Here is a 72,089-nt window from a genome sequence, read left to right as displayed (position 1 = left end):
ATGGAGGGTCAGTAGTTTAGTATGTGTTCAGGCTAAATATTTGTTTAATGGGATTATTACATTTGACATTGTGTTTAATGGGACTATTACATTCGAAACAGATGACGAGTTATATGCAAGATCAATATAGTTTGAATGCAATGATTCTAGTCACAACTACACAAATTATTTTCCCAGAAAATACGAGATGGTGAATGAAATGATTAGCTATGGAGTGTGAATAATTTTTTTGATATTCATTTTATTGAAGTATCTAGTTTAACTAATCTTACATTAAGGTAGTGTCTTTAAAACTTATAGGAAGCATTTATCATATTTTTCTAATTCAAAATTTGTTAAAAAAAACCTGAGAAGTGATTTCTGAAAATTCTCCCAAACACTACCTAAAGGTATCAAACTTAACAAACATTCCTGCCAGTACAAAAAAATAATTTCACATTGAATGAACATTGTCATTTTCACATATTCAATGTTGCGATTAACAAACAGTGGATCATGAAGATGATTCACATAGCAATCAACAGAGTTACTTAATCTGTGTGATGTCTTGAATCCTAGTAATGGTTTCAAATTATTTTTCGAAATGGCTATTTTACTATATACCCGATAAATGTTATACCAAATTTTCCAAATATTACACATGAAACATTCAAAGTGTCAGTTTGAATAGTCAAATGAGCTGGAAGGCAAATGGCAGCAAGTGGCATATTCAACCGAGGACAGCAAGGAGACATGCATTAAATGCATGCAAAACAAATTCAATTGTGAATTTGTTTTGCATTTCCACACCGAAGATGAAGGTCTATAAATAGATGCATTCCGCGATACTTTCAGAGCATCCCATCCTCAAGTTTCTTCTTCTGATCTTGAGTGTTCTTCATCTACCTTGTTTATTTCTATATATATTTGTGAGATAGGTTTTTTACTGTATAAGAGAATGAGTATCTCTTTGGAAACACAGAGAGAGGTTGTAATTCTCCAAATATTATAGTGGGAAACTTTTGATCTTGCCTGTGGTTTTTACCCTAATAATTTTGGGGATTTTCCACGTAAATCTTATTGTCTATTTTATTCTTCAATTTCCATAGTTTTTATCTCGTGATGCTGCACTTGGGACCAACAAGTATTATCACAGCCTTGGCATAAAATTTCTTAAAATTCTGATTATGCTCTGTGGTTGCAGCTGTGACTGATCTTCCACATCAGAAAATATTTTTTGAAGATTTTATAAGGAAGGATTCTTACAGTCAAGATGTCAGCAAAATACGAGATAGAAAAGTTCAATGGGAGCAATTTTTTGCTGTGAAAATTGAAGGTGCAAGCAATTCTAACAAAGAAGCGTTGTTTGGTAGCTATTGGAGATAGGCCGGCGGACATCACGGATGATCAAAAGTGGAATGAGATGAATCACAATGTTGTTGCCAATTTTCACTTGGCTATAGCGGATGAAGTTTTGTCAAGTATCTCTGAAATAAAAAGCGAAAAATTTATTTGGGATACTTTGGCAAAATTGTATGAGGTCAAGTCACTACACAACAAGATTTTCCTAAAGAGAAAGCTTTATACTCTTCGGATGGTGGAATCCTCATCGATGACCGACCATATCAACACATTGAATATTTTATTTTCTCGGCTCACGTCTATGGGGCATAAAATAGAGGAAAAAGAACATGCGGAGCTTCTACTTTAGAGTCTATCGGATTCATACGATCAGCTCATCATCAATGTTACGAACAATGTTCTTTCGGATAATTTAAATTTTGACGACATCTTAACTGCGGTTCTTGGAGAAGAGATTCATCGAAGAAACAAGGAAGATAGGTTGGCAACGTTGAAGCAAGCAGAGGCTTTACCGATGACGAGAGAAAGATTGACGGAGCTTGACTCCAATGGGAGCTACAGATATGGTAAATCCAAGTCAAGAAGTAAGAAGAAGAATATTTACTGCTTTAAATATGGTGGTAAAAGGCACTTCAAGAGAGAGTGTACGAAGAGCATCGAAAAGGTTTCTCAAGGAAATGTGGCCAGTACTTCAGGCAGTGGTGAAATATTATTCAGCAAAGCAACAACAGTTGCGGAAGGCAGACAGAGATTTTGTGATGCATGGATTATGGATTCAGGAGCGACGTGGCATATGACATCAATGAGAGAATGGTTCGATCAGTATGAACCAGTCTCAGGTGGATCTTTATTCATGGAAAATGATCATGCCTTGGTAATCGATGGGTCGGTACCATCAAAATTAAATTGTTTGATGATACTATTCGCACCATACAGGTGGTACGACATGTGAAGGGTCTGAAAAAGAATCTTTTGTCTTTGGGGCAATTGGATGATATTGGGTACAAAACCCGAATCGAGAAAGGGATCATGAAGATTGTGAAAGGCGCGCTTGTGGTTATGAAGGTGGAAAACGTTGCTGCAAATATGTATGTATTGTTGGGGGAAACACACAAAGAGGCGGAACTAGAAGTTGCATCAATTGGTTCGGGAGAAGAATCAACAGTGTTGTGGCATAGAAAGCTCAGACATTTGTCAGAACGAGGAATGAAGAATCTCTCAGAACGGAAGCTGTTTCCGGAGCTTACAAAAGTGACTTTACCCTTTTGTGAGCATTGTGTTATTAGTAAACAATACACATTAAAGTTTGGCACATCTACTGCCAAAAGCAAAGGCATATTGGAGCAGATTCATTCTGATGTTTGGAAAGCACCGGTGGTATCCCTAGGAGGAGAGAGATATTTTGTCTCGTTTATTGATGATTTCTCTAGGAGATGTTGGGTGTATCCAATGAAGAAGAAGTCAGATGTTTTTGAAGTCTTCAAAGTTTTCAAAGCGCGGGTTGAACTTGATTTTGATAAGAAAATCAAGTGTTTGAGGACTGACAATGGAGGATAATATACCAGTGATGAGTTTGGTGCATTTTGTCAGCACGAGGGCATCAAAAGACAGTTCACGACAGCTTACACGCCTCAACAGAATGGAGTGGCAGAGCGGATGAACAGAACTTTGTTGGACAGAACAAGGGCCATGTTGAGTACTGCGGATCTAGCCGAGTCATTTTGGGCAGAAGCACTCAAAACCGCTTCTTATATCATTTCTCCTTCAGTGGCGATTGATTTAAAGACTCCGATGGAGGTGTGGACTGGCAAGCTAGCTGATTATTCTCGGTTACATACATTTGGAAGTCCGGTGTACGTTATGTACAATGAACAAGAAAGATCAAAGTTGGATTCCAAATCCCGAGTGTATCTTCTTGGGCTATGCTGATGGAGTTAAAGGGTTTTGCTTGTGGGATCCTACTGTCCACAAGCTTATCATCAGCAGAGATGTTATCTTCGAAGAAGATAAAGTAAAGGGAGACAAAGTCACATTGAATTCAAAAACTACTATCATTCGGGTGGAAAATAATACAGACGAAGATCAAGTTTCTTGTGAAGCAATACCGGAGCACGAGGAATATGTTATCTTCGAGGAAGATAAAGTAAAGGGAGAAAAAGTCACATTGAATTCAAAAACTACTATCATTCGGGTGGAAAATAATACAGACGAAGATCAAGTTTCTTGTGAAGCAGTACCGGAGCATGGGGAACAAGAACCAGTTGAGTCAGAGGTTTCTAAAGTGAGGCAGTCAACTCGAGAGAGAAAACCACCAGGTTGGCTTTCAGATTATGTCACTGAAAGCAACATTGCATATTTTCTATTAACACAGGATGGTGATCCATCGAGTTTCCATGAGGCTACTCAAAGATCGGATGTATCCCTGTGGATGACAGCGAGGCAGGAAGAATTGGAAGCATTGGACAAGAATAAAACTTGGGATCTTGTTACACTACCACGATGGAGGAAAGCTTTCGGTAACAGATGGGTCTACAAGATCAAGCGTGATGGCAATAACCAAGTGGAGCAGTATCGTGCAAGATTGGTTGTCAAAGGGTACGCTCAAAAAGAAGGTATTGACTTCGATGAGATATTTTCTCCTGTGGTTCGACTTTCAACAGTCAGAGTAGTATTGGCATTGTGTGCGGTGTTTGACCTACATCTAGAATATTTTGATGTGAAAACGGCATTTCTTTGTGGCGATCTTGAAGAAGAAATCTATATTATCCAGCTAGAAGGTTTTGCAGAAAAGGGCAAAGATAACTTGGTTTGCAGGTTGAACAAATCTCTGTACGGTCTCAAACAGGCGCCGAGGTGTTGGTACAAGAGATTTGATTTCTATATCATGAGCCTTGGGTACACCAGACTCAGTGCAGACCCTTGTACGTATTTCAAGAGGTCTGGTGATGATGATTATATCATTTTGCTGTTGTACGTGGACGATATGTTGGTAGCAGGCCCTAACAAAGATCGGGTCCAAGAATTGAAGGCACAGTTGGCTAGGGAATTTGATATGAAAGACTTGGGGCCAGCAAACAAGATTCTAGGGATGCAAGTTCATCGAGACAGAAGTAATAGGAAGATTTGGCTTTCCCAAAAAAATTATTTGAAGAAAGTTTTGCAGCACTTCAACATGCAAGATAGTAAGCCAATTTCTAACCCTCTTCCTATTAACTTCAAGTTATCTTCTGAGATGTATCCTAGAAGTGAAGCAGAGAGGATGAAGATGTCTCGAGTACCATATGCATTAGCAGTGGGGAGTTTGATGTTCTCCATGATTTGTACAAGACCAGACATTGCACAAGCAGTGGGAGTAGTCAGTCGATATATGGCAAATCCTGGACAAGAGCATTGGAGCATGGTTAAGAGGATCCTTAGATATAATAAGGGTACCTCGGATGCTGCATTATGTTTTGGAGGATTAGATTTTACACTCAAGGGCTATGTGGATTCAGATTATGCAGGTGATCCAGATAAAAGAAAATCTACTACTGGTTATGTGCTTACAATTGCAGGAGGTGCAGTCAGCTGAGTTTCAAAACTGCAAACAGTTGTGACATTATCTACAACGCAGGCAGAATACATGGCAGCTACTCAAGCTTGCAAGGAGGCAATATGAATTAAAAGGTTATTGGAGGAGCTTGGACACAAACAAGAAAATATTCCTCTTTTTTGTGACAGTCAGAGTGTCTTGCACATTGCAAGGAATCCAGTCTTTCATTTCAGAACTAAACACATTGGAGTACAATTTCACTTTGTTCGGGAAGTAGTAGAGGAATGAAGTGTGGACATGCTGAATATCCATACAAAGGATAACATAGCTGATATTCTGACCAAGCTAGTGAGCACAAAGAAGTTTGAATGGTGTAGTTGTAGATTCTCATGTGGCCTAGCAAAAACGTAAGAAGCGGGAATGACAAGATTGAAAGGATGTGTGGAGATGTGTTTGATTCTCAATCAAATCTTCAAGTGGGAGAAATGTCAGTGTGAATAGTCAAATGAGCTGGAAGGCAAATGGCAGCAAGTGGCATATTCAACCGAGGACAGCAAGGAGATATGCATTAAATGCATGCAAAGCAAATTCAATTGTGAATTTGTTTTGCATGTCCACACGAAGATGAAGGCCTATAAATAGATGCATTCCGCGATACTTTCAGAGCATCCCATCCTCAAGTTTCTTCTTTTGATCTTGAGTGTTCTTTATCTCCCTTGTTTATTTCTATATATATTTGTGAGATAGATTTTTTCCTATATAAGAGAGTGAGTATCTCTTTGGAAACACAGAGAGAGGTTGTAATTCTCCAAATATTATAGTGAAAAAGTTTGGATCTTTCCCGTGGTTTTTACCCTAATAATTTTGGGGATTTTCCACGTAAATCTTGGTGTCTATTTTATTCTTCAATTTCCATAGTTTTTATCTCGTGATGCCGCACCTGGGACCAACACAAAGAGTCAATTTGATCGTTATCAAAACCTTTATGTGTTTGAAGACTCGCAATTTAAATATTATGTCTGATTGCTGGTTAAAACAAAAAGTCAAGAATTTATTAAGTCGTTAATTAGTCTCGACTTTTCCAGAAAATTTTTTCGTCGAAGACGACTTACAAAATAACAAACATTTTTAGGGATGAAATTAACTTCCTAAGGCATCACTCCATCACAAAATAGAACATGACTAACTAAACAACGCGATGATTTTGTATTATTAATTGAGAGAGAGAGAGAGAGAGAGAGAGAGAGAGAGAGAGAGAGAGAGAGAGAGAGAGAGAGAGAGAGAGAGAGAGAGAGAGAGAGAGAGAGAGAGAGAGAGAGAGAGTGTGTGTGTGCATGTGTGTCCATGGTATTGATATAGCGGTAATTTATAATTCAGTCCCTAAACCCAAACATAAATCGGTGATCAGTCTCTGTCAGTAAAAAACTTTGTTTAAACTCCCTGGGCCCACATGTTTTGTTTTGGATGAAATTCGATTGGTACAAATACATGATATTTGAGTATCAACTGTTTCAAATCTAGCACTAATGTATGATTTTTGAGTACTCAAATATTTAAACAAATATTGATATAATACCACATTTGTCTTTTTTAGATGACAATCGGTACAAAATATTATAAATACGGTACTAATATATGATATTTGAGTATCAAATATGTTAGATATGGTACAAATATATGATTTTTGAGTACTAAGAAAATATTGATATTAAAAAAACTTTTTTCTTATTTGGATGGAATCAGTACAAAATATTAAAAATATTGTACTCATATATGATATTTGAGTACCCAATGTGTTAGATTTGGTATACATATATAATTTTTTTGAGTACTCAAACATATGTTGCAAGTTCACATGAATAAAGATGTTTAAATTTTATACTCAAAATCTTATTTTTTGTAAAAGATCTTGAACAATTAGTGCTTAAATATCATGTACATGTACCATATTTTCAATGTTTTGTACCGAATTATATCCGAGAAAAATAATGTGAGACCAAGGAGTGCAAACAAATTTTTTTCTGACAAGGACTGATTAATAAATTGACTCTTGGTTTAGGGACTGAATACCAATTCACCCTTGATATAGATCGACCAGTACACTGTACATAACTGGGATGTTTAATTTTGTGAAAAAGCCAATGTTTCGATTAAGTAGTATTTATGTTATTTACTTCTCTTTTGCCATATATTGCACTTTGCATACTTTATTTCCACTATATCGTAATTAAAGTTCGAACTTTTGGCAAATATTTTCCATATTTTTTTATTGTAATTATAATATGGAGCAGCATCTGGTATGATGTCATTTTGTTGATATTTATTTACGAAAAAGTCATTTTGTATTTTTTGTATTTTATCATTTTTTTTTATTTTTAGTTACAAAAAACAGACGGTACTACAACATGTATTTAAAATACGAGTATTTCTGTACACACACACCTGGTTTTTTTAGTTACAAAAAACAGAAGGTTTATATGCAATTCGTCGAGAGTTATGTGAGGATATGGTCTTGTAATAATACATACCTGGTTTTGTGGACTTTGGTAATCTTAGTCTCAGAAATTTTAAAATACGAGTATTTCTGTACACACATTTCATGTGTATATTTATCTATTGTATGTTAATAAATTCATGCAAAACATTTGGTACATTAATACATACATATATATATGTATATATATGTATATATATATATATATGTGTGTGTCTATATTCAAATTCACAACATGGATTAAGTCAAAAGGTTGGTGGCATATCAATGTGAATTTTGGTCTACAAATTTTAAATTTATCGAATAACATAAGGTATTAAGGACAAAGTTGTGTGCACGTGTGTGTGTGTGTTTTTTTAAAAGCTTGATAATATAACTCACCTACACCCCCAACGACTAAGAATTCATATTTTAAATATGCTCATTTTATTCCGAAAATGTCATTTTTCCTAACCAAACAAAAAAATACCCAACAATTTCTATGGATATTTTAGGATAATATTAAAGTCTCCAAGAATATTTGGCTAAACTAATTAAAAACAGCTTATAAGCTCTAGAGCTTATAAACTGGTCTATAAGCTTATAATTTGTCACGACTTATTTTTAAAATAAGTTGTTAAAGTGTTTGGATGATCTTATTTTAAAAGAATTAAAGATGTTGATCGATGTGTTTGATATTACAAAATATTTTTATTGTAAAATCACCAAAAAGGGTATAATACTATGAATATTATTTAAAAATAGTTTTAAAATTTTATTGTAAATATTAAACCTATATTATAAAAAAAATAAAAACATTTCATATTTTATTTTTAAAAATTGATATTCTGGAAATTTCATTTTTTAAAATTATTTACTATTTAATAAGTGGAAAACATGGCGCTGATTTATGAAAATATAGAAAACTATTTTGGAAAAGTAAAATTTTAAAATAAGATATTTAAAAAAAGGTAGCCCCAACTTTTTTAAAAACAGCTTATTTTGACCGTTTATAAGCTTTTGACCAAATTAATGTCAAAAAATTGGAAGAACGTACAAGCTTAGCCAAACACCCTCTTCATATTCATAAAAATCAAGTCAAACACAACAAATTTTATCAATATTTCACATCCTTATTTATTACTTTATTTTATCATATATTTATTAATTATTCAATCCTCTCATTGTTAATATATTAGAATATGATTATTGACTTTATATATCTATAGTCTATATATTAAAAAAAATCTATATATCCAATAAAATTTTATATGTGATTATATCTTTCTATATATAATAGATTATATTAATGTTACTTATTATTCTTGAAATTATTGCGGGATTAACCTGATTTTTTATAGAATCAAATATTCCGGTCAATGGTGGCACCCACGTCCCCAATATAATGTCTGCTACCAAGTACGAAATGACAAGTACTCATTATAATCACAATGAATTGGGCTCATTAACTTAATATAAAATTTGGAAAAAGAAAAAAAAACAACTAAATATATTCAATATTTCTAAGAGATGTTCGAGTTGGTGAAGTAGGTGATCGCTTAATATCAGTTCAATTTCTCCTACAAACACCTTCTTAAACTAGCTAGCTTGTCACACACTATTGCATTAGTCTTGGGATTACCAGTGCGTATCAAAAGGCAACGGCCGCAGGTTCTTACATAATAAAAAATAAAAACAAAAAACAAAATCTATTTAATTAATATATATATATATATACATATATATATATATATTTGAATTTATATTGAAATTCTATCGGTTGATATTAAATATAAACTTGTCACTCTGTTTTTTTTCATATGAAAACATAATAACTAGTTGAAATAATATTTGAAAAGGAAAAATATATTTTTAGTCCATTACTTTTTATTGTTTTAATCCATTAAATTTTCAATATTTGAGAAGAAGAAATACATTTTTTAATAGTCCGTTAATTAAAAATTTGTCACTCTATTTTTTTTTATATGATAACATAATAACTAGTTGAAATAATATTTGAGAAGGGAAATCCAGGCAGCGTGTTGGGGTGTAATAATTATTTCTGCTTGGTTGAGCGATCGAACCATGACGTTTGAGCTACTGTGCGGTTTAAAATATTTGAGTTCCATTATTACCACCAACTATAGTTTTTGGTAAATCGGAAAGTGTTCAGTCCTATAACTGGTATCAGAGCCAAGGTAATGGGTTCAATTATCATTGATTGCAATGAATGCAATTATTGGGAGGGAGATTATTGGGGTGCAATAATTGTCCTTGCTTGGTTGAGCGATCAAACCATGACGTTTGGGTTACTGCGTGGTTTAAAAGATTTGAGTTGCATAATTAACACCAGCTATAGCTTTTGGTTATAAAGTGACAAGCTCGGTTCTCCACGACAGACAAAGGTGTTGTGCGTCAATGAAGGTGACAAGTTGTGGGTTACGAGAGAGACGATAAGAGATTGTCACTCGTGACGGGAGATTCTTCTATGTTACTTCTTTTAAAGTAATGTAGCATAAAGTATATATATGTATGTATATTACTTTATAAAAGGACTTGATAGACAACACTTAAAAACATCGTCTTTGTTACTTTTTTTTATATACATATACATATATAAAAAAATTTAATAGACAACTGTTTATGAAAACTAAGAAACCTAAAAGACAATCGTGTAAAAAAACTGTTGTGTTTGACCCTAAAAAAGGAACATTGACACCGGTTGACAAAAATTGTTGTCTTTTACCCATCAAATACAAAGTTTTTTTCAAAATATTTTTCTTTGATAAATAAAAAAAACGCTAAAAAAAACAACGGTTTTTTTCATTAAAACCACTATTAAAAGGTAAAAGACAACAATTTTAGCATAAAACTGTTGTCTTTTAAATGTTGATTCAATTGTAGTGCAAAACTAAAAAATGGACAGTTAATGAATTAAAAAATTATTTTTCCTACTTGAGAAATAACGTGACTGAAATCATATTTAGTATAGCCGTCAATTTGAGTAGCCTGCAGGGTCAGTCTACCCTGGCACACAATTTAAGTGGGTTGAGTTGAAATTTTTTCAACCCAACTAAAGGATGGACATAGATGGGCCAACACGCGGCGGGACTGATGTAGCGTCTCAATTTTCTATTGGAGCGTTACTCAAACATACATACTTAAAAATTTAGGAAAATTAAAAATTTTGCGGAAACAAACATTTTCTACAATAAATAAGAGTTAAAAAGTGCAATAAAAATAATGAAATAAAAATTCTTCAAACTTTGCCAAACATGACCATCAAAAGAAATAATAAAAATTGTTTTTCCCCTCAACGAAACCATCAAAATAAAATAACTGTTTGATGAATTCTCATCCTCATGTCTTGCACTCATGCATCGCCCGCTGGACTGACCCCCTGCTCTTCCTCATGTCCACCAACAAATTCATCAATGAAGGCATCGATATCATCGTTACCTGCATCATTCAAGTATAATGAGTCTGAAGACTCGGCAAGAAATTTGCATATAAAACTTTTCATAAAAATCTTGAGATTAAATTTATATCATAGCATGAACATGTAGTGAAAACTTGACATCATAGGTAATGAAGTGCATGCATTTGTGGCAATTGTCGTTTGAGCACATAGTATAGGAAGGCACTTTCGGAGCTCAACCCGAAAATCCAAAACCCTGCATTGAGCACGTATTTTAGGAAGGAACTTCCGGAGCTCATCTCAAAAATCCGAAACCCTGCATTCTTGAGCACATATTTTGGGAAGGCACTTCCGGAGCTCAACTTGAAAATCCAAAACCATGCATTATCCGTCTCGTTTTGCCGCCACAAATTCACATACAACATCAAAATATTTTCGTGCATCCTTCATATCATCATACTTCTCATACGTTCCGTACTTCATCATTCCATGCTCTTAAACTTCGTGATAACATCATGCATAAAATACTTCAAAACATTTCATGATAAAATGACTTTCATGGTGAAAACTCACATAAACGTGTAATACTTAGCATAATCGATCCACGTGAGTCGTTTCGTCCGTCTCGGACTTTCAAATTTAAAACTTTTTTCCGATGGAACATCTTAAAAACACTTCAAATAGCTTTAAAGTCAAAATTTTGAATTTTGTACTGAACAAACGAAAACTTAAAATTTGAGACAGAGCCCTGCTTTCTCGAGCGCAGGAACTCGCCGCTCGAGCGAGCCGTGCGTTAACGCTCTCGCTTGAGCGGCAACAAGTTGTGCTCGAGCGAGAGGCTTGCTGCCGGGATTCCTAGGCAGCGACGCATAGACACCCATACACCCTCCCTTTCTGATTTTTCAGATCTAAACGACTCTCTTTCACCATCAAATATTTTACACTTGAAAAGAAATAATTCATGGACAGTAGAACTTCAAAACTTGGAAAAACAATATCTGTCCCAAAAACTACCAACATCAAAATTCTGCAACTATGTTTCAAATCCATAAAAAAAAACCTCAACTAAACATCATACTCATGAAATTTTACAAGAAAAATGCATCGATCATCATAAAACCACATAGAGTTAAACCTTTAAAATAGATATAGTCTTGAATGAGTTTCAAAACAGTAAAAACTTGCCTGATATGTTTGATTAGAATTAACCTGGGCGGAAGGATGATCTAGCCTCGAGACGAACGAACCCTAACCTTGGATGCAGTGTTTGAGAGAGAGAAATTTTTTGGAGAGTTTCAAAGTGTTCTAATGAGAGACAGATTTTTGAACGCTTGTTTTGTTTCGTGACTAATGGGCTCCGAACACAACCCATTAGTTTCAATTAAAATTCTGTAAAATTTTTAAATCTCCCAATAAATAAATTGCACTGCATCAACTTAATCTTATTTAAATAAAACATTTTCCTTAACTCGCTCGAAGGCTAGACTCGTCCCTACGACCCAAAATTAAATACCAACCTAAAAACTTTAAAAATTAATCACAACATATCACATAAAATTTCAGGTATTAAAATAAATCACATAAATTCACATAAAAATTAAATGTTTTCTGAATTAACATGCATTGAATCATATAAATAAATTAATTTATCGTGATTAAACTAGTGAACTTTTTGTACCTTATAATAACTCTACCCTCCTTAAAAGAATTTCGTCCTCAAAATTCGACTTACCAAACAGCTCAAGGTAGTGTGCTCGCATATCCTGCTCAGTTTCCCAGGTAGCTTCCTCAACCAATTGGTTGTGTCACTTTCACCATTGGGATCTCTCTGTTCCTCAATCTAGGAATTTTTTGTCCAAGATTTGAACATGCATCTCTTTGTAGGACAAGTCTGGTGTCCATTCCACTGGCTCATGGCGAATAACATGCGAAGGATTTGTCACATACTTTCTCAACATGGAGATATGGTAAACATTATGTACACCCTCCAAGTTTGGTGGTAAATATACTCGATAAGCTCGAGCCCCAACTTTCTCTAGCATCTCAAAATGTCATATATATCTTGGATTCAATTTACCAGTCTTTCCAAACCTCAAGGCACCCTTCCATGGTGACAACTTTAAGAACACATGGTCACCTATTTCAAACTCCAAGTCCCTATGTCATTGATCGGCATAACTTTTCTGTCGAATTTGAGATGTCAACATTTTGTCTCTGATCTTAGCTATCAAATCCACTGTCTGAGTTACTATTTTAGGTCCCAAAACAGCTCTCTCTCCAACTTCATCCCAGTGCAAGGGAATCCTATATCTCCTCCCTTACAATGCCTCATACGGAGCCATGCCAATAGTTTCTTGATAATTATTGTTACAAGTGAACTACACCTAGGGGCAATTTAGACTCTCAATTTCCTCCAAAGTCGATCATACAAGCCCTCAACATGTCTTCGAGTATTTGGATCACTCGTTCTGACTGACCATCTATTTGAGGGTGGAAAGTTGTGCTGAAAGCTAACTTCGTTCCCAAACCTCGGTGTAAACTTTCCCAAAAATTCAAGGTAAACTTAGGATCTCTGTCTGACACTATTCTTGCTGGAACTCCATGCATTCTGAAAATTTCCCAAATGTACAGCTCTGCATATTGATTCATCAAGAAATTATTCCTGACTGGAAGAAAATGTGCTAACTTCGTTAACCTGTCAACTATCACCCAGATCGAGTTCATCCTTCGCGGTGTAACTGAAAATCCTACCAAAAAATCCATAGTGACGTCTTCCCACTTACATGTGGGTATAGGCAATGGTTTCAGAAGTCCTGTTGGCCTATGGTGCTCAATCTTCACCTACTGACATGTCAAGCATTCACACACAAATCTTACAATATCCTTCTTCATACCTAGCCACCAATATAAGGATTGCAGGTCCTTATACATCTTTGTACTCCCTGGATGAAGGGAATACAAAATATTATGGGTTTCAGTCATCATATCTACTGAATACTCTCAGTTAATCTACTGCTGGCACCCACATCCTACCTTTGTGATGAACAATTTCATCTTTGACGGTATACAGTGTACCACCCTTAGCCTCATCTCTATTCCTTCACGCCATCAGATGTTCATCAGAATCTTGGCCTGCTCAAATTCTATCAAGCAAACTTGGCACTACTGTTAAGGCTGATAGAGTTCCTACCTCCATTGGTTTAGATACCTCCAATTTCATCCGCTCAAAATCTGCAATTAACTCCTATTAAACTACCAACTGGTTCAATGTCGCAGATTTGCGACTCAATGCATCTACTACTATATCAGCCTTGCCTGGATGATAGCTAATGTCACAGTCGTAGTTCTTCACCAATTCCAGCCATCGCCTCTGCCTCATATTTAACTCCTTCTAAGTGAAAAAGTACTTTAGGCTCTTGTGGTCAGTGAAAATCTGGCACTTCTCACCATACAAATAGTATCTCCATAGCTTCAAATAAAATACAACTGCGGTCAACTCAAGATCATGAATCGGGTAGTTTTTCTCATGAATCTTCAGCTGTCGTGATGCACAAGATATCACCTTGTCATCCTGCATCATAAAAACCCCTAATCCATTCTTAGAAGCATCGGTATAAACCACAAAATGATCTGTGCCTTCTGGAATAGCTAGCATTGGTGATGACATTAATCTTTCCTTCAACTCTACGAAACTTTTCTCACACTGCTCTGACCACATGAGCTTCACGCCTTTCCAGGTTAGAGATGTCAATGGTAGAGAAATCTTGGAGAAATCATGAATAAACCGCCTATATTAGCCTGCTAAACCCAAGAAACTCTGTATCTCTGTAGCATTCTTCGGAGTAACCCAGTTCCAAACTGCTTCTACCTTAGACGGATCCACCTCAATTCCCTTAGCTGAAACTATATGACCCAAAAATGCAATTTGCTCGAGCAAAAATTCACACTTACTGAACTTAGCATACAACTGCTTCTCCTTCAGAATCTGAAACACTGTAGACAAGTGCTGACGATGCTCCTCCAGACTGCGAGAGTAGATCAGTATGTCATCTATGAAGACTATGACAAACTGATCCAAGAAAGGTTGAAAAACCATGTTCATCAAATCCATGAACACTGCTGGTGCATTGGTTAACCCAAGCCGGCCTGCAGGTTGACTTACTAAAAATAAAAATAAATATAAAAATAAATCATTATAATTAATTACAAATTTATTTCATAAATAAATATTAATATAAACATATTAATAAATTTCTAATTATTGATTTTACACGTATCAATTTTATATAAAGTAATTAATACAAAAAATAATTCACCAATTTTATTCTAAAAAATACACATATAACCATAAAGAAAAAAAAATTTATCCAAGCTCACGGGCCAACTCAGGTGTAAGTTCCAAAAAGTCCATTAGTTTAATTACGATAAAAAAATAATTCACTTTTATTCTAAAAAATACATATATAACCATAAAGTAAAAAAAATTATGTCGTTTGGGTTAACCAATGCACCAGCAGTGTATCGTGATAGCTCTAATATTTAGATAGTGTTTGAGATTGTTTCAAGTAGGGGTGAGTGCGGGTCGGGTTTTGTCGGGTCGGGTACCCGACATGTCGGGTAGTCATTTTGACTACCCGAACCCGATCTGAAAAAGTACCCGATTTTTTCAGGTATGGTCTCGGGTACCCTTCTTTTTTTTTTTTTTTTTGCAAATTTGATGAATGTAAAAATTGAAAGCAATTCATATATTTATGGTTGTGAGATACTTCTACCCTCAGATATTTAATTATTTTTCACAAGTTTTGAAAAAAAAAATCTCTAGTCTATCGAACAATTAAATAATCGAAATCTATGGAAAAAATAATCATCATTTCTCAATTGATGTATGTATACCCAATCCAAGGAAAACAAACGGCCATTTTATTTGAGAGCAATAGAATGAAAATAGAGAGGATATGTGCTTGGATAATACATACTAATATATATTGAATTTTCCAAAAAAAAAAATTGTCGGGTTCTGTCGGGTACCTGAACCCGATTTTTTTTAAAATTAACCGACCCGATCGGGTCGGGTCGGATATCCGATACCCGACCCCAAACGCCCACCCTAGTTTCAAGGAAGCACTTTTCGACAAATTATATCTTATAAGTTAGTTTTGTGAGACAGATATATAATCTACTCCATGATAATGTGTTGCCTTTGGTGTCAAAGATATTACTTTTGATTTTATATATGAGTTGGGTCAACCCGTCTCACACGGAGGAGAATTGTTCATTTATTTTATAGCGATGTTAATGAAATATTTAAGTTTATACAAAAACTCTTGTGAGATGATCTCACGGGTCAATTTTGTGAGACATATCTTTTAATTGGATCACCTATGAAAAATTATTATTTTTTTATTGTAAATATGGTCTCCACCGACAGCACCCACTCCTCGGCTACAATGGGATCAGCCCCTCCTTTGAACTCAGGTGGTCCTAGATCCTTCAACTGTTTAAAGATCGGATTGGTTATTCCCAGCAGATTGTTATTCCTGCCACATGCATGCGCCTGGATTAGCTGTTGAATCGGTGCCCCTTGAGCTCTACTCTGTTCTTGCAACAGATTTGCCAACCCGGCCAGAAACTGGTTGTTCTGGTTGTTCTGATCGCTCTCATTATTCGGGTTCCTACGGGTAGTCATGTTACTAATGTCCAACATAGTCCACATACTCAATCACGTTTTAAACATAAACAACATACTTGAAACATGCATAATTCATAAATCGTACATATTATCATGCATCTTAAACTATTCATAACATAAAACATACAGACATGAAGACGAAGCATAGGGTCGTGGCGAGTATGCATGTGTGCGATAAGTACCAGAGCGAACTGCTCTGATACCAAGCTGTAGAGTCCCAATTTTTTATCGAAGCGTTACTCAAACATACATACTTAAAAATTGGGAAAATTAAAAATTTTGCGGAAACAAACATCTTCTTCAATAAATAAGGGTATTAAAAAGTGCAATTGAAATAATGAAATAAAAATTCTTCAAACTTTGCCAAACATGACCATCAAAAGAAATAATAAAACTTGTTTTTCCCCTCAATGAAACCTTCAAAATAAAATAATTGTTTGATGAATTATCATCCTCATGTCTCGCACTCATGCATCGCCCGCTGGACCGACCCCCTTCTCCTCCTCATGTCCACCAACAAAGTCATCAATGAAGGCATCGATATCATCGTTACCTGCACATTCAAGTATAGTGAGTCTAAAAACTCAGCAAGAAATTTGCATATAAAACTTTTCATAAAAATCTTGAGATTTAAATTTATGTCATAACATGAACATGTAGTAAAAACTTGACATCATAGGTAATGAAGTGCATGCATTTGTGTCAACCATCGTTTGAGCACATAGTTTGGGAAGGAACTTTCGGAGCTCAACCCGAAAATCCGAAACCCTGCGTTGAGCACGTATTTTGGGAAGGCACTTCCAGAGCTCATCCCGGAAATCCGAAACCCTGCATTCTTGAGCACATATTTTGGGAAGGCACTTCCGGAGCTCAACTTGAAAATCCAAAACCATGCATTATCCGTCTCGTTTTTCCACCACAAATTCACATACAACATCAAAATATTTTCGTGCATCCTTCATATCATCATACTTCTCATACGTTCCATACTTCATTATTCCATGCTAATAAGATTCTTGATAAACGTCATGCATAAAATACTTGAAAACATTTCATGATAAAATGGCTTTCATGGGGAAAAATCACATAAGCATGCAATAGTGACCCTGCACACACGAAAACTTGAATTTTGAACTAAACACACGAAAACTTAAAATTTGAGACAGATTCATGCTGTAGTGACCCTGCATTGAATCACCTACTAACTGGCAACTAATAGCATGCATTAAACTTAATAAAGCAAGAATGCTTAACAGAGTAAAACGCGCGGAAACATAATCCATAATTTACATATCAGCTTAGTAAAACATATCCAGGCTTAATACTGAGTGATATAACCATATCGAAAAGCTTAAAATAAACTATCTAAAGCATTTATACAGCTAAACAAATCATGCTGTATAAAATCCCTGGAAAATCTCTGGCTCCCTAGTCCTGCCTTGAGCTACCGGCTCCGTCCATCTTGCGACCTGCCCCATGGAATAGGGTGTCCAAGATAACAATTAGGACGTGAGCGCTAACGCCCAGTACATAAACATGAGTAAACATATGTATATGATGCATGCAACATGATGACTGGTAAAGGGTCATCTAAAAAGTCATGGTCAGTACCGGCGCCACATGAGTGCTGCCACCGCGCGGATCAACCTTTGGGTGCAACCACACTCGTCTAGCACACCAGAGTAGTCAGACATACATGTCCCCGCCGTCGCGGTACTCTCAGTGACAGACTATCGAGTATAGAGCTGAGTGGCTCTATAATCAGGTATAACAAGGTATAGACTCAACGTGTATATACACATGACATATGAATATGGAAAACGGTAAATCATATATCATGCCATATAATAATGCCAAATAAATGCAACATATAAACATGTATACTCGCTGGCAATCTCAGTCAATGTGTACGTACTTAACACCAAAGTCTGAACTAAGCTGGAAAAAGACAACCCCCAGCTGTCCTAGGTCAACTCCCGACCCGACCTGGTCTCAAGCCTGACCCGACCCGAGCGAGAGGCTCGCTACCGGGATTCCTATGCAGCGACGGACAGACGCCCATACACCCTCCCTTTCCGATTTTTCTGATCTAAACGACTCTCTTTCACCATCAAATATTTTACACTTGAAAAGAAATCACTCCTGGACAGGAGAACTTCAAAACTTGAAAAAAAAAAAAAAAAAAAAAAGATTTGTCCCAAAAACTACCAACATCAAAATTCTGCAACTATATTTCAAAATCCATTAAAAAAACATTAATACATTTACACCAAGACATCAGGAACACCTCACGCTTCACGTTTAAACATCATACTCATGAAATTTTACAAAAAAACATGCATCGATCATCATAAAACCACCCAATGTTAAAGCTTTAAAATAGATATAGTCTTGAATGGATTTCAAAATAGTAAAAACTTGCCTGATATGTTTGATTGGAATTAAACTGGGCGGAAGGATGATCTAGTCTCGATACGAACGAACCCTAGCCTTGGATGCAGCATTTGAGCGAGAGAAATTTTTTTGGAGAGATTCAAAGCGTTCTAATGAGAGACAGATTTTTGAAAGCTTGTTTTGTTTCGTGACTAATGGGCTCCTAACACATCCCATTAGTTTCAATTAAAAGTCTGTAAAATTTTTAACTCTCCCAATAAATAAATAAATTACATCAACTTAATCTTATTTAAATAAAACATTTTCCTTAACTCGCTCGAAGGCTAAAATTATCCCTACGACCCAAAATTAAATATCAACCTGAAAACTTTAAAAATCACAACATATCACATAAAATTTCAGGCATTAAAATAAATCACATAAATTCACATAACAATTAAATGTTTTCTGTATTAACATGCATTAAATCATATAATTAAATTAATTTATCATGATTAAACTAATGAAATTTTTGGACCTTACACCACAGTTGGCCCGTGAGCTTGAATAATTTTTTTAATTTTATGGTGATATATGTATTTTTTAGAATAAAAGTGGTGAATTATTTTTTGTATTAATTACTTTATATAAAATTGACACGTGTGAAATCAAAAATTAAAAATTTATTAATATGTTTATATTAATATTTATTTATAAAATTAATTTATAATTAATTATAATGATTTTATTTTTATTTATTTATTTTTAATAAGTCAACCCGCAGGCCGGCTTGTCTAACCCACAACCCACCTTGGGTTGGGTAGGGTTGAGGATTTTCGGCCCGCCAGAATGGTGTTCCGGCCCGTCTCGACCCGCTAAACGGTGGATTTTTGGTGGCCCGCCCGCCCCGCCATGGGTTGGCCCATCTAACAGCTCTAATATTTAGATAGTGTTTGAGATTGTTTTAAGGAAGTATTTTTCAGCAAATTATACCTTATAAGTTAATTTGGTGAGACAGATATATAGTCTACTCCATGATAATGTGTTGCCTTTGGTGTCAAAGATATTACGTTTGATTTTATATATGAGTCGGGTCAACCTGTCTCACACGGGGGAGAATTGTTCATTTATTTTATAGCGATGTTAATGAAATATTTAAGTTTATACAAAAACTCTTATGAGACGGTCTCACGGGCCAATTTTGTGAGACATATCTTTTAATTGGATCACCCATGAAAAATTATTATTTTTATCATAAATATGGGTAAGATTGACCGTTTCATGAGACCGTCTCACTAGAGATGTAGTGACCCGCTCCGTGATCACCTACTAATCAGAACTTAAGCATGAAATTAATCAATAAAATAATCTTAATCAGAGTAACTGTGGAATTAAAGTAAGTCAAAATACCAGGTAAGCAAAACCTAGTGGTCAACCTCGCTATCCAGCCTTGGTCACCACCTAACCTCCCTGTCTCCGGGAGAACTACCTGCAACTGCCCCATGGAATAGGGCATCCAGCCAACAGAAAATAACCGGAAGTGAGCCTAACATGCTCAGTACGAGAGTATGAGTATATACTATTATATGCACATGAATGCAAATGAACTGGGTACCAAGACACTCATGTCAAGAAACAAGCTCATAGACCGAGCCCAGGGTATATAGCACGCTGCGCCGTCGCATCAGAAGGTGGCTCATATACCCAGTGGATAATGATGACCTGATACTAGTACATGTGTCCAACCATAAAGGTGACTTGACACAAGACTTACGTATCCAACCATCCACAAACTCGTAGCATGAGCGCCCTACTACAGGATACCTCTAAGGTAAAAGCTCATTATGCTCATGTATGCAACATACAGTCATGACATGCTGTATATAAAGGCATATAAAACATGCAATCACATAATCCATGCAAACACATAATACATGCATACTCAATCTGGATATCTCAAATAATACTTCCGTACCTTACTAAGGCAGATCCTAGAAGCTTCTTCTCTAGGTCCAAGCCTACCATGCAGCACTATAACATAAATAACCATGCATTACCTCGCATGCCAAACATCACCTACTAGGCTCTAAAAGCCTTAATTAAACTATAGCCTACTCCCTATTTACTATAGGAAACCAAAGCCATACCTTCGTCCGTCGTCAGCCCGATGATGACGCATGTCCCAGAGCCTGGGCATAGCCTAGCTACGACCTCTGGACGCCTCGCCAGAGCTCCGTCGCCTGGCTACTACTGCGGACACTGTCCAATATAAAAAATACTATTTTTTACTCCAACTCTTAAAGAAAGATTCCCAAAGCCCTTAAATAGAGCGACTACCAGGAGAGGAGAGGAGATGAAAATTTTCTCTTCAAAATGAGGAATTCGGACCCCTATTTATAGGCGAAGTTCGGACTGTCCGAACTGCCACTTGTCAGAGCTTTTTAGACACCTGGACCCTGCGGAGTTCGGACGGTCCGAACTCGGGTTTGGAGGGTTCGAACTGGTCCGTGTGCTCCGAACTGTTTTGGTCCTTCCGAAGTCATTTTTGGACCCCCGGGACCTACTCCACCATTTTCGGAAGTTCCGGATCTGATTTTCCACTTATTTTCACCAAATAAGGACTCCTTAAACATGTTTTGACACTTTTAAAATTATATGTCATTTTTTAACATGTTTAAAATTACTTAATCTTGTAAAATGGAACCGGGCTACTACATTTTCCGCCTACTTAAGATATTTCGTCCTCGAACAATCTTAAGTACTGAATGCAGTAAAATACTGAATAAACATTTTTTATTCAAACTGATTCATTTTACAAGTTGCAATCTGAAAATACAACAATTCAAAATAGTTCTGCATAATCTGTATGCATACGACTCTCAAGTTCCCAAGTGGCCTCCTCAGTGCCTCGGCGTTGCCACTGAACTAGAACAAGAGGAATGGTCTTGTTGCGTAACACCTTATCCTTATGACCTATGATACGCAAAGGTCTCTCCACGTATGTCAAATCCGAATCCAACTGTACCTCAGACGGCTGTAAGATATGAGACCCATCTGCCACATACCGTCGCAATAGTGAAACATGAAACACGACATGGATACTTGACAAATACGGCGGTAACGCCAACATATAAGCCAGATCTCCAACACTTTCAAGTATCTCGAATGGACCAATGTACCTAGGAGATAGCTTACCCTTGAGACCAAATCTCAAAATTCTGCGAAATGGGGAGACTTTCAGGAACACTTTCTCTCCCACTTCGAACTGCAAAGGTCTGCTCTTAACATTCGCATAGCTAGCATGTTGATCCTGTGCAACCTTTATTTTCTTCTTGATCTGCCCAACAATATCAGCAGTCTGTTGGACTAATTCTGGTCCCTCTATCTGTCGCTCCCCCACTTCTTCCCAGAACAGTGGAGTATGACATCGCCGCTCGTACAACGCCTCAAACGGAGCCATCCCAATACTGTGATGGTAACTGTTGTTGTACGCGAATTAAATCAATGGCAATTGATCTTGCCATGCTGGACCAAAATCTATAGAACATGCTCACAACACGTCTTCAAGAGTACGGATCGTGCGCTCTGACTGCCCGTCAGTATCTGGGTGATATGATGTACCCAAGCTAGGAGTAGTACCCATAGCGCGCTGAAGACTCCCCCAAAACCTGGAAGTAAACCTGGGATCTCGATCGCTGACTATGCTCACAGGCACTCCGTGCAATCGAACAATCTCCTGGATGTACAACCGTGTCATCCTATCAAAACTAAAGTCTTGGTTATAAGGAATGAAATGTGTTGACTTGGTGAGTAGGTCCACCACAACCCAGATAGCATCACAATTCCTCGAGCTCGCTGGTAAATGGGTCACGAAGTCCATCATGATCGACTCCCATTTCCACTCAGGAATGGATAAATTGTGAAGTAATCCTCCAGGTCGTTGGTGTTCAGCATTGACCTACTGATACACCAAACATCTAAAAAACATACTGATACACACTTTTCTTCATTCCTTTCCACAAGAAAGAACCTCGGACGCAAATCTTTGTACACCGAAAGGATTCTCATACTTTATGACTAACACTTGTCATAACACCTGTGATAACGTCGTTGTCCACAATTCTCGATTTCCTGAATCCCTCATGTTCTCTTCTTGGAAATATCAATACTAATATTCTTATTGACTCAAAATTTGATTAGTACAATATCTAGTACTAATATAATGAAATCTATCTCATAACTTGAGATAACATCTGAAAATGAGAATACTGATTATCCTGCCATGGATAACAATTCCTTGCTGAATTCTAACTTGCGTTATTAGATGAACAAAACTGTTTCATCCTTCTTTGGCAAAGTCCTTAAATCAAAACAATCTAGCTAACCTTTGATTCGAGCTCATCGAATCAGACTTATCAATGCATCCATTAGACATCCCGAAAAATCAATGACAAAAATCCTGCTAGATCTGGTAACTTTAGATCTCAGCTGTTGTCCTTTTTCCATGTTTAAACCCTTGATGCTATCCTGAAATTACTCATTTGAAATTCCAACACTTTCTAGATGAATTGGTGATAATATAATCCTAGTAATATTGCATAAACGTTTCTGAGAACTGAATATCTGAGTACTATACTCATCTTATCAGTCTACCAAAAAGTGAACAATTCCAATCGTTATTTATGCAAACGAATATTTAGCTCCTCCGTCACGGGGTTATAACATCTGTATCTACCTCAGACAAATAGTTGCAAATAGTCATTGGGCACCAAACTTGCACCAATTTAACTGATCATTTCAAAACATACATGATCACCTAAGTGCACAACTTTCACTATCCAAGTGAATTCTCATACTGACGAATCTATGTTGTAACTTAGCAGGCTCATAACATCTATCAATAGAATCGAGTATCTTTTAAAGGTTATCAAACTGACACCAAATTATATTTTAATGTAACTGTTGCAATGATCTCTAGACTGAGTAAATATTTCATCCTCTTCTGAAGTACAAAAGACTTCCAGAATATCAATGGAAATATACTCTCCCATGTTTATCGTTGATCACAGTTCACGTCTCCCAGTATAAGTCATCACAGTGCCCTGATAAAATTCTTCTTTGCTTGAAAATCCATCAATTGAATTCCAATTCTTACAAGAAAACTTACCTAAGTAAACTCATCACTTAGAATTTCCTGTTCATCTTGAAATCAAGATCCTGATCATTAATATACCTCTGATAGAATCAGACAATACTGGTAAAACTTTCTGGTTCTCCCCCAGTATCACGTGCGAGAACCACCCGTCCAGAATATTCACTTGTCAAGGAATCCTTTCCAAGACTATTATAATCACGGGAACTAAAATCTGTATCTCTGATGAATTCAGACGATAATTCACCACATTCCCTTGGAACTAATTTAGCACCAAGTACAATTCCAGAAGACTCAAATAAATTCTGAATATACTCCTGATAGTTATACCCATTGTTATGACTGTACACACAACGAGACTGAGGTAAGTCTTCCTATAATGCCAAACTGGAACAAAAGAATTCTTCCAGAGTACACCGGCATAAGGTCGCTCTTACTATACCATCTCGAAACCCGACAGTCAAGAGCACCCTGGCATAACTCATCCATGAGTCTCTGATATTATGCAACATTCCTATCTGGACCAAAATCATTGGTCAAGGAAAATTCTCTGTAGAGACACAACTCAAATCCCGAGTCTACAAGCATCTGATAATTAAATCCTGTTGAATATCAATTCAACTAATCTCCTGGATTAAATCCCGAAATCACAAATCAAGATCAAAACTTATCTACTCAGAACAATTACTTGTCAAGGAAAAATCCATTCCAAGACTGTTCTGACAACGGAACATCTTTATCTCAAACAGACGATAACTAAACCTTGATACCACACCTGGTATCTGACCTATCCAAAGTCATACCCTGTTGTGACTTTTGCCAAATTTCCAGACTGAGTAGCCTTCCCTATATAGTCCCTGGAGCACCAAGGCCTCCAAACAATCTCTGAAGTATGGAAACTTCCAGAGGAATACCGACTAAGGGTGGCGCCTCCTCACGTCTAGTACTGGTCACCATCCACAAATCTTGGTATTACTTAGTCTGTCATCCTGATGAAAAATCCATCATCACTAGGTAACAACCTATAAAAAATACAAAACAGCCAATTGCTCTAAGGAAACCCGCCTAGAACAAACACTCATGCCCCCTGATGAATCACATCATCTCTAGAAAACACTTGGCTTACTAGAATATTCTAGGTAAAACATCTAGAACTATTCATTGAAAACATGCAAAATTCCCAAGTACTCATTTAAACAATGATCAATCTTTTATTTAATATAACCAAGTTAATCTCAAGATTACAACACTTGAACCACCAATCGAGGTTCTAATAAAATTTTTATTACAATCTCATGTAATACATAACTTAACCAAAAGATTACACTGAAAGATGTACAATACAACAATAACTGAGTACATCAAATATGGAAATCTTTAATACATCTGATTACAACTGAAATACTGTTTACAACAAAATACAGTATTTAAATTCATGCGGAAGTCTTTCATTCCGTCTACTGATCTTGAACATGAAGTTTTCTGTCTGCTACTCATGTCAGCAGAACTTCTACCTCGTAAGATCTAAAAGAATAAAATCTTGCTAATCTACTAGATCCTTCCAATATTGTTGGGTTCCTAATCTGGTAGATGAGACAAGATTTTCCTGACAATCTCTCCAACTACAAGTGAAGAGTCTTCCGGGATGGCTTCCTTGGTTGACTCAGAATGGATGACTACATGTCACACATTTCGTTCAACCCTGAGAAGCGTCTGGCGTTGAAAACTGGGTCTTCTCTTCTAGCTCCATCCTGCTGGGATCCACATAATACGATCCTCTGCAGCCAACCTTGGCAATGACGATCTTGGAAAAACCTAGAAATCCTACTATTCCAATTCTTGATACGGTTATCGTCATTGAAACCAAATTGTAATCCTGCAAAGGATAACCCAAAATCAATATTATGTCCCAAAGAATCTTATTGCATGCTCTGATACCATAAATGTAGTGACCCGCGCCGTGATCACCTACTAATCAGAACTTAAGCATGCAATTAATCAATAAAATAATCTTAATCAGAGTAACTGCGAAATTAAAGTAAGTCAAAATACCAGGTAAGCAAAACCTAGTGGTCAACCCCGCTATCCAACCTTGGTCACCACCTAACCTCCCTGTCTCCGAGAGAACTACCTGCAACTGCCCCATGGAATAGGGCATCCAGCCAACAAAAAATGACTGGAAGTGAGCCTAACATTCTCAGTACGAGAGTATGAGTATACACTATTATATGCACATGAATGCAAATGAACTGGGTACCAAGACACTCATGTCAAGAAACAAGCTCATAGATCGGGCCCAGGATATATAGCACGCTGCGCCGTCGCATCAGGAGGTGACTCATATACCCAGTGAATAATGGTGACCTGATACTAGTATATGTATCCAACCATAAAGGTGACCTGACACAAAACTTACGTATCCAACCATCCACAAACTCGTAGGGTGAGCGCCCTACTACAGGATACCTCTAAGGTAAAAGCTCAATATGCTCATGTATGCAACATACAGTCATGACATGCTGTATATAAAGGCATATAAAACATGCAATCACATAATCCATGCAAACACATAATACATGCATACTCAATCTGGATATCTCGAATAATACTTCCGTACCTTACTAAGGCAGATCTTAGAAGCTTCTTCTCTAGGTCCAAGCCTATTATGCAGCACTACAACATAATAACCCTGCATTACCTAGCATGCCAAACATCACCTACTAGGCTCTAAAAGCCTTAATTAAATTATAGTCTACTCCCTATTTACTATAGGGAACCAAAGTCATACCTTCGTCCGTCGTCAGCCCGCTGATGACGCATGCCCCAGAGCTTGGGCATAGCCTAGCTACGACCCCTGGACGCCTCGCCAGAGCTCCGCCGCCTGGCTGCTACTGCGGACACTGTCCGTTATAAAAAAACACTATTTCCTACTCCAACTCTTAAAAAAAGAGTCCCGAAGCCCTTAAATAGAGCGATTACCGGGAGAGGAGAGGAAAATTTGCTCTTCAAAATGAGGAATTCGGACCCCTATTTATAGGCGAAGTTCAGACGGTCCGAACTGGGTTCGGACTGTCCAAACCGCACTTGTCCGAGCCTTTTAGACACCTGGACCCTGCGGAGTTCGGACGGTCCGAACTCGAGTTCGGACGGCCCAAACTGGTTCGGCGGGCCCGAACTGGTCCGTGTGCTCCGAACTGTTTTGGTCTTTCCGAAGTCATTTTTGGACCCCCGGGACCTACCCCACCATTTTCGGACGTTCCGAATCTGATTTTCCACTTATTTTCACCAAATAAGGACTCCTTAAACATGTTTTGACACTTTTAAAATTATATGTCATTTTCTAACATGTTTAAAATCACTTAATCTTGTAAAATGGAACCGGGCTACTATAAGAGACTTACTCGTTAGTTTATAATATAACTGATTAGGAGTTTAAACAACATAAGATATATATAAAGATAATTGATTAGAGGAGTTTAAACAACAAAAGATTGATTGTTGCTTCCACGTTTTAAATTTAGTGTTTGGCCACAATATTGAACACTTGTATTAAAATAGGAGTTCTTTCTGTTAAACTAACCGAAACCGGCAGGCTAGCACAATTTTTAACTAGCAATATGGCATTAGTACATTCAGTGGGAACTGATGAGAGAAAATTACCGCAATCTAATCGAAGTTGATCTATTTTGAGTTCCGGTTAAATTTTAAATAATTAAAATTAGGTTTTGATCTTACAAGTTGGTTCTTTTTTAGCTTTCTATCATATTTCAATATGGTGTCATGGTAACATTTTCGGAGTTATGTGATCAGGTTGAAATTTTCGACGTCACATTAACGTCATTACAAAATAGGAATAAAAGATAAAGAGAGCATAAATATATAATAGTATCAGATCTAATTTAACTATTTAAAATTTAAACGGCCAAAACCTAAAATAGATAATAGAAAAAACAATGTCAAAATCGGCTAATTACTGTCTTAAAATATTTTTTTTAGTATTAGGATTGTTGTTATAACTTTTGATATAAAGATAGATGCTTGATTATAAATTTAAAATAAAAGTAGTGATGGAGTAGTTCGATTTCAATGGGTTGTTGGGATGTCATTAATATTTGGGTTGGCCTTTGCAGCAATTGTATATTCTTTTATAGTGATATAAATATATAATTTACATGAAAATTCATTAAAATAATTTTATATCTAAATAAATAAAAAAATTATTTTACTTTTAAATTCCATCACACATGACACAACTTTAATTTGATAGCTTGATCTAAAATCAATTATTAACCCGATATTTTAATTTAATAATATATTAATTCCTTTAATTACAAATATAAAATTTTTTAGGTTGTGTTTACTTCGAGTGATGAGATTGTGCAAGGATAGATTAAAATGTGATTATTAATATAATTTGATAGGATATGAAAAAATAATAATATGTTTAGTTTGATGGATTAAATTTGGGATTGATTTTTTTTTTTTTTCAACATGTACAGATTTATAATCACTTCTAAAATTTAAGATTAATAATCATTTATAAATCACATTATTAACGGGCTTAATTTATAATTATTTTCAATTTTGCAACTAAACATAGGATTAGTCGGTATTAATTATGTTATCTCTAATTTTATCAAAGCAAGTAAACACGGAAGTATTTAATATGTAAAATGAAGGCTAAACTTACACCACGGTTGCACAATATCTCTAAAAATATAAAATTATGTCAATGAAGAAATGTTTGAATCAATTAGTAATTTTAATTTGGAAGATAACATGTACTATATATCTAACATGATCCATTATACATATGACATAATTCTAATATGTAAGATCAGAATAGAATTTATGGAACAAGTAAAAATATTTAATTCGGTCTTCTCAGTTTCCTTTATTAAAACATAAGAGAAACTTTACAAAGTAAGTAAGAAATTTAAAAATTTCCTTACAATGATCGTTGACCAAAGAACTTGCTGTCAATATTAAATCCTTACCCTAAATATACCGTCATTATATTGCTGCACCGCATATTCAAATGCACCAAGAAAATCTGGTCTTGTCTCAAAATCGTATTCTTTAATTCTCTCCTTCTATCAAGTTTTAACAAGCAATCGTATTCAATTTTTCATCACTTCGTTCTCCAAAATTTAAAACTTATTTCTAGCCATCTCCTGAACAAGCTAGAGAATGAGAGATTTCGCGTCTTGTTTCGGGGAAAATGCAGTGCGACTCTCTGATACTTCTTGTTCGAGCCGTTCAAATAACTCTAGGATGATATCTCCGTCTCCGAACCCGTCGTCGACTCAAGATTCCGTCACTTGTTTCTACAGAACTGTTCTCTCCACTCAGAAGCAGGTTTTGATAACAGTTTCGTGGTGCAAGAACGCCTTATCTCAAGGGCTCAACATAACTTTCGGCGACGATTATTCAAGCTCCTTCAGGCTCAACACGAACTCGAGGCTATTCCGAAAGCTCAAAGGCAGCAAATCAATGGAGTTTCCTGATTCTAAAGTCGAGGTCTTCTGGGATCTTTCGACGGCACAGTACCAAACAGGCCCGGAACCTATGGATGGGTACTATGTATTGATCATGTTCGACTCGGAACTCGGGCTGATTCTTGGGGACATGGTGGACGAAGCCATGGCGAGGAAGCTGAAAACCGGGACGAGAATCGCTAAATTCTCGTTACTTTCACGCCAAGAAATGTTTTCAGGGAACAGTACCCTTCATTCAACTAAGGTTCAATTCTCTGAAAATGGCGTCGCACACGATATCTTGATACGTTGCGGCGGAGAAGAGGAAGGGTTGGAGCATCCGGTCCTATCGGTTTTCGTGGATAAAAAGACGGTGAGCCGAGTGGACCGGCTGCAATGGAATTTTAGAGGGAACCAGACAATATTCTTGGATGGTTTGCTGGTGGATTTCATGTGGGATGTTCATGATTGGATCCACCACGATTCGGGGGGGCGGGGATACGCGGTGTTCATGTTCAGGACAAGGGGTGGGATGGATAGCAGAATATTGTGGATGGAGGAGAAGAAAGAGCAAGACAAGGTCGAGTTTTCGTTGATGATATATGCGTACGTGTAAAAAAACATGTGAATTACCATTCCATTCATTTGATTTTGGGAGTTTATTTTTGTATTCTGAATATTGTTTTTTTTTTTTTTTTGGTATTACTGTTATTGTATGTGACAAATTACTCAAGAAGCCGAGTGGAGTAAGGAAATCAGTACTGGACAAACTATGTTCCGTTAGTTTTTTTGGTTCATTACTCCATGATCAAGGCCTAGGCTGAATTGAAATTTTGATCTCTTTTTAAAATAATGAAGCTTGGTTTATGTTTTTTTTGTTTTTGGAAAAACCAGAAAAGATCGTTTTTATATATGCTTAAGCTTCTCTTTCAAATTAATAATAAAATACTCAAAATATATTATTGATTTTACATATGGTTTTTTTTAACAATGGATGTTGATGCAATTTGTTGAAAACTGAAATATCCAAGTTTCGGTGTTTTGTCAAACTAATCTGGTCGAAGTCAACAAAGCAGGAAGCGCAAACTGATTCAAGCTAAAATATGCAAAGCAACGAGAAGAATTAGAGAAGTAAACCGAGGGATTAGAGCTAAAATGAGTTGATCATTGACCCAAACTAAAGGTACATCGAGGAGCAAGATTTAGTCTTCAAAGGAGAAAGAATGCTTTATTAAAAAAAGCGTTAAAATGAGTTTTCAAAGAAAAGGGCTAAACTAATCACATGAAGACCTGTGCTAAATTGATGCCAAACTGAAGTATCAGACTAAGCTACCAAACTGATCTATCGCAAGCACTTTACGCATCGCAATTAGAAGTGGATAAGCTTTCTCGTACAAAGCTGACAACGCAAAGCCACAGACGCAGAACCATCGTACTATTGTCAAAGAATGTTGGAGAAAAGACAAGCCAACGGGTAGGCAAGTGATTTGAATTCAAAATAGAGCCGTTGGAGAAAGCTTATATATACAAGATCAAAAGGAGTTAAAAATAGAGAGACAACAACAACGCAAAATACAAGAGCAAGAACATTCAAATACTCTCAAGAATCCATTGTACACAAGAAGAAAAACATCAAGAACGGTGGTAGTCAACTGATCGAGCACAATCATAAATTCTTATCTGATCAAGAGCAGGATCAATCTGTGTTGAGTTCTATTGAGTTATAAACTCTGTAATAGATCAGTTTAGTGTTCTGTAAAAACACTATCGTTGTGACAAGAAGCAGTCGAGGGCTGTGTTCTTGATTCTAAGAGTTCTGAGATATGTTGTGTGTGTAAGTTCTAGTCTTGGATCGGGCTTTTACAAATTGCTTGTAACAGTCAAAGTCTTCTAGAGTGAATCCTTCTGAGGTGAAAGAAAGGGTGACGTAGGAGTTGTTGAAATCTCCAAACATCCATAAACATCCCTTGTTTTCTTACTTTCAGTTTTTTTCACTACTACCCACTCACAAGATTAGTAGTCCAATTGATAACTGAGTTCAGAATTTGTTATTCAGCATTTTCCGCACATTTATTGTTTGTTGATTAACATCGGCATCGAGAGAACAAGAGATCAGTTATCCAACATCAACTGATGTTAGGTTATAAACTCATGAGGTGTCCATCCCAAAAGACTTGTCTATTGGGTGGTTTGGCCTCATGAGTTTAAAAAACAACTCTTTATTAGTTTAGTATTTCAATGTAGGATATTGTAACATTTCCAACTCCTTGAGAAGCCAACGTCCGCGGTGGCCTACTCTAGACAGCTTTCACTCGCCTTTATTTTTTGTGGTAGTCCTTTCCTAGGTTGCCCCTTCCGCACGGTGGCCCACTCTAGACGACTTTCACTCACCTTTCATTTTGGAGGTAACCCTTTTGTAGTGACCCTTACCTGGTTCACCTACTAAGAAGAACTTAGACATGCAATTAACTTAATTAAACAGAAATCAGAATTAAACTGCGGAAACCAGAAACAATAATACAATCCCAAGGAAAGGAATATACAAATACCCAAAGTTATACAACCAGATCGAACGCTGGAACAATCCAAATACAACAGAAAGATAAACCCTAGGCGAAGCTCCAACTGGCCAACCACTGCCTACCCTCTCTTGGATCCACCCGCCTCATCCAATCGCAAACCTGCCCCATGGAATAGGGTGTCCAGAAACACAGAGTACGAGACGTGAGCATAAAACGCTCAGTACGAACAGACATCTCAAAAGAGATAGCTCAATATGCAAATGAATGCAGCATAATATCATGTCATGTAAATCATGCAGTCACATAATACATCCATACTCAGTCAGGATATCTCGAACAGTACTTTCGTACCTCAAATACTAGGCAAGTTCTATCAGCCCTAAGTCCACGCCTATAGTCCGCACTACACTGCCAAATGATACTAATATCATTATAGTGCTCTAAAAGCCTTAACTAGGCTATTGCATACTCCTAAATATTTTTAGGAAGCAAAAGCTATACCTTCGTCCGTCGTTAGCCATTTGCTGTCGATTGCCTCAAAACTAGGCCACAGCTCTGCTACGACGCCTGGACCGCTATGCCACTTTCGGATTCCCAATGGGACGCCTAGAATGCCCTAGATCTAAGCTGTAAGACCAAGGAATCGAGAGAGAAGAGGTGAATGGTGCGACTGAAAGTGAAACTCGGCCCTCCTATTTATAGACGGAGTTCGGGCCGTCCGAACCACGCTTCGGAGCGTCCGAACACGATTGGGATGTCCGATCCTGATAATGCGTCATTGCTTACGTCAGCACAATGACGTCATCCATGACGTCTGTCGGCAGAACGATCGGAGCGTCCGAACTTGCCTTCGGATCGTCCGAACTCAAGTTTAGCAAATGCGATTAGTTCTTTAATCTCTTTAATTGGTTACGGGCTACTACACCTTTTTTAGGTCGTCCCTTCCGCTACGCCAACTCTCAACGAGAGCACCAAATGTTAGGTTATAAACCTATGAGGTGTTCATCTCAAAAGACTTGCCTATTGGGTGATTTGGCCTCATGAGTTTATAACCAACTTTTTATTAGTTTAGTATTTCAATGTGAAATATTGTAACAACTGAACTGATAAAAGAAATCGTGAGATAAATTGATTCACTGATAAAGACCCATCACAATTAGTCCCATGTTTGGATGTAGAAAAATGTAATATTAAAAAGTGCAATGTGTAATTATTTTTCAAATTATGTTGTGAACGCCACTGCTCACTCCAACGTAGGGAGGCTGCTTTAATTGAAATGTTAAATGGAATGATAATGGTACATTGCTTCGGAACATGAGGAGCCTTCAGATTTCTTTTTCAAATTATTTCAGATGTGTGTTTCTTGGACTTGAACTGAGGTAAAATTTTCCCTATTATTTAACTCACCACAATTTTTAAGCGATATTTCCATGGCTCACATATTCCAGTGACCCACAATTCATATATTTTGGTGATTAGAGGTGTTTTTCCATGTTTATTTTCCATGGATTTGGTCATCTTTATTAGCTTCTTTCTAATCTTTTTCTATTCTATTAATTGTCATAATACCTCATATTAAATTCATATGATTTTAACAAAAATATCAAGTAACGAGGATGGCAATGCATAGGCTGAAAATGTGCTTCCGGTTTCGTTTTAGTTTTTGCTATCACGTTCTTAGTTCTTTTGACTACAGATGAATAAAACTATACAATATTTGGTTTTATGTTTGAGTTGGTTTACTTTCTATTTTTTTTTTAAATATACAATTAGGTTACTATTTGGTAAAAATTAATAATATTTTATTAAATTTGTTCATATTTATTTTCACATTATGCATATAATTTATTAAATAAGTTATCGATATATCAGGGCTGGGATACCGAATCAAAATACCGAGTTTTTGGCATACCGTATCGAAAATTTTTTCGATATACAGATATTTTTCGGTATACCGAATTTTTTTTAGTATCTAAACGGTATTAATATGGATTTTTTCCGTACCAAAATTTCAGAATTTCTGTATCGGTATCGGTATTAATTTTTTTCAAACCAACATTTTTCATAAAGTATATCCAAAAACCACCCTTAGATATATGTTTATCACATTACACATAAAAAATCATATATGTCACATTTTACGTGTGCGTCTGTAGCTATTCTATATTAACATTATAATGAATTTTCTTATGTTATATTTTCTCTCACGTCCCCACTGCCCATGAAAAAACTTCCCGAGTGCATCCCCACAATTACGTTCCAAAGAAAAATAAAACGGAGGCATGTCATATTTTCATCTAAAAAACATAGCCCCAATCAATTACTGAACACAGAAAATACTCGGGAATTTTGGGAAAATCAAGAGTGATCAGGATTATATATATATATATATATATATATATATATAGTGTTACCCCGATAAAATATTTCAACCCGAGCCTGTTTATAATGGGTCTATCCGATATGGCCCAATATATCAAGGTCCAGCCCAGTTTGGGCTATGTTGGACTTTGATCAAGGCTGATCATTATAAAGGAGTTGCTTGTGCAGAGTTCATTGGTACCCGACCCGACCTGCTTTATAAAGGAGTTGGAGGATCCATTCTACCAGACCGAACCCGAGGTAAAAAATCGACATCATAAATTGGCGTCATCTGTGGGAATTTGAAAACAAAGGGTTAAGATGATGAGTACAAGAGAAGAAACAAATTTTGGATTTTTGCATGGCTTGCACATCACAAAATTGCAAAAATTATTGAAATTAATTGAACCGTCGGATCGGGTTCAAATTTTGTATTAATATCCTTTAATATGTTTTCTAGGATTCGAACTGTGGAAATTGTGATTGGTGTCTTGTAGAATTAGATCTGGACCTCCGAACAGACGCTGCTCGCTCGCACAGCTTCTATGTGTTTTTTGCATGACTTGCGCATCAGAAACTTGCAAAAAACATAAGAATTAATTGAACCGTCGGATCGGGTTAAAATTTTGAAAATATATTAATTAATATGTTTTCTATAATTTGAACGGTCAAGATCGTGAATAGATCTTTTACAATGGGATTTTGACATCCGAACAGCAGCTGCTCACTCGCGCAGTTTCTGTATATTTTCGCATGGCTTGCGCATCAGAACTTTGCAAAAATCATTGAAATTAATTGAACCGTCGGATCGGGTTCAAATTTTGCAGACATATTTATTAATATGTTTTATAGGATCTGAACAGTGAAGATCATGAATGGATTCTTGTACAATGGGATTTTGACATCCGAACAGCAGCTGCTCACTCGCATAGTTTCTGTATATTTTTGCATGGCTTGTGCATCAGAACCTTGCAAAAATCATTGGAAATTATTGAACCGTCGGATCAAGTTCAAATTTGGTATGAATATTTATAATAATGTTATCTAGCATCTGGACGGTGAGATCATGATCAGAATTTTGGGACTTGGGGAAAGGTGGCTCAGACCGCCGAGCTGCAACACAATCTACTTGCATAGTTTCTGAGCAGTGTTTCTTGAAAAAGTTATTTTGAAAAATCTAACCGTTGAAATTATTTGAAATTTTTATCATGAGTTCAGAACATCTTGACGCACATTCTGGACGGTTGAGATTTATTTTCGATTGCTACATCAAGTCATTTCTTTGATCAAAGTATAGAAGATATTATCTTGCTATACATCCAAAGTCATGTCATCGACAACGCATGAACGAGATAAGTATTTCAATCATCTTTATGTTTGAATTAAATTATTAAATTTTTATTTATTATCATTATTAATAATATTCTGAGGTATCTTCTACTATCAAAATTACATGTTTGTTTTCTTGTGATCAAATTTGTTGAACTTCTCTTTCCTTGTATTTTTGTTTGGGTTATTTTACGTCATTGGGCATGCAATCTCGTAGTAAGACCCAATTATATCATATCGGGCATGCAATCTCGCTGTAAGGCCCAATTATATCATATCGGGCATGCAATCTAGCAATAAGGCCCAATTTATGGTTCAACACTTTATAAAGTCTGAGCAAGTCCGGCATTAAAAGCCCATACCAGTGGCATCAAAAGCCTACACCAGTGGCATAAAAAATCCACATCAGTGATCTCAAAAGCCTATATGAGTGGCAATCAAAGCCCACGTCAGTGGTATATAAAGCCCAGGCATGTCTGACACTCAAAGGCCACTTCAGTAGCCCATATCAGTGGTATACACAGTCCAGGCAGGTCTGGCACTCAAAGCCCACTTCAGTGGTATACAAAGCCCAGGCAGGTCTGGAACTCAAAGCGTGGGTCAGTGGCCCACATCAGTTGTAAGGCCCCGGATTAATTAATATTAATTCGAGTATATTTAATTAGGGAATATTTAGAGTTTCGATTTAAATTCTAATATTCTTAAATTATTTAGGATTGAAATTGAATGAAAATAAGAGCCGAGGACTAAATTGCAATTATTGAAGTCTTGAGGGACTAAAGTGCAATTTTGGTTGAAAGTTATCAGATTTTATTGCAAAACTCAGCATGTACACGTGTAATTCCTTCTCAAATTCAGAAAATAAGAACAGAGCATCCGAGATCTTCTTGTTTTCTTTAGAATTTTGATCTTCAAATCCTTATATCTTTTGAACCGGTTATCCGTTTTCGATTCCGAAAAGTGTTCTGGAATCCTTACGACGAGGGCTTCGATCTCGTGTAAGTTTTATGTTGTGTTATATGGATTTCGAAATCAATAAAGGGCAGACATCAGATGTTGAGTTTTCGATTATGTTTATCAACGTTTATGCGATTCTATATCGAAACCGGATTGATGAGTTTGTATTACATGTACCCAATCTTGATTCCAGCATGTTAATCGATATGTATAGCTATTGAGATGAGGATTTGAATAATTTATCAGCTGGTTATTGACTTGACTATACGTATGATTGGGTTTTGAATTTAGAAGTGGTTTCGGGATTACGTCGGTTACCAATTTTCAATCACTACGTTGTCGATTCGAGTTTTTGGATAGTTTTGATAGCCTATATCTGAGCTGAAGTTGTTATCTTGATGATGTGAATATTATATCATTTTTATTCTTCAATTTCAGTTGAGTTTAAAGGCTAAACGACACAAGACGTCGACTTGAACGAACGAAGAAAGAGTGAAGGTTTGAAATGCAATTGATTGACGATTTTATAATGGTTTTGATTCGTTTCTGAAATGATAATCTTGAATGAAGTTTGATATGAGTATTTTGGTTGTTATCTTTCAGATTTGAAGAGTTCAGAACCGAGATAAACGAAAGTATAATGAAGACATCGTGAAGTAGGGACTTTGAAACTCAGGAACGACTAATCTTGAGTTGGCCCGCAAAAACCACATACTTGTTTATGTTTTTGATTTGATTGTGATGTTGTCGATCCATCACAGGTAGTGGATCTTTATATTCGAGTTGATATGATGCTATATTGAATTGATTCTATGCCAAGGTTGCGGTTAACCTTATTTGCGAGTCGTTTACGAACTCGTTAGATGGATATCCATGTCAAGATCATTTATGAATCTTGATGGCCTCGAAGTTATGTGAATCAATTCGTATTTAAAGCGTTTACGTACTCTATTTGTTGAGTCGAGTTTAAATAGAGTCAAGATGATTTATTTAACGCTTTTTATATATTGGTTATACTGAGAATGTTTTCTCACCAGAGTTTATCCGGCTGTTGTCTTGTTTTGTATGTGTGCATGACAATAGAAGGGGGCAGGAGCTAGTCATCGACGTTATTGACAGCTGGGAGAGAGTCTAGCACGTGAGGACTCGGGTTGTAGATGATGTCTTGAACTTTAGAAGCATGAAACTTTAGTTATGTTGGTTTTGGAATACATGTATGAAACTTGATATAGTTGTTGTTGTTTACGATCTTTAACGACTTGTTTGATGTAATAAAATGCATGTATAGATGTTTGAGACCTTGTTTATGTACATATGCAAGTTTTGGACCTTTTAAACCATGCCTCATGTTGTTCTTGATGACTAGAAGTGATAGTGCTCAAGTTTGACAGCAAAATGTGATCTGCAGGTTTTCTGGAAATTAAAGCCCGCTCGATTTGCAGAAGTTGACGGATCGAGCGAGCCCTGTATTTTGAAAAACAGAGAATTTAGTTTTTTGCTCGCTCGATCCGCATAAGTTGACGGATCGAGCGAGGCCAAATTAGGTTTCATCCGAGAGTTGAGCAATTGTGCTCGCTCGATCGGGTGTTTTTCACCGATCGAGCGAGACACTGATATTTTTTTAAAAAAATATTTTTACTTGGCTCTTGGTTTATTTAATTGATGTTTAATGAATGTTAATTGTTCATTAATTGCCCTAAGATGAGATTAGCAACCCGAGGTCCCCACAACAGGTGGTATCAAAGCATAAGTTTCTTGGACTAAGATTAGATGAGCGGGGTAGATCGAGTCTTCTATTCTGATTTATTAATTGCTTTCATAATTGTATGGTATATGATTTATTGATTACAGATATTAAATTGTCACATGATGCTGTGATAATTTGCGAAGAATATGCTATACAATGGTTTGAATTACATGCTATCTGGTTATTTGATTGACGTACTAGCATGTATTATGAGGATGAATCGAAACTCGATCTTTTATGAAGGAAAGGTGGACTGTAACAGAATTATTGTAATTGAGATTGAACTGTACACTAATCTGTTTGATTATCAGATATGCCTCCCCGACCAGCACCGAGAGTTAGACAGACGTTGGCTACGAATCAGCCTGAACAGACAAATGCTGCACAGGTACCGGTGACAGTGTCTGAACATGGACAGGGTAGTACATCTACTGATGAGTTTAGTGATGCTAATCCGATGGAGAAACTTCTGAAACGATTTCAGTCATTCCAACCACCGAAGTTGCAAGGAACTGAGAATGCTGTGGAGTGTGAGAACTGGCTGGGAGATATTGAGCAGTTATTTGAGTCCATTGACTATTCAGATGATCGTCGTGTGAGATTGATTATTCATCAACTGCATGGCCTTGCCAAGAGTTGGTGGATAGCGACGAAGAAAGCATAGGAGAACCAAGGTACTGTTATTACCTGGTCTGTATTTCGAACTGCTTTCTATCAGCGTTTCTTTCCGGTGTCTTATCGCAAGGACAAAGGAGCAGAGTTTTTGAGTTTGCAACAGGGACAGTTAAATATCGAAGAATATGTTGCAAAGTTCACTAGCTTGTTGAAGTTTGCTCCACATATCGCTGTTAATGATGAAGCTCAAGCCGATCAATTTATCAATGGCTTGAATCCTGATGTATTTACACTTGTGAATTCGGGAAGACCGAATACCTTTGCTGATGCTCTGAATCGAGCAAAGGGTGCAGAAGCAGGGATACTGAAACAACGAGGAGCACAGTTTGTGCCACAGCCAGTGAGACAGTCTCAAGAACAGTCGCAGATTCCATCGCCACCTCGATTTGAAGCTGGAGGTAGCAGCAGTGGAAAGAAGAATTTCTTCAAGGGCAAGAGTAACCAGTTCAAGAGATCTGGTGGTAGTAGCTCTTCGAGTTCAGGTAGTTTCCGACAGTCTAGGGCTGGACAGAAGTCTGATGTGTATTGCACCAAGTGTGGTGGACGCCATACCAATGATCAATGCCAAGGTGTATTTGGAAGCTGCCACATTTGCAACAAGATGGGACATTTTGCACGAGTGTGTCCACAACGAGGTTCTGAAGGTGCACAGGGTGCAGGATCATCGAGACCGGTAGGTCAACCTACATCTTCTGTTCACTCTTTTCAACCACAGCCTGTAGCACCAAGTAGAGGAGGAGGTCAGACAGTGAATCAACCTCCTAGGCAACAAGCACGAGTGTTTGCATTGACAGAAGAGCAAGCACAAGCAGCACCGGACGATGTGATTGTAGGTAACTGTTTTCTTTCTGGTTATCCTGCTTATGTCTTATTCGACACTGGTGCATCGCATACCTTCATATCTGAACAATTTGTTACGTTGTATTCATTGCCTGTTGAGTCATTAGCTACTGTAGTGTCTATATATTCACCGTTGGGAAAAGGTATAGTATCAGTAAAGTCTGTTAAAAATTGTGTACTACAGTACGAAGGTAATGAAGTTGAGCTTGACTGTAATGTTCTTGGTTTATCTGATTTTGATTGCATACTCGGTATCGATATGCTAACCAAGTACAGAGCAACAGTGGACTGCTTTCAGAAGATTGTGAAGTTCAGACCTGATATGACTGATGAGTGGAAATTCTATGGTAAGGGATCACGAGCCAGAATTTCTTTGATATCTGTGCTTTCTATGACTGACTTGTTATAGAAAGGGGCGGAAGGATTCCTTATTTATGCAGTCGATATACTGAAGACTAGTCCGACATTGACTGATATACCGGTGGTGAGCAAGTTTGCAGATGTATTCCCTGACGAGATTCCAGGATTGCCACCGTACAGAGAGGTAGATTTCGGTATTGAATTGATGTCAGGTACACAACCGATATCTAAAGCACCTTACCGTATGGCACCGATTGAACTGAAAGAATTGAAGGACCAACTTGAAGATTTGTTGGCCAAGGGATATATTAGACCGAGTGTATCCCCATGGGTTGCTCCGGTATTATTTGTTAGAAAGAAGGACAGATCGATGAGATTGTGTATTGACTACCGGCAATTGAACAAAGCAACGGTAAAGAATCGCTATCATTTACCTCGTATCGATGATTTATTTGATCAATTGCAGGGATCGTCAGTATATTCTAAGATTGACTTACGATCCGCATATCATCAACTGAGGGTTAGAGACGAAGACATTCCTAAGACTGCATTTAGAACCAGGTATGGCCATTATGAATTCATAGTCATGCCTTTTGGTCTAACGAATGAACCGGCAGTTTTTATGGGATTGATGAATAGAGTATTTCAAAGATATTTAGATGAGTTTGTGATTATCTTTATCGGTGATATTTTTATATACTCTAAGAATCTGTGTGAACATGCTGATCATCTCCGAACTGTATTGAGAATATTAAGAGAAGAGAAATTGTATGCCAAGTTATCCAAATGTGAGTTTTGGTTGCAGCGAGTTGTTTTTCTTGGTCATGTAATTTCAGGAGATGGCATTTCAGTTGATCCGAGTAAGGTTGAAGCTGTGATCAGTTGGCAGAGACCGACATCTGTGCCAGAAATTCGAAGTTTTATGGGCTTAACAGGTTATTATCGTCGATTCATTCGAGATTTTTCATTTATAGTGAAGCCTATTACACAGCTTACACAGAAGAATGCACCATTTGTTTGGTCTGAGGATTGTGAAAGGAGTTTTATCGAGCTAAAGAAGAGATTGACTACAGCATCTGTTCTAATAATCCCTACAGGTACTGGTGATTTTGTTGTTTATTGTGATGCTTCTCACCAGGGTTTGGGATATATTTTAATGCAGAAAGGACATGTTGTCGCTTATGCTTCTCGACAACTGAAACCACATGAAGTCAGGTATCCGATTCATGATCTTGAATTGACTGCAATCGTCTTTGCATTGAAAATCTGGAGACATTACTTATATGGTGAGAAGTTTGAAATCTTTTCTGATCACAAAAGTTTGAAGTATCTGTTCTCACAATCTGAATTGAATATGAGACAACGACGATGGCTTGATTTATTGAAGGATTTTGATTGTGAAATCAAATACTATCCGAAAAAATCTAATGCAGCAGCAGATGCCCTGAGTAGAAAAGTATGTGCTCTATCTTTATCTACTGTAGGTGTATCTAATTTGATTGAGAATTGTTGTGTTTCTGGGTATGTATTTGAGACAGATAGAAGACCGATGAGAGTTTATGCAATCAGTGCTAAGCCAGAGTTATTGATTCGTATCAAAGAAGCACAAAAAGCCGATCAGAATGTGCGGAAATCTATTGAAATGATTCGATCAGGACATCAGTCTGAGTACAAGGTTAGTGACGATGATATCTTATATGTGAATGACCGAATAGTTGTTCCCGATATTGCAGACTTAAGACAGAATATTTTGAAAGAAGCCCATTGTAGTCGCTTCAGTGTTTACCCTGGAGGCAGAAAGATGTACAACGACTTGAAGAGTCAGTACTGGTGGAAACAAATGAAGTCTGATGTGACTGATTTTGTATCTAAATGTTTGAATTGTCAATAGGTAAAAGCTGAAAGAAAGAAACCAGGTGTCTTATTACAGAGTTTATCGATTCCTGAATGGAAATGGGACCACATTTCCATGGATTTTGTAACGAAGTTGCCACGATCATCTCGAGGATGCGATGCTGTTTGGGTGATCATCGATAGATTGAAGAAATATGCGTGCTTTATTCCCTACCGAATGACTTATCGTCATGATCAAATGGTGGATCTCTATATTTGAGAAGTGGTAAGACTACACGGTGTGCCAAAGTCAATTGTATCTGACCGAGATCCGAGGTTTACATCGCACTTTTGGCATAGCCTACAGGAAGCTCTAGGTACGCATTTACATTTGAGTACTGCTTATCATCCTCAAACTGACGGTCAATCTGAACGAACTATTCAGACGCTTGAGGATATGCTTAGAGCTGAAGTACTTGATTTTGGTGTTACATGGCCAAATTCTATACCACTCGTGGAATTTTCTTATAACAACAGTTATCAGACGAGTATAGAGATGGCACCATTTGAAGCATTATATGGGAAGAAGTGTCGATCGCCTTTGTATTGGGATGATGTTTCTGAGGTACCTGAGTTAGGGCCAGACATGATTAGACAGATGACTGAGAAAGTGAAATTGATACAGCAGAGAATGAGAACAGCGCAGTATAGATAGACGAGATATGCGAATGTACGACGACGGCCGTTATCTTTTGATCAGGGAGATAGAGTGTTTCTGAAGTTCATCATTCAGGGGCACAGTTCGATTTGGCAAACGAGGAAAATTATCTCCGAGGTATATTGGGCCGTATGAGATTCTCGAGAATATAGGCAATCTTGCTTATCGACTTGCTCTTCCTATGTCTTTATCTGGAATACATGATATCTTTCATGGCTCGATGTTGAGGAAGTATATATCTGATGCGTCTCATGTGATTTGATCTGATAAAGCTGAGTTGGATGATACTCTTTGCTATTTCGAACGACCAACGAAGCAACTCCGAACAAAGACCATTCCATTGGTGAAGATTCAATGGAATCGACACGGAGTTGAAGAAGCAACGTGGGAAGTCGAAGAAGATATGAAGCAACGATTTCCTTATCTATTTCACTGATGTGAGTTCTTAATCAGTTTTCAGTTATTCTTTATTCTTATGAGCATGCGGACTGCATATCTATACTGTTTATGAATTCGAGGACGAACTCATGTCTTAGTGGGGGAGAAATGTAAGGCCCCGGATTAATTAATATTAATCCAAATTTATTAAATTTTAATCCGAGTATATTTAATTTGGGAATATTTAGAGTTTCGATTTAAATTTTAATATTCTTAAATTATTTAGGATTGAAATTGAATGAAAATAAGGGCCGAGGACTAAATTGCAATTATTGAAGTTTTGAGGGACTAAAGTGCAATTTTGGTTGAAAGTTATCAGATTTTATTGCAAGACTCAGCATGTGCACGTGTAATTCCTTCTCAAATTCAGAAAATAAGAACAAAGAATCCGAGATCTTTTTGTTTTCTTTAGAATTTTGATCTTCAAATCCTTATATCTTTTGAACCGGTTATCCGTTTTCGATTCCGAAAAGTGTTCTGGAATCCTTACAACGAGGGCTTCGATCTCGTGTAAGTTTTATGTTGTGTTATATGGATTTATAAATCAATAAAGGTCAGATATCAGATGTTGAGTTTTCGATTATGTTTATCGACGTTTATGCGATTCTATTTCGAAACCGGATTGATGAGTTTGTATTACATGTATCCAATCTTAATTCCAGCATGTTAATCGATATGTATGGCTATTGAGATGAGGATTTGAATGATTTATCAGCTGGTTATTGACTTGACTATACATATGATTGGGTTTTGAAGTTAGAAGTGGTTTTGGGATTACGTCGGTTACCGATTTTCAATCGCTACGTCGTCGATTCGAGTTTTTGGATCGTTTTGATAGCCTATATCTGAGCTGAAGTTGTTATCTTGATGATGTGAATGTTATAGCATTTTTATTCTTCAATTTCAGTTGAGTTTGAAGGCTAAACGACACAAGACATCGACTTGAACGAACGAAGAAAGAGTGGAGGTTTGAAATGCGATTGATTGACGATTTTATGATGGTTTTGATTCGTTTCTGAAATGATAATCTTGAATGAAGTTTGATATGAGTATTTTGGTTGTTATCTTTCAGATTTGAAGAGTTTAGAACCGAGATAAACTAAGGTATAATGATGACATCGCGAAGTAGGGACTTTGAAACTCAGGAACGACTAATCTTGAGTTGGCCCACAAAAACCACATACTTGTTTATGTTTTTGATTTGATTGTGATGTTGTCGATCCATCACAGGTAGTGGATCTTTATATTCGAGTTGATATGATGCTATATTGAATTGATTCTATGCCAAGGTTGCGGTTAACCTTATTTGCGAGTCGTTTACGAACTCGTTAGATGGATATCCATGTCAAGATCATTTATGAATCTTGATGGCCTCGAAGTTATATGAATCAATTCGTATTTAAAGCGTTTACGTACTCTATTTGTTGAGTCGAGTTTAAATAGAGTCAAGATGATTTATTTAACGCTTTCTATATATTGGTTATACTGAGAATGTTTTCTCACCGGAGTTTATCCGGCTGTTGTCTTGTTTTGTATGTGTGCATGACAACAGAAGGGGGCAGGAGCTATTCATCGACGTCATTGACAGCTGGGAGAGAGTCTAGCACGTGAGGACTCGGGTTGTAGATGATGTCTTGAACTTTAGAAGCATGATACTTTAGTTATGTTGGTTTTGGAATACATGTATGAAACTTGATATAGTTGTTGTCTTTTACGATCTTTAACGACTTGTTTGATGTAATAAAATGCATGTATAGATGTTTGAGACCTTGTTTATGTACATATGCAAGTTTTGGACCTTTTAAACCATGCCTCATGTTGTTCTTGATGACTAGAAGTGATAGTGCTCAAGTTTGACAGCAAAATATGATCTGCAGGTTTTCTGGAAATTGAAGCCCGCTCGATCCGCAGAAGTTGACGGATCGAGTGAGCCCTGTATTTTGCAAAACAGAGAATTTAGTTTTTGGCTCGCTCGATCCGCAAAAGTTGACGGATCGAGCGAGGCCAAATTAGGTTTCATCCGAGAGTTGAGCAATTGTGCTCGCTCGATCGGGTGTTTTTCACCAATCGAGCGAGACACTGATATTTTAAAAAAAAAAAAAAATTTTACTTGGCTCTTGGTTTATTTAATTGATATTTAATGAATGTTAATTATTCATTAATTGCCCTAAGATGAGATTAGCAACTCGAGGTCCCCACAACAGTGGTATACAAAGCTCAGGCAGGTCTGGCACTCAAAGCCCACATCAGTGGTATACAAAGCCCAGGCAGGTCTGGCACTTAAAGTCCACTTCAGTGGCCCACATCAGTGGCATCAAAAGCCCACATCAGTGGCATCAAAAAGTCCACATCAGTGACATCATAAATCCACGTCAGTGATATTCTCCAAAGCCCGACCAAGCTCGGCATCATGTAATCCCACGCAACTCGTGGTTATCTTAAAAGCCCGATCCGCTCCGCAACATCAATTGTTATCTACAGCTCTTTATTTGAGCTCAGTTTCATCAGGTTGTCGTCTATTGCTCTTTATTCGAGATCGGTTCTAATCAGACCTTCATCTAGACCATTCTTTGAAAACACATCACGTGGATTCAAATCTGGGCCGTCCAAAGGAGGCACAAGTAGTTCGGGGTCCGGTCTACATTCTTGGTCTAAATTCATTCTTCTTTTAGACCAGTTAGGGAGGTACTATTGTTACCCCGATAAAATATTTCAACCCGAGCCCGTTTATAATGGGTCTACCCGATATGGCCCAACATGTCAAGGTCCAGCCCAGTTTGGGCTATGTTGGACTTTGATCAAGGCTGGTCATTATGGGCCGACCTGGGCTGTTTTTAATGGGCCACAAGTATCCTTTTCTAGTTCAAGTAGGACTCTGATTTATATGAGATAAGCTTGGATCTTTTCAAATATTCACAAGATAGAGATAAACTTAAGAAGGATCCAATGGATGAAGAGTCCTAGTACATAACATGTTATAATTCGACTAGATAACTTAATCTATTTTATCCCTATAAATACAAGTACTGTTATGGTTGTGTTCATTCATTACTCACTATTCATTATTCATCAACACTCACTCTCACTTTTACATTCGCGCACTCATATTCTCTTATTTTCGCATTCATCATACTATCTGCCTTCAAGACACTGACTTAGGCAGCAAAGAGGTCACGCCGAAAATACCTTCAGCCCCCCCCCCCCTGACCTAGTTGTTGCTTGTGCAGAGTTCATTGGTACCCGACCCGACCTGCTTTATAAAGGAGTTGGAGGATCCATTCTACCAAACCGAACCCGAAGTAAAAAATCGACATCATATATATATATATATATATATATATATATATGTGTGTGTGTGTGTGTGTGTGTGTGTGTGTGTGTGTGTGTTCTTTCTTTGATTTTGTTTGTGTTTAATTTATTTTATTTTTTTGTGTTTTGCAGCAAATTGTTCTTGAAGAAGTGGATGTTTTTTTTTATTGTTGCTTGCAAGGAGATGTTTTTGTTTTTCTTTTTTTCTTCTTCATTTTTTTCTCTATGTTGAGTTTATACTTTGCATTACCTTTTAGTTTTAATACTGTTAAAATATTGATTTTATGTTAAGTTTCTACTTTTATTTTATATATTGATTTTGTCTGATAACAAATACATTTTTTTGCACCAAATGAATTTAGACATTGTTATCATTGTTTTCTTTATTACCCTCACGTTCCGTCTCCCTTTGTATTCTAATCTTTGTAATCTCTTTTACTAGAATTATAAGGAAGCAAATAATCTCATTAATAACGTATTTTTAGCATTGAACAAGTTATGTTTGATTTCATTTGTTGTTAAATATTTATTTGCATATTTGCTTCTGTATAATAATGCATACAATAATATTTTTTTCCCTTCAAATTTTCCTAAAACAAATTATGCAACTTTTATTTTTTTCATTTATGGTAATTAATTTTCTATTTCACTATACTTTTTAATTAAGTTAAAGCATGAAAAAATGGTATGACAATAAAGTTTGTTGGAAAGTTGTAGAACGAAATCTTGATTTCGTTACATCTTGATTGATCATTGTCTAATGAGTTTTATGTCTCTCATACTAAGCTGATACATTTGTTTAAGAGATCACTACCTGAAAGAGAGACAGTTGTTCCCTTCTTCAGGTATATGTTCTCTAAATTAAATTAATTTTAGCTTAAAGTGATTTATTTAAATAGTAACAAGTATTGATGGATCTGCAGAGTTATTAAATTTCACGATTGATTATTGGAGAGAATGTGAAGTATAGCAGAGGACGATAAATGTGGTCATGTAATATAAAATTTTCGAAGTTATAATAAAGTTACATGTAATATGTTTAAAGTTAATTCTTTTCATTGTGAAATAATAATAATAATAATAATAATAATCACTTTCATCACACCCTAACCAGTCCCACTAAATGGTTTGAGTTAAGAGTAATAGCTCTTCACAATTAGTGAAAAATAAAGATGATACTATAATTGCCGATGATAAAGATTCCCACAATCCAAATCAAATCAAAAGAGACGGATTCGGTACAGATGCTTCACAATCGAAGGAGAGGATCGAGGCTGTTTCTTAAATCATGGGATTATAGTCATAAGTTTCTTTTCTTAAATCTCAAAGATCTCTCTCTGTATGGCTATATATTTATGCTGTAAATTCACTAATGTTGCACACGTTGAATGAGAAAGACACGATATCCTCCATTTCAATTTTCTTTATGGTATCAAAGCCTTTGTGAGCAACAAAATATTCACAATGTCCTCTCTTTCTCACAATGTCAGCAACTTCGTCACTCTCAAACTGAACCAAGACAACTATCCTCTATGGCATGAGCAAGCTCTAGCTCTTGCTGAAAGCCAAGATTTGCTTGGACATCTCACCAGCGAAACACCAGAACCAACAATAGATTCAACAACAACAGAATCATCGCCAACAACTGGAAAAATCACAGCATGGAAAAAATCAGATCGGCTCCGTCGTGGATGGATTATTGGAACCCTCTCTGAAGAAGCACTTGGTCTTGCCATCGGACAAGATACATCCAAATCAGTATGGGATGCTCTGAAGGAAGCATATGCACAAGACTCTCAAGAGAGAGAATTCACCCTCCGTCAACAATTGACATATCTATGCAAAGATGACCATACCACCATTGGAGAACACATCCGCAAATTCAAGAGCATCTGTGACAACCTAGCAGCCATAGGAAGTCCAGTAGTTGACAAAGTTAAGGTTTTTTCTCTCCTCACAAGTCTAAGATCCAAATATGAGTCATTCACCACAACCATGTTGAAACCACCACGTCCTTCCTACAGTGAATTGGTTTCTCTGTTACAAGGATATGAACAACGCCAAAATTGGTTTACCACTAACACTACACCAACCCATCAATTCGCCTTTTACGGACAGAAACAATCATCTAGCTCAGCAAATCGCAATCCTCAACCCAACTTTAACTCAAATGGCCGTGGCTTTCAAGCTCACAATCAAAATCTCAGGAACCACGGAAACAACAATTTCAACTAGCACGACAGCAATCACCAGGCCTCGAAGATTCCAAGACCTCCTTCTCCGGGACAACGCCGAATGTCACCTGCTGAAAGAGAAATGTATCGGGAAGAAACCTGCCAAGTTTGTAGAGTCAAAGGCCATGTAGCAAAAATCTGTTGGTATCTCCCTCACCACAAACAGTCCACTCATGATGAACTCCCAAAGGCATTAGCCGCCCTCACTCTAGACAACACTGTGTACGACACCGAATGGACATCGGACACGGGCGCGTCTCATCACATGATAGGTAACCCTGGTATGTTAAAAAATTTATGACCATACTTCGGTAATGATTCAGTTCTTATAGGTGATGGAACATTATTAGGAATTAAGTCTATTGGTGATACCCATATTAAAAATGGCACTCGAGTTCTACCATTAAATGATGTTTTGCATGTACCAAATCTCAACAAAAACTTACTATCCATAAGCCAACTTACAGATCACTATCCTGTGAATTGTGAATTTTCTAATGTTGATTTTTGTGTTAAGGAACGGGAGACATGTCACAAGGTGATGAAGGGTCAAAGAAAGGGTGATTTATATGTTATTTCCAGTCCACATGAATTGCATTATTCTCATAGATTTAAGTCTTGCACCGCTGAAGTGTGGCATCAGTGACTCGGACATCCTCAAACATCTACACTTAAGTTTCTCCAAAAAAAAAAGGGTTGATTGATGTTCAAGGACCTAATAAGTTACATTCTCTTTGTGATACTTGTCAATTGGCCAAGCTTAGTAAACTGCCTTTTTTTATGTCAGACAATTCTAGTTCATCCATTTTTAATAAGATTCATTGTGATTTATGGGGACCGTCTCCTGTCTTATCTCTTGGAAAATTTCTCTACTACGTTTGCATTGTTATGATTTTTCCCGTTACACTTGGATAATCCCTATCAAACAAAAATCTGAATTTGTTGTTGTTTATCTTGCCTTTAAAAAATATGTCGCGAGACAATTTGATAAAAAAAAATTAAAATTTTTCATTCCGATGGTGGTGGAGAATTTGTTAACTCGCGACTTAGCTCGCACTTTCAAGCAGAAGGAATAATCCATCAACTCTAATGCCCACACACTCCAGAACAATCAGGTATGGTTGAACGGTGCCATAGGATAATCCGTGAACTAGGTATGTCAGTGTTGTTTCACTGTGGTGCTCCTTTATATTTGTGGGTAGAAGCATTTACAACTGTTGTGTTTCTTATTAATCGTCTACCTTGCACTTCTCTTGACTCTGCTACGCCTTATTTTAAATTACACAACACATACCCAAACTATTCCTACTTAAGGGTGTTTGGTTCTCGATGCTTTCCATACACTTGGGATACACGCAAAAATAAATTTGACCCCAAATCAGTCCCATGTATTTTTATTGGTTATAGCGATCGACATAAAGGTTATAAATGTTTTCATCCACCTATAAAAAAAACTTTTGTCTCACGACATGTTGTCTTTGACGAAAAAAAGTTTCCCTTCAAAGATCAACAATGTAATGAAAATATTATTTTCAAAGACCAGTGGATGAGTGTTTTTGATTCATGGACTATTTTTTCTGTCTCTAACAATGATTATTTCTCTCAATCTGCAGCTGCCAGCGATCCATCCCTCCCGTCACCTCCTCTGCCTCCGTTACCACTCTCTACCGATGCATCTACGCCACCCTCTTCGATACAAAGGTCCACCTTGACATTAGAACCAGAGACTTCAGATACATCTCGCATTTCTGTTGCAACTCCAGTTAGTTCACGTGCGGAATCCACTCCCCACTCCCTCCAATCTGAACCATCTCAGCCTCAGCATCATCCTATGGTCACTCGATCCCTTCTTGGTATTCACAAACCAAACCCAAAATATGCACTTGTCGTTTCCAGCCAATCTATCCCTCGCATACCACATTCAATAAAGGCTGCTCTTAATCATGATGGTTGGAGGGCAGCAATGCAAGAAGAAATGGTTGCTCTTCATCACAACAATACATGGCAGCTTGTTCCCCGTGATCCGAGCATGCACATAATTGGCTCTAAGTGGGTTCTCAAGCCCAAACTCAACCCCAATGGAACCATCGATCGTCTCAAAGCAAGACTTGTTGCCAAAGGTTATCACCAAATAGATGGAATAGACTACATTGACACATTCTCACCGGTCATCAAACCTGGCACCATTCGGACTGTACTCAGTTTTGCTCTAGTTCGACGTTGGGAGATTCGTCAACTTGATGTCAAGAATGCGTTCCTCCATGGCATACTCATTGAAGACATCTTTATGGAACAACCTCCAGGGATGATTGATCCGCAATACCCGCAACATGTGTGCAAACTTCAGCGAGCCATTTACGGCTTGAAACAAGCACCTCGGGCCTGGTTTGATCGTTTCAGCTCCTTTCTTTTACATCATGGTTTCTTTTGCAGTCTAGCTGATCCCTCGCTATTTATTCTGCACTCCCCTCATGGAACTTTAATTCTTCTATTATACGTTGATGACATGCTTCTTACAGGATCAAATTCACAGCTTTTGTCTACATTTATCCAGCTGCTGCATACTGAGTTTGACATGAAGGATCTTGGTCCCATTCTTCATTTTCTTGGTATTGAGATTACCCACACCCCAGATGGTCTAAATCTGTCACAATCTCACTATGCTCTTACTATCCTTGAGAAGACAGACATGGTGGACTGCAAGCCTATGAGCACCCCGCTTGAAGCCAAAACTAAAGGCCCCAGTCATACGGCTGTCCTTGATGATCCTAGCCATTACCATGGAGTAGTTGGTGCATTGAAATATCTCACCCTCACTCGGCCTGATCTAGCATACAGTGTCAACTTTGTTTCTCAATTCATGCATGCTCCAACCCAGACACATCAAAAAATGGTTCGTCGAATCTTGCGCTATGTCAAAGGCACGATTAATCTTGGTCTCGACTTCACCTCTCATACTACACTTGATTTATGTGCATTCTCTGATTCGAATTGGGCAGGCTGCCCAATCACCCGTCGGTCAACAACTAGTTATTGCACCTTTCTTGGTCACAATCCTATCTCTTGGTGTGCTAAGAAACAAACTATTATCTCCCGCTCGAGCACTGAAGCAGAATATCGGGCAATGGCGCACACTGCTGCTGAAATTACTTGGTTAAGTTTTATTCTTAAAGATCTTGGAGCACAACTCACTCAACCTCCTATTTTATTCTGTGACAATCTTAGTGCATTGAATATGACAATCAATCCGGTCTTTCATGCGCGAAGCAAACACATCGAGCTCGATTATCACTTCGTGCATGAAAGAGTTGCCCTTGGCCTTCTCACAACTCAGCATGTTTTTACCTCGCGTCAGGTTGCCGACATCTTTACCAAACCTATGTCTAAAGCCACTCTTGCCTTTTTCCAGCTCAAACTTTGCCTCCACCCTCGGCAAAGTTTGCGGGGCGGTAATAGCTCTTCACAATTAGTGAAAAATAAAGATGATACTATAATTGCCGATGATAAAGATTCCCACAATCCAAATCAAATCAAAAGAGACGGATTCGGTACAGATGCTTCACAATCGAAGGAGAGGATCGAGGTTGTTTCTTAAATCATGGGATTATAGTCATAAGTTTCCTTTCTTAAATCTCAAAGATCTCTCTCTGTATGGCTATATATTTATGTTGTAATATCACTATTGTTGCTCACGTTGAATGAGAAAGACAGGATATCCTCCATTTCAATTCTCTTTAAAGAGAAGGCATATATGAGGCTTTTGATACGAGTTACATGTACATTAATATTTTTGCCCAAGTATTCAGACTGAATACCTTTCTTGCGTGATTATGCACAAATTATAAGATATTATTATCTAAATTTTTTTCCTCATAGCCACCAATTTTATCTAAAGACAATCAAAAGATTTAAGATCAATCAACGAGTTTCGGATATGGGTTTGTTGTTTGTTTGTTAGTTAAAAATATTTAGTATTCTAAATAAATGCTCAAGCCATAATGAGGACAAGGCAAAATGAGGCTTGGAAAAATGAGGAATGGAACATTTTAGATGCTTTATGAGAGAAGACTTGCCAAGGAGAAAGTTATATTAAAATAGATTCAACATTAAAAAACTGAGTATCTTATTTTAAAACATTTGATATTAGAATATGTATTTGATGTTGTCGTAATTATGTTCATATGTCAACTAAAAAAATTGACATTTCCACACAAATTTTGTTAATTTCAATCATATTTTTTAAAATTTTCGTATTCTTTTTTCATGTTTAAATTTAAATGCAATATGAAATAGACATATATTTAATGCAAGAACAATTATACAAAAATAATTAGTTGCAAAACGACAATCATGCATCTAACAATATGCTCTTTAGGTTATCTAATGTTTTTTATATGAAAATTATAAGAAACATTAATTGAAATGCAATTTTATGATTCATAAATTATGTTTCACACACACAAAGCGTGTGAACCGGTCGCTTGTATATATAATCTTATATGTATATTTTCTGGTACGAAAAATAGTAGAATGGATTTCAAAATAGAGTAAAAAGTTATTGGAAGATTTTTCTAATATGAAAATCTTATTCATTAGATTTTCTAGTAATTTCCCAAAATAATTTGTTAGAAAAGGAAAATCAATATATGGGAAATTTCTATGCTCAAAAAATTTAAAAAAAAAAATAGATGGGTAATTTCTTAAACCAAATGGCTTAAACCTGGTCAACGATTTCTGAATAAATAACTGACTTGATCATCACCATATTTGCCTAACCCATTTTGCAATCTCCCATAATTCTCATTCTCAAAATTTTAAAGAAAATGGCAATCTCCCATGATTCTCATTCCCCCAAACAATAATAATAATTAAATTAAATTAAATAAAAGGACAATTATATTTATCATTTTTCTATATCATAAGATAGAGTAGGTTCATGTGGTATAGTCTCACGGATCAGTTATCGTGACACGTATTGACCTGACTAAAAGAATTTTCTCAAGATCTCAACAGATATAAAATTTTATTATATTTTAAATTATAAAGAGGAATTACATTTTTCCATAAAAATAAAATTAAAATAACTTGCTTTGAAGGAACCACTATTCCACCGCTATATATATATATAATTTTGATATTCTGCCCACTCAATAATTATAATATTCCTTATGATAAAATTGGATTACACAATCTGACTTTACAATGAAAATTTAATGTAAAAGTCAAAAAGTTGAATGTGTATATAATAATTAATATCACTATAAATATAGGGTAGCTATTTGTGAAAAACGTATACGCATGTGTGTGTATAGTGTATACGTAACATGACATCCCTAATGCTTCTTTTGTTTCTTACAATACTACTAAAACTTGGATTATTCATATGCCTTCAATTTTACATACTTTGTGAAAAAGACGATGAATTGGCTGAAGATGATATTGAATCAGGGAAAATGTTGGAAGAGCCATTGTTGAAGGGAATAAAGGCACTTCCTGCTTGAGAGGATGGATTGGAGCTAGGGCATGCATCTTCGATCGATTTCGATTTCGATTTCGATTTCGATTTCATATATATTGATCATTTGATATGTTTTTCTAATTAGATTTATTTGATTTTCAAATAATCACTTGATTTTTAAAAAAGTTGCAGCATAGAGATATATAAAATAATAAGTTTAAGTTATTCTTGAAGTATTACACATCATGTTCTTGTGTTCATTACATTGCATTTGTCCCACATATTTTCAATAGTGACACGTTGCCAATTATCTAAATATCCAATGTTTGTTTTTTTTTGTTTTTTATAAAAACGATATTACATTGAATTTCAAACTCAAGATGTATATTATCTCATATTTGAGATTTTGATAACATATACAAGTCATCGCCCCACAACTGCTGGGGTTTTGGACTTTTTTCAGACTAATAAATTGGTAATTTTCACCCCGTTTAAAAGATACAAATTCAAATTTAATTCTTAGGAGAGTTCTTTTTTCAGTGAGAGGGTACGCAATTACGCATGATTAAATTCAAATTTCCCATTTTATAATCTAACAAAAATAATTTAGGTTGTGTTTGGAGAGATAATTTGAAATCCATTAGTTTTAAATTTTAATTATTGTTATAAATATATCGTTATTATAGATTATATTTATCTATGTAGATTTGAAAGATTTATAATCTAAATAAATATGTCAATATAATATTTGTAAAGATTTATATTCTATTATTTTCTCTATAAATAGAGGTGATGGAGTTCAATAAAATTTTTACCTGAGTATTGACTCATATGATTCTCTTCTCTCATGAATTCTATCTATTCATCTCTCTATTTCTATTATGATTTATAACACGTTGTCAGCACGATGCTGTAACCAACTGAGAATAAAAATAATTCTCGTTTTATTGATGATATTGGAATAGCACAACGTGTTGTCAATACAAATTTATGAGAGATATTCATTGGTGTTCTAGAAGTAGCACAAAGAGATATTCATTGGTGCTCTAGAAGTAGCACAATGAAAATAATTGATATATTGGTGCCCATGAAATATCATAAATATGTTGATGGCTATAAAGTAGCACAACTTGATTTTATATTGAGAATTTGAATAAATTCATGATCATGATATAATATATTGAGAATTTTGAGAGATTCATGATTACAATTTTGATATATCAAAAGATATTCATGATATAATATATTGAATATTGAGATATTCAAGATTAAGATTTGATATAAGATCAAATATATTGAGAATCTAAAGAGATTCCTAGTTATAATATAATATATGAGAATCTGAATAGATTCATGATAAAAATATGATATATGATTTCGTATATCAAGAAACTGAAGAAATCATTATTGATATATGATATGATATCCAAGATCTATAAATATCATTGAAGAAATAGATCTCATGTCAAAGTGTATCAATATTGAAATATTGATAAAAAGATGCAAGATTTGATAATATTCATGAAGAATATTTATATAAGATCCAAGATTTGAAAATATTCTCGAAGAATATAATTTAATGCTATTTTGGTTGTTGAGAATCTTATGAATTGAGAAATTTAATACAATTTCTCAAAGAATATCGATATATGATCTAAAATTGTCAATACACATAAGAAAATATTATTAAATACATATGTGAGATATATATCAAAAGATATTGACTTGATATCGATTCAAATCATATATTTGTTATTAATGCTCTAGAAGAAGCATGATATATTATTTCTCACTATTTTTATAAATAGCGACTTGATGTTAAATGATGAACTACTTACGCTATTGATTGAAAATTATGAATGTGCGATAGTAAAATCGTAACACTATCAATCGAAAAGAAAAATAAATGTTAAACCCAATGAATTGGATCATCATCTATATTGGGCAACGACGACGATGGATTGATGGTAGCCTAAGAATGATGATGTCAATGGGTTGATTTATGACTAACTTCGAGTCATTTTATTTATTTATTGAACTAATTCATTTTTGGTAAATTAATTTTGTATTTGTTTAAACTAAATTTTGGAAAACTCTAGCATGTGTTTTGATTAACATAAATTATTTTGATGATATAAAATAGATCTACAAATTTTGTGAATATATTCTACTGGTCAATATATTGTATTAAATATTAATTATGCAATTTGATGATTTGAAATTTTTTATATTTTAATGATATATTGGGTTGTTAAATCTTTATTCCATAAAATTTGATTATGGATTTAAATTCCTCAATTTTGATTGTGGATATAAATTTTGATTTTTTTCAAAATCATTTGATTAAGCTATCACTTTTTAAACGAATGATAGAGTATTTTTATCACATGTTATTATCTTACATGTAGAAACATGAATTTAATGTAAAATGACATTCGTGATAGATTGAATGTCATTATTAAAGGTAAAAGATCTACTTGATGCATACATGAATTTGAAAAGGTACGTTCGATTTTTCAATTTCAATTCTTTTATTATAATATCTTATTTATAGTAATTTGTTCAAGGAATGACAATTATGAAAGTTGTCTGATTATTGTGGTCTATTCTTTTAAGTGAATGTGACAGTGCCAATAAACACAGTTGATACACTGTAGTTTAATTCTTCAAGGAAGAACATGTCATCTCGTATGAAGCGAGATATGAATCATAAATTCGGCACAAAATATTGAGATATATGTCATAACAAAGTATTGTACTAAATGTACATCGGTATCTCGTATCACTATCGTACCTGAAGTACGTAAAAATATTTTATTGATATCTATCAAGCAAGATATAAAAGTTTGTTGAGACCGGCCATTGATGTCTATCCAAATTATATGTTTCATCGTACGTTGATATGAATGTATGGAAGATCTTAAAGATCGTTTGATTGACGATGAAAAAAGATGATGTGCTTGATATTATAAAATAATGATACACAATAATGATGTATATGTATTTTTGAATCTAGTAGATATTGATTTGGTTTAAATATTATATTACAAATCAATATTTCTAGAAGAGCTAAAGAGCTTCAAAAGTATCATTGATACAAATACTTTCAGAGTTTGGCATAATGGATTGAATTGAGCATTCAAATTATATAAATAGTTGAAAAACTATTGATAGTGCACAAAGATGTTGATGAATAAGTCAAAAGCTTTTGGATCGATAAATAGAATGGTTTTTTAATCAAAGATCCAGAAGATTTTGTGAATTCTTATTGTCTTATCAAATTTGATATCACTATCATTAGCTCAAATTGATAAAGAATCCCCATATTATCTGGAATGAATAAATAACGTGGGCCCACGAAGCGCAACATAATATTTTCAAAAATATGTACTGAGAAAAATTTCCAGAATATGTAATCAAGACAAGTTTAATCAAAAGAGGATATGCATACCAATTTTATGATTATAAATATGTTGGTTTAGTTGATTTATTTTGCCTCCAATCAACTACTAAACCATGGGAATAAATGCGTCAAAGTTGGGGATATCTGAAATATATATTATGTCAAATGATTATGTATTGAAAGTTAATGTTTGTGCAAGAAATGCACTACATAAATCTCTTGAACAGATTGTAAATATATTGGAAATAAATTGGATCTTATGATCAATTATTTTGAGCAATGAGATTTTATGACGCGAAATTCTCATTTGTTATTCTTGTAAAACAATTTTTTCAACATTGAGGGGGAGGAATTATAAGCTACAAGAATATTTTTGAGATCGATCTCAATGAAATATAAAGTGAACATGGCGTTCAAAGTTTAAATCTCAAAATACATTATTTGATCTTGTGTATAAAATCATTTATACTATTTAGCTTTATTTATGTTCAAGTTGAACAAAGTATATAAATCGGCTTTAGTGACGAAGAACCCCTTTAACAAAATGAGCGAATATCTTAATGTAAAAAGAATAACGGAGGTTGGTCGTTATAAAAGAATTGATGTCATATCTTATACTACTTGCAAGTAAATAAAAAAGAACGCTAGAAGCGTGAACGATCAATTATTCAAATGAATCCAATTCGGATTATGTTATTCTTGAAAAATAAAAAGTATATTAAAAGATGGGATTTCACAAATTATTTGAGATCGAAATGATATAATCATTCGTGTGTTTTGCTATTATGCAAAATGATGATTATTTTGAACTACAATGTGAGGACTCGGGTACTAATCTCTCAAATCATTACGATTAATCCAAGATCAAATAAGAACATTTCATCCAATACATGAATTAAGATCAAGCAATCAAAGGCCTAAATTTTATTTTTTTTTATAAAGGTTGCGCGCGCGCAAGCGCGGGCAAACAAACCAGCAGCCGAGCTAGTTAGATCGCGCGTGCGCGAGCCAAGGGCTCGCCCCCACGCAGGTCTGCACAACATTAAAAAAAACAGCACTTTGGTTTGTGCTGTCCATGCCTTCCAAGCCATAAGATCAACTAACAAGTTATGCCAATGCTACATAATCATATCCAAAAGAATTAGAACAAGTTCATGCTAACTCCTCTATGATAATATCAAAGCTAATGGCATAATTAATACAATCATCTTCATAATCAAGAGAGCATGATGCTACAACAAGATAAGTTTCATTTCTTCATATAAACCAACTCAAGTTTACATGTAGAATCTACAAAAGTGACTCAACTAAATTTCAATTGTAGCAACAACATCTACATCTAGATTAAAGTCTTATCTCAAGCCTTTAATACAAACATCAAACATGAAAGGATAAACTAAACCAATGAATTTAACATATCAACATTGGATTCTAATCTAACATGCTTGACATTACAAAAGAACATAGACTTCTTCTATCACCCGAGTCTCCACTCTAATCTCTCAATCTCTCGCTTCCATGTCAAGTCTGACTCGCTTACCCTTCAACCTGATGCAATGCACAGATACAAGCAAAACAACAGCCGATTATCTCCGGTGAGAATAAATCTCAGTATGAAAGACATCTATATAAATCAAGTAGATATAACTCAAACAAGTAATCTACTATCCCAATCGTCATTTCCTTATACCCTTACCTGTAAAATATTTTTCATAGAAAATTCATTCAATAACATAAAAACTCAAAGACAAGTCGAGGGTTAAAGGATTCAAATCTCACAGAATCGATATTTTCAATAATCATCTCGTTGGGATCCCGGGAATATAATAAGGCCAAAAATCAAGCCTCCCACCTACGCTCCCGCTCGAGGTGGTCAATCTCGTATTCCCTGGACTGTGAACAATATACTGAGAACCGTGGCAAAAAGAAATCAAGCCAGATCTCTAGCCTCTCATATATAATTTCACCACTTCCAATATTTTCTTTTCGATTCTGTTTTCAAGGTTTCGAAAGAATTATGGCTCAAGAGGTTTACTCTCAATTCTATAACCAATCTACCATAACTCAACAATTCAAAATAATCTAAACTTATCAATCTCAAATAAATTATCAATCATCAATCTCAACAAGTAATCATGTTTAAATCAAACAACTCATATATCAACCAAATCAATTAAGTCAAGTTATTCATTTAGATCATATAAGATTAAGTAAAACAACTAATCATGCATGTATGTGATTTAATAAACTCGAAAACCACCACGTTCTCGAGATATTCTATCTGTCGAGGTTAATGTCGAATCATACCTTTATTCTGAACTCTGGCACTTCTTGATCACATACAAGTTGTCCCAAAAATCTGCACTTCCTTCAAAAATCTGCTCACTCAACTCTTGTTAATTCATACTCTAATTGTTCCCAACTAGCAGCCAACTTCACGTCAATTCGGACTCGTCGACTTGAACTCGATATCCTTCAACTTCAATCTGAATGTTAAGTATGTTAAAACTCAATATTAGCTTCCCAAACTCATTTCAACTCATCAAAGTTTAATCAACTTCAAGTCTTGTCAATAACCAAAAATCCAATCGACGACGAATCAATTCGAAACCGATGATTCTAATATTTTAAACATCAACCAAACATTGATATCTAACTCATATCACTATCATTCCATCACTACAATTTCGAAATCAGCACTTGCATTTTTCAAAAATTCAACAAACAAGAACCGACGGCGTAACGGCTCGAATTCGGTAATTTCAAAATCATAACCATCAATATTATCATCATCTAAACACCACATCATACTCAATTCAATCCATATCACACGAAATCAGTAGCCCAAAAATTCCAAAAATTTCAGAAAATAGTCCATAATTCAAAAATATGTCCAAACGACGATCTTTTCTAAATCCGACTTAGATACGCTATCGTCGTATATACTAGAACACGTTTATACAATCAAATCGTAATTCTAACAACATCTTAAAATTCAAACACGGTAGAATTTAGCCAAACTTACATCAAAGTGTATCACTCGAAGCCGTGATCGCAAATATACGATCAATTTGAAATTCTACCGGCCGAATCGAGTTTTACCGAAATTGCAAAGAACAAAAATGGCTTGGAGCTTTCCTTCCTTCTCCCACGGTTGTAGCCGCTGAATGGAATCTGAAGAACGTGATACATACACGTATAGTGCATCAAATATAAGCCATGTGTAATCCACTTGCTTTATAGGGAATTGCACTTTGGTCCCTAAAACTTCAATATTTGCAATTCAGTCTTTGCTCGAGTTTCTTCTTCAAATTAAATCCTCTTTAATTCCAAACTCCACATTTAAATCTTAAATCTCATAAATAATCAATTCAAATATTTTATTCTTTTAATTTAAAAATCCCAAAATTTAATTCTCAAATATCCGTAAATTCTCAAATTAAATATTTTTGCCTCGAAAATTACATCTCTAATTTCCATAAATTCCAATTAATAATTTTCAAATACGAAATTTAAATCTCTAATTCCGTAATTAATAACTTAATATTTTCAGGGCCTTACAATTCCTCCCCTCTAAGGAATGATTTCGTCCTCGAAATCGCATTCAATCGTACTAATGAATCTCGTAGACTGTAAAGCTGACTGAAGTAATTCTTACTTCAGTTCTAAGAGCTTTAGATATCTTTTCTGGTATCTTATCTTCTTATTCTTTCTGATCAAAATCTGTATCGATTATTCATCAACTCATAATGAAATTTCTTTCTGAATCAGATATTGCTCCGGAAAGAATATTTCTCACTGAACATTCTGTTCAAGATTCAAACTCTGACTCTGTCTAATCTGCTCTGTTCAAAATTGGTACGAAACAATCTTCATATTCTCTGTCTATTATCAAGCAACATCTGATCTGATCGCCGATACATTTGCAATATCGTCTCATCACAAAGAAACTTCTGCTTTTCTTCTCATTTCTTAATCAAAAACACGATTTCTATATCAATCGAATAACTGTTACAGGAATTGCAATAAGCAAGTGGCAAAATCTATCAGTTAGTATCGAATCAGATACTATAGTTCTGAGCATTTCCTCAAATCTGAATAGTCACCTCAGACAATCCATTGATCAAAGGGTGGCATAATGCAATCACATACAACCAAACACTCAGAACTTCTGAAAATCGATGCCACAATCTACCAACTAAATCTAAAGTCTCTATCTCGACAATAAATTTCAACAATTCCTGTAATTTTATCATATCACCAACTTCTTAGCAGCTAGAAACTCATATCGATATTACAGCTAATACAGCGTATTCTTGAATCTAACGAATCTATTTCAATACAAATCGCAAACTCATGACGATTTGAGTAATTTCGAACTAAAATCTGTCAAATAATTATTCTTGTTTTGACTTCAGAGTTGCTAAACTGATTCATAGATCACTCAGTCTCTTCTTTTTTGTTTCTATTACTGGAAACGTAGGTATCGGAAACTCAATTATGTCATATCGTCTTCCATTTTCTTTTGCCAATACTGATTTCCAAGTAATTCATACAACATTTCCAAACAACTGAATGGATATATAATCTGTTGTAGTGTGCCTTTTCCAGAATGTAATATCTCATGTCTAGATTATCTAGCACAATCAAACTAATATTCATCTCAAAATCCATTATCTCTGATCTGTTATCTTGTTTCATATCTCAATCTAGCATTCTCAACCAAACTCTAATCGCTTGATTTAATCTCAATGTTGCTTTAATCTTTCCAAACTAATCTAACGCAGTTTGGATTGCAACAATCCTGATTATTTGAGTATCTTGTTTAGAAACTCAAGTACAAAACCAAGTCTTTAATCAGTCGATTAAGCATTCTTCTAATTTCTTCTTTCTATTTCTCAAGTTCTGGAAAAATCATACAATCAATCCAAAACTCTTACTGGTACTCTGAATCCAAATTTCTATCAGTTACGAGCCAAAATCATCAAAATATACTGAATGTATATACCAAATGATCAACGACTCTTGAAATTCATAATAAAAAAAACTCACTCAAGTCAAGGTCATCCAAAGAACAAATATTCTGAATGACAAAATCTGCTAAGTGAAAACAACTCACTTGCATCTCGACTTAAAGAGACTGAATTAAAATAAGACTCTATCAAGGAATAAGAGCCAATCAAAATCAATCGAGGTTGAATAACAAAACCTCATAATCTATGGTAGATTGGTTATAGAATTGAGAGTAAACCTCTTGAGCCATAATTCTTTCGAAACCTTGAAAACAGATGACGAATCAATTCGAAACCGATGATTCTAATATTTTAAACATCAACCAAACATTGATATCTAACTCATATCACTATCATTCCATCACTACAATTTCAAAATCAGCACTTGCATTTTTCAAAAATTCAACAAACAAGAACCGACGGCGTAACGGCTCGAATTCGGTAATTCCAAAATCATAACCATCAATATTATCATCATCTAAACACCACATTATACTCAATTCAATCCATATCACACGAAATCAGTAGCCCAAAAATTCCAGAAATTTCATAAAATAGTCCATAATTCAAAAATATGTCCAAACGACGATCTTTTCTAAATCCGACTTAGATACGCTATCGTCGTATATACTAGAACACGTTTATACAACCAAATCGTAATTCTAACAACATCTTAAAATTCAAACACGGTAGAATTTAGCCAAACTTACATCAAAGTGTATCACTCGAAGCCGTGATCGCAAATATACGATCAATTTGAAATTCTACCGGCCGGATCGAGTTTTACCGGAATTGCAAAGAACAAAAATGGCTTGGAGCTTTCCTTCCTTCTCCCACGGTTGTAGCTGCTGAATGGAATCTGAAGAACGTGATACATACACGTATAGTGCATCAAATATAAGCCATGTGTAATCCACTTGCTTTAGGGAATTGCACTTTGGTCCCTAAAACTTCAATATTTGCAATTCGGTCCCTGCTCGAGTTTCTTCTTCAAATTAAATCCTTTTTAATTCCAAACTCCACATTTAAATCTTAAATCTCATAAATAATCCATTCAAATATTTTATTCTTTTAATTTAAGAATCCCGAAATTTAATTCTCAAATATCCGTAAATTCTCAAATTAAATATTTTCGCCTCGAAAATTACATCTCTAATTTCCATAAATTCCAATTAATAATTTTCAAGAACGAAATTTAAATCTCTAATTTCGTAATTAATAACTTAATATTTTCAGGGCCTTACATACAATATGTAGAGATTGTCAATAACAAATGATTGACAAGTGACATGTTGCATATGAGCAAATATTAGCAAAGTTTCTCAAATTATTTCAAGCGGATTGTGAGAAAATATTGCACTTATCGTGGATGCACTAATTTGATGCATGGTGATACATATAGAATCATCCTAGAAGGATTTGATGCTTAAAATATTATTTTTGCCAACTTGAATAAAAAGATATTTGGTCTTGAAGTACCATAACTATGACAAAATCAGCATCTGAATTAATTTTTGGCAAATAAGTGCACAAGATTGGAATAAGATGGGTTAATAAATTCAAGTGATGCTTGCAAGAGGGGGAGCAATCAAAGTTGTATTTTTTTTCCCTTGTCTATGATTTTTCCCACGTGGTTTTTTCATAACAAGGATACATTACTTATTTACATAGTAACTACACAGTATAATGTATTTCAAATTACTCATTTTTCAGTGAGCTTGAAAAAGCCTTTCTTTACTAATGAACATTGTCGTAGTAAATACATAGGTTTACAATATATGTATAATATATTTTTATGTTTGTTTTAGAGTAAAAATATTTTTGAATTAATTAAAACATAAGATTAGATAAAACTCATAAACAAAAAATAATAGTTGTTCATAAAAACTCTTTAAAACTGCGAACTTCATAAAAATTAAACAAGAAAAAAACTCTTATGACCAATGTTTTCAAAACCGACCGATAATCGAATCCGTAAATTTTTTAAAAAATGGTTCAACCAGACGGTTAGATCGGAATATTTTTATACTGTATAAAATAATAATATACTATAGTAACTGAAATATTTCAAATTTTAAAACCACAAATATGAAATTGTCTCGTGAGTCAATTTGTGATATTATCTCTGACTCGATCCGACTCATGAAAAATATTGTTTTTACGTCAAAAGTATTATCGTTCATTGCAAATATGAATCGAATCAATTTATCTTATGGACATAGATCTGTAGGTTTGTTTCGCAAGAGATCAACTCAAAATTGCGAGACAACTCAAATTTATTTATTTATTTATTTTTTTTGAAGATGACAACTCAAAATTAAAAGGCACCAAGTATATGAATTATGACATGAAATGTTCACAAAAACTAATTTAAATTAGATATTGCTGTACATAAAAGTGTTCTTCGACAAAATAACATTATTTGCCCAGAATAAGATATTGCTTAAAAAAAAAAGTGGAAAGAAGAAGAGAGATATAAGTAGGGTTGGGGAAAAATACCGAAATGCCGAAAATACCATCATATCATACCGAAAAATTTACCGAATATACCAAAAATTTCGGTACGGTACGGTATACCGAAATACCGAAATTTGTCGGTATACTGAATTTTTTTTATTTCTGATACGGTGTTCGATATAAAAATTCTTCATACCAAAAAATTCGATATTATACGGTATCGTAGTTTGGTACGATATACGGTATACCGTACCGTACCCTGCTCTAGATACAAGATTCTAGATGGGTATCCTCAAAGAGTTTCCATCGTAAGGATGAAGAAGAACATAGAGAAAAAGATGTTCCCAAAGGGATTTAATACCGCACCCACTGAAATCACCTTATCTTCTGCAAGAGCAACAATGAATGTTAAAAGTGTGTTGGCGAAAAATTCAAATACCAAAATTGTGATTTATAAATCCGTTTGGATTTTGTAGAGATTTTTTAAAATAAATGCTTTTAAAAGTTACAATTTTTTACTTTTAAAAAAGCTCTAATTTTGATTCAAAAAAGTGTTGGTCAACCAAACACCTTATTAACCGAAAAGCACATAAAAAAATAATTTTTTGGCCTGACTTTTAAAATCAAACGGGGCCATAGTTATATAAGTTTTCGAATTTTTTCTTAAAAAAAAAATTCAAAATAGTTTTTTTTTTTATAACACATTTGATTGAAATTTGTTTGTATGGGATACATATTCGAGCCAAGTATATGAAATACGTCGTGAACAAATGCGTAAAAATCATAAACTCAAATTTTAACATAAAAGAATTCCTCCCAAGTTATTTCATCATTCATTCAGTGACATAAAATTAAGGAATAATTACATATACATATCCACTTGTCTTTTTGAAATATCGAGATTACTAAAAACTTTCTCACGAAAAAATGATTTTTGTTAACTCCATGTCTTCAAATCTTGAGCACGTACATCTTCAATATTTTCAAATAACACACTGTTCATGCGTGTTTTCAAAGGATATTAACAAAATGACCTTTGGGCAAACTTTTTTAAAACCTTATCTAATATATTTTCTTAAAAAAAAAAACTATAATGATCATTTATTAAAAGAATACTTATATGGATTGCTACTTAAAGAAAATAAAAATGAATTGCTCCGATCCAAAAGAAAAAACTTACTGCATTTCTTGGGATGGCAGATGCATCTTAACCCAACCCCGCAATTCCCATCAGGCTTCTCACACTGATCACAAGGATTCGGAACATGATCCGGAATACCGAAACCAATCTGGGTTCCCATCTCTAATCTCTCCCCTGCATTTCTGTAAACTCGCCTGTAGTGTGTGCAATCCATCTCCTTGTAGGGATCAAAACTCTCTCCCAAGCTTTCAAAATCATCAATGGCCAAACAAGGAAACGACGACCCTTTTACGGATAAATCGCCGCAGCCATGATCCAAGTACGTCTGATTATCACATGAGGACGAACGAATTCTCTGCACTTTCTTCGAGCAATTTAGTAGTATTAGCGAGTTCGAGCTTGGAGGAGAAGGGAATCCAGCAAAAAGATGGTGGGGGGATATGAAGTTGGAAGTTGAAGAGCAATAAGTGTGGGAAACAGTGAGGAGTTTGGCCGAGTAATCTACGGAGGAAACCGGGAAAAGGCCGATGGTGGTTCTCAAGTATAATTTACCAGATTTGCAGAGGATCATGTGGTTTGAGATAATGGAAGAATTTGTGGGATTTTGCGCAGAAAAAGGTTCTTGAATGACTATGTTCCCACAGTGTGTTGGTGGGATTTCATGGGATTTCGACGACGATGGCTCGAAAATGTGGAGGAAAAGGAGAAGGAGATGGAGTTTGTTCAAGTTCTGCATTTTCAAGATGTATAATTCACAGAATTTGCTTTTGGTTGGGGAGATGAACAGAACAACTACTTTTTCTTGCTTGGTGGTGGTGCTGTGAGAATATATGCAAAAAGGAAGTCACTTTTTCACCCTTTTCAAAAAAATTTGAATTCTTGCCTATCCGTGAGGCGAGACATCTTCTATGCTCGTCGACTCATTGATATTTTAAAAAAATATATTATTTTTTATTGTAAATATGTGTGGTGATGATTAATCACGAGATCGTGTCACAAGATACTACTCTCATTTGATATACATTTCAAAAGAAGAAAAAAACATCCACTAGGAACCCCAATTGAAATATATTTCACGGATTTGTTTTGTTGCGAAGTCCGAATGTTCTTTCCTCGGCGCTAATGTCGTCTAAATCGCATGAAGAATGTTCTCAAGCTAAAGCAAACGTGAGTTTGGATCTTTTTTAGTCAAATTCGTGGTTGGATTTAGAAATCAACTCATTATAAAGAATTAATTTGGTTTGGTGAAATTTTAAATAAAAATAATAACCACCAAATCAAACCGATTTATTAATATAAAAAAATAATTACATAAAATTGTTAATTTAGTATGATTATTGAGGATATACAAACTTTATCTTCAGTCTACGTTTTACATTGAGAATTAGAATATATTTGTTGCGGATTTAAACTAAAATAAACCTAAGCCTAGCCCTGGAGGTGTCTTTTTTTTTTTCTTTTTTTTTTTTTAATTTTAGAATAGCCCTGGAGTTTTTGTTTTTTTTTTTTGACGGGTAGCCCTGGAGTTTTTAGTCCTTTTATATGATGTGCAAATATGTAACTTGTACCTCGACTTTAATTCATGGTTCTTACACTCGTGTCACTCCATGATAAAATCAAATTTTCGTTCCACTTCCATACACCGTCAATCCTAATCTCTTTCTATATTATAAAGAGAGAGGATTTGGTATGACCTATTAATTTTTGCATGACAAAATCAATTAAAAATTAAAAATAAAAATAAAAAAAACTTTAACTTAATTAAGGCCCGTCAGTTTGGTATGGGCAAAACCAATGAAATGAAACCGCCGCCCACCTCTTCCATCATCGTGGGTAAGATGGAGAAAGGAAGTCATAATCACCAATCGGTTTCTGCCACAAATCTATCGTTTCAAAACTCATTGGTTCATTTGTTCATCAGTCGATGCCGACAAATTTTTCGACACACTGAATAGGAAGTTTGATTATAAATAGAAATCCTACAAAATATTTTTTGAAATTTTTATGGGTTTTGATCGAAGTCGTGTGATTCTCGACAAATCAGAACCAGAGGACGAAACTTTATTCCTTTATATGGTACAAATTTCTGTTTCTTCATATATGTAGGCCCATAACCACTTATATTTGCACCAAATCCATAATTTCAGATCTTCACCGATTGCTCATTCGAAGTTGATAAATTTTGACAGTGACATAATTGAGAATTTGATTCTTGCTAATTCGAAACTGATATATTTCTCCAGCAACGAGATTGGAAGTTTGATTATACATAGAACAAGCTTTCAAACGCCCTTAATTTGGCCTCTCATTTCTTCGAGGTTTCTGTTTCTTCAATTTTGTTCCATTGGCTTTGTTTGTTTCCATTTTAGTTATATTGATTACAAATTATTTATTGTTTTCATCTCTAATATGATAGATGTACGTAATCGAATAGTTTTTCATTTTGATTTTAAAATAGAACTACTCATTTTTGTGACCGTGACAAAGTATGTAGTTAAATGTGTTTATTGTTTGGCGACTACATGTATGGAATAATGTACTTTGTTTATTTATTTATATTTTATTCTTTCACTATTGAAAATCATGAACATAATTTCATTTAGTCTTTCATTCTTCTTCCCTTTACCTCTGTTTGTTAATGATTTTATGTTGTCCATTTTTTTCCATTTTACACTCTCGAGATGTTGCAATTCTGATTTCTTCTTCCCTATTTATGCATATCAACATGTTTTTGGCGTTTAAATTATCATAAAAAAATTATGTAGGTGATTATTTTTTCATATTTTTCTTACCCGATAATATTTGTTTGTTTCATTTTGTATTTAGGTTAAAAATTGCACTGAAGATTGTAAGTAAGTTGTGATATGATATCTTCATAATTTTTTTTTGGAGTAAATGACATTTTGATTTCTTACTGTTCTTTGGTGTAGTTTTATTAAAGTAAATTCTTTTTGCAAATTCTTTAGATCAATTTCCTTATTTTCTTGAATTATGTTGAATTGACCTCCAATCTCAATGATAGAGAAGTGGAATTTAAAGATGAGAACCATCAATATTTTTGTGATTTCAATTTTCAAGATGTTTCACCTTTTTTAGGAATCTGAAGGTTCTCTACATACTTTGAACAAGTTAAATTTTTTTTTATTTCCAACACCAAAATATTCTCATCTTCAATGTTGGTCTAGCCAAGGTATTACATTTGGATTTGGTGTCATCTTTAGTCTGAGTTTGATTTTGTTAGAGAATATGACAATTTGTTTAAGCTGTGGTTTTTCTGATGTGGAGTGAAATTTGTGCATTTATTGTAGAGTTCAGTTTTCTGCTCTTAACATGATAATATACGAGATTACACATGCAACAGTATTATTTGAATAATTGTCTTCATGATGCTTTTGATTTTCAATGAGGGTAATGCTTTACGTATTTCAAATTATGCCCATTTCAAGAAAATGTGTTTTTAGCAGTGCTACAGTGTATGAATTTGATCAAATTTGGGAATTTTAAGCTATGATGGTACATAAAAACTTATGTATGAGGCGAAATAATATTTACTCAGTGGTGCAATTGCAATTAAATATGTAGAATCTCTTTTATGAGTGAAAAAACTTAAAATATGTATTTGATTATTGAATTCTTACATATGGGCTTCACTCATTTTTCTCATTATGTTACTCAATTTGATGAAATTTTACTTTACTAGCTTATGAGTAGTATATAATGTAGCTTCAAACCAACACCGCCGGTTTAAATTTGACGACATGTAGTACGATTTTCATATACTGTTTTATTTCCGTTGGTTAGTAGTCTTTCTTTCTCTCGGTTCTTTCTTTAAAGTTTTTGAAAGGTCAAATATTAATTTTGTCTAAAGTTGGGTTCTTGCTTTGGAAATTTTACGAGGTATAGTAAAAAAATTTTACGATTAAAGCGATGTATAATTTTATATCATAGTCCACTTATTATCACACATGTTATGCTTAATATTCATACACAAACGTCGCACACGCATCGCGTGTGCCACGGTTGCTAGTTGTATATAAATTAACGAGGTATTAGACTTCACAACCCAATATACAAATCCAATCGTTCTTATTAAAATCATACCAATCACTATTTTGTCATATCATCTTATTTATCTCTATATTTCCATCATCTATTATATTTCTAATGCATTCCCAAAACTTTCTTCCTTCGTTTTCGTGATTTCTCCGTTCGTTTTTTCCTGAAAATCATGAATAAATTGGTTAGGAGCGCCGGAATTTCTCCCGACATGACCCTTTCGATGTCCAAGTCATGCAGAGAAAACATGGGAGATAGATAAAAGAACACATAGGAGAAACACCGTGGTGAAAAAAGTGCAGAAATCTCTCTTCTCACGTTGTAATCGGGAAGAAAATATATATATATATATATATATATATATATATATATATATATATATATATAGTTCTTTTATGGTGCCCAACACTATATGCACATTTCATGCTCACCATGTACAAGTCAACTCATCTATTGTATCGGTCAACTCATCTATTGTACATTGTGGGCATGAAGTAGGCATATAGTGTTGGTCACCATAAAAAACTATATATATATATATATATATATATATATATATATATATATATATATATATATAAAACTTTTCTTTTATTTAGATTGTTTAAACCATCTACCCCATGATGTCGATCCATACCTGAGAGGACAAGACTCGTGATCTGATGAGACGTGACCCAAGCTCTGATGATTCTAACAAGTCCAGGTCTTAGTTTAGATAGTGAACCAGTCATAATTATCTGAGACAACCATCACCGACAGCCTGTTTATTGCTTATAAATCTCGGTCTAAGTTTATGTGAAAAATTGATATATCTCGGGATACCATCAGATGATACCCCGAGATGTATCCCGGAGCATCAATTTCATTTACCAATCCCATGTCACAAACAAAGTGATATCTAACCGTACGACTCGATCTAAACAGTACGTTATTTTCTTTAATCAGCCAGTGTTTTTTTAAAATGCTTGAATTTTTTAAAATATTTAAACTTACATAACCAATTCGAGAATATTTTTGAAAATGGATGACCAAATCGAGTCAATAAAAAAATAGAATTAATGAGGGTTGTGACATAAAAAGAGAGACTAAATTTTAGATTAATCCGATTGGTCAAGAGAAGTAGAGCTGGATATTAGTTTTTAAGAGGGATATGACGGGAAAGACAGAAATGTGAAATATTACGAAACATAAAGGAATTTGACGATCCAAAAAAAAAAAGTACGATTTCGGGAAAAATGACAAACAATGACCAAAATAAATATTATCAAGACATTCAGCCTCCCAACCAAGCTAATCTACACTTTTACATGTAAGATTCACTAAAAAAATGTTAACCTCAAATGTATGGATAAATATCAATCATTAGATGCAAACGTAAGACAATATCATAATAGCATGATCTCATTTCCCGGAAATCCTATTCAAATATTCTTTTGGGTATATTAGAATGATACTACAAGTTTATGAGCGAATACACTTAGATCGACCCTCAAAAATATATCTTCCAGTAGCTGCAAATTTATAATTTGTAAAAATATTTCCTGAAATTAGAAAAAGTATTGTCCTAAATTATTGACTTTGCAGCACTTGAATGTGAGAGGAGTATTTGAAGGGAGGAAATCCTAATATGAAATCCATAACGATTCAAAAAACAACCAGCCGGACATTTCTTTTCTTTTTTTTATTTATTTTTTTATTTTGAGCAACTAGCTGGAAATTTCAAATACAATGCTCAATTTATTCACCCAAACAAACCAATATATTTGTTTCGCAATTCTTACCTT

General features: G+C 35.2%; 3 protein-coding genes across 14 annotated transcripts in view; 1 reads left to right on the top strand and 2 right to left on the bottom strand.

Moving 5' to 3' along the window:
• The first annotated feature begins 29,168 nt into the window (after window positions 1-29,168).
• LOC140877312 (uncharacterized) lies at window positions 29,169-30,071 on the top strand. The gene has a single exon (XM_073280851.1). The coding sequence runs from the start codon at window positions 29,169-29,171 to the stop codon at window positions 30,069-30,071; it is 903 nt and encodes a 300-aa protein (XP_073136952.1).
• A 28,809-nt stretch (window positions 30,072-58,880) lies between these two features.
• Window positions 58,881-67,061, bottom strand: LOC140882234 (uncharacterized). Of its 3 annotated transcripts, none has more exons than XM_073288098.1 (2): window positions 66,289-67,058; window positions 58,881-59,187 (listed from the first exon to the last, which is right to left on the bottom strand). In XM_073288098.1, the coding sequence occupies exons 1-2, from the start codon at window positions 66,983-66,985 to the stop codon at window positions 59,183-59,185; spliced, it is 702 nt and encodes a 233-aa protein (XP_073144199.1). In that variant the 5' UTR covers window positions 66,986-67,058; the 3' UTR covers window positions 58,881-59,182. The 3 variants fall into 3 exon arrangements, with proteins under 3 accessions (XP_073144199.1, XP_073144198.1, XP_073144197.1); XM_073288097.1 differs by lacking the exon at window positions 58,881-59,187 and adding an exon at window positions 63,146-63,510 and having other exon boundaries at window positions 66,289-67,061; XM_073288096.1 differs by lacking the exon at window positions 58,881-59,187 and adding an exon at window positions 63,634-65,495 and having other exon boundaries at window positions 66,289-67,057.
• A 3,255-nt stretch (window positions 67,062-70,316) lies between these two features.
• LOC140879279 (quinolinate phosphoribosyltransferase [decarboxylating] 1a) overlaps window positions 70,317-72,089 on the bottom strand; it is an 11,797-nt gene continuing 10,024 nt past the window's right edge. For 7 of the 10 annotated variants that reach the window (XR_012149387.1, XR_012149385.1, XR_012149389.1 and 4 more), the window contains 3 exons: window positions 72,087-72,089; window positions 70,943-71,042; window positions 70,317-70,468 (listed from right to left, as the gene is read on the bottom strand). The exon at window positions 72,087-72,089 is cut by the window's right edge. The gene's annotated coding sequence lies outside the window, so the exon portion shown is untranslated. The other 3 variants (XR_012149384.1, XM_073282956.1, XR_012149382.1) reach the window with 2 other exon arrangements.

The sequence above is a fragment of the Henckelia pumila genome, chromosome 2, assembly GCF_033568475.1.
Source record: "Henckelia pumila isolate YLH828 chromosome 2, ASM3356847v2, whole genome shotgun sequence".
NCBI classification, from domain to species: Eukaryota; Viridiplantae; Streptophyta; class Magnoliopsida; order Lamiales; family Gesneriaceae; genus Henckelia; species Henckelia pumila.
This window is presented reverse-complemented; position numbering and strand designations above follow the sequence as displayed.

Excerpts from the sequence above, each read along its gene's own strand:
- LOC140877312 (XM_073280851.1), top strand. The coding sequence starts at position 29,169 with ATGAGAGATTTCGCGTCTTGTTTCGGGGAAAATGCAGTGCGACTCTCT.
- LOC140882234 (XM_073288097.1), bottom strand. The coding sequence starts at position 66,985 with ATGCAGAACTTGAACAAACTCCATCTCCTTCTCCTTTTCCTCCACATT. Across the intron at positions 63,511-66,288 it reads CTGCCATCCCAAGAAATGCA|ATTCCATTCAGCAGCTACAA; the intron begins GTAAGTTTTTTC and ends CACGTTCTTCAG.